The sequence below is a fragment of the Hippopotamus amphibius genome, chromosome 5 (assembly GCF_030028045.1).
Source record: "Hippopotamus amphibius kiboko isolate mHipAmp2 chromosome 5, mHipAmp2.hap2, whole genome shotgun sequence".
NCBI classification, from domain to species: Eukaryota; Metazoa; Chordata; class Mammalia; order Artiodactyla; family Hippopotamidae; genus Hippopotamus; species Hippopotamus amphibius.
Window position 1 is genome coordinate 57,204,114 of NC_080190.1, and position 71,609 is coordinate 57,275,722.

Sequence of the window (71,609 nt, forward strand, 5' to 3'; positions counted from 1 at the left end):
CGTCGTGGTCAGAAAAGATGCTTGATACGATTTCAATTTTCTTGAATTTACCAAGGCTTGATTTATGACCCAAAATGTGATCTATCCTGGAGAATGTCCCATGTGCACTTGAGAAGAATGTGTAATCTGCTGTTTTTGGATGTAATGTCCTATAGATATCTATTAAATCAAGCTGATTTATTGTGTCATTTAAAGCTTGTGTTTCCTTATTAATTTTCCGTGTGGATGGTCTGCCTATTTCGCCCCCCATTTTTTATAAAAGAAAAGGCTACTGTAACCTGCGTTGGAAAGTTTCACTTTCCTCTAGTACAGTGCTTCTCAAACGGAGGCAATTTTGTCTCCCAGGTGGGGTGACCAATAGCCCAAGTTTGCCCAAGTCTTTCCTGATTTTAGCAGTGAAGGTCTGTGTCCTATGAAACCTTCCAGTCCCAGGCAAACTGGGATCATGAGTGACCCTACCCCCAGGAGACATTTGGCAGTGTCTGGAGACATTTTTTTTTTTTTTGAAAGGATTGTTTTATTTTTTTTTTCTTTGAGAACTTTTATTGAGATACAATTGACATACAATAAACTGCATATATTTAAAGTGTACAATTTGATTTTTTTTCTTATTAGTAATGTATATATAGCAATCCCAATCTCTGGAGGCATTTTTGATTTTCAAACTGGGGCGTAGGTGTGTGTACTACTGGCATCTTTTTTTTTTCTATTGAAGTATAGTTGATTTACAATGTTGTGTTAGTTTCTGTACAGCAAAGTGATTCAGATATATATCTGATTCTTTTGCATTATAGGTTATTACAAGACATTGAATATAGTTCCCTGTGCTATACAGTAGGACCTTGTTTATCTGTTTTATATATAGTAGTGTGTATCTATTAATCCCAAGCTCCTAATTTATCCCTCCCACCACTTTCCCCTTTGGTAACCATAAGTTTGACTTCTATGTCTGTGAGTCTATTTGTTTTGAAAATAAGTTCATTTGGGTCATATTTTAGATTCCACATATAAGTGATATCATATGATATTTGTCTTTCTCTGTCTGAGTTCACTTAATCTCTAGGTCCATCCATGTTTCTGCAAATGGCATTATTTCATTCTTTTTTAATGGCTGAGTAATATTCCATTGTGTGTGTGTATATATATATACACACACACACACACCACATCTTCTTTATCCATTCATCTGTCGTTGGACATTTAGGTTGCTTCCATGTCTTGGCTATTGTTAAGTAGTGCTGCTATGAACATTGGGGTGCATGTATCTTCTCAAATTAGAGTTTTCATCTTTTCTGGATATTTGTCCAGGAGTGGGATTGCTGGATCATATGGCAACTCTAGATTTTTAAGGAACCTTCGTGCTGTTCTCTATAGTGGCTGCACCAATTTACATTCCTACCAACAATGCAGGAGGGTTCCTTTTTCTCCACACCCTCTCCAGCATTTACTATATGTAGACTTTTTGATGATGGCCATTCTGACCAGTGTGAAGGTAATACTTCATGGTAGTTTTGATTTGCATTTCTCTACATTTACTGAGTAGAGGCCATGAATGCTACTGACATTATACAACATACGAAACAGCTCATTACAACAAAGAATGCCCAAAATGTCGGTAGTGCTAAGGTTGAGAGAGTCTGCTCTAGCATTTGTCTGCTGAAAGTGTGGTCTTTGGACAGGCAGCTTAGGCATGATGGAGAAAAGTGTTGGAAACGCAGAGTCTCAGATTACTCCCTGGATCTAGTAAATCAGAATCAGCGACATTTGACAAGCCCCCCAGGTGATTTATAGGCACATTAAAGCTTGAGAAGTGCTGCTTTTACCCTTATTGTTTATTCTTTCTGATTGTCAGCATGAATGTTTGATTTTCCTCAGGCTCCAAGAGTTCTGATTAATTACAAGCACCAGTTTCTGAGGAGAGTGCATTTCCATCTCAGGAGTGACCTGGGCTAGCCATCCACACCCCAGAGACAAAGAGGGGATACTGCAGTGGCAGTACATTCTAAGGTTCTGAGCATTTCCCTTAAGCTTGGCACATGTGGGGTCCTGCACGTGGCAGCCTTGGGTTGATTTCTGTGTGTGAGCGTCGCCGAAGGCCAGAGGGATATTTCACCCTTAAGAGGGTAGTAGTAGTGTGATCTTTGCTATACTTGATCTGCCCATCCTAAGGCCTAAACATATGGTTGGGGAAGACAAGGCCTTATCATAGATATTCCATGTGGGCAGCAGCTATGGCTGCAGAAGGGCTGATTTCATGAGTGTGCAACATGTACAGTCACACAGGACCTGAATTTGGAAAGGGTGCACACTTGGTTTAATGCTCTGCTGTCATCATCTTGAAGCACATACTTTTGATCAAGGCAGCCCACATTTTCATTTTGCATTGGGCCCTGCATATTATGTAGCCAATCCTGAGCTAGAGGAAGGGGTCAGGGGTCTGAAATTGCAGCCTAACCTTTGTGCCAATCAAAACTGGCTGGCTTGCCATTTTCACGTCTGCTATGAGTTGCCAGCCCTGATATATGTTCATTCATTTACTTATTCAGCAAATATTTACTGGCCACCTCTTGTGCACTCGGCACTCCTTTAGGTGCTGGAGATAACAAAGCAAACAGACAAAATCCCTGCCTTCATGGAACTCACATTCTCCTGAGGGAGACTGACAGGGAAGAGGGTGTGAAATGTTGTGTGTGGCAGTACAGATAGGATGTGTATATACAGGATGCATAGATAGGGTGGCTGAAAAGGCCTCACTGAAAAGGCAACTTCTGAGTGAAGATCTAAACTAAGAGAGTGTCAACTTTAATAACAGAATAGCCAGTTATTTTACCAGCAACAGTGTTTATCAGGGAATAGCAGAGGAATTGCAATTCAGACCATAAGCAAATCCAGAGAAGAAGGAAAGAGAACTTGCTTTTATGGGGGGCGGAGGGGGGGGTTGGGAGGGGCTGTGATAATCAAAGAGCCCACTGGAGGAAGCTGGGAGTCCAACGTATGGAGGCTTCTCATCGGTTGTGCTACTACAGTCTCCTACTGGCTGGGCAACCACTGGGTGGAGAGGACTTTTATTCTCCCTGCTGGATAGTAAAGTAGAGGCACTTCCAGTTGAAGATGTAGGCAAATGTCTCTTCCTATTTGGAACAATTGATGTTGCATGGAGGGGCATGAGAGCTCCCCCTACAGGCCTGTCCCAACTCCAACTTTGGCTGAGGTTTCTTTAATTCCACAAGAGAATCTGCAAAAATACAGGGATGTGGGGAGATGGGAGATTTCCAAGTGGAGACAAGAGAAAGCAAAAGTTCTGAGACTGAACCATGCCTGGCATGTTTAAAGAACAGGAGATTGGAATGGCTGGTGTGGAGAGAACAATATGGAGAGTAAAAAGGTGATGAGGAATCACTCTTATAGAGTCTGGTAGGTCATATCAGGGACCTTAAATGTTTCTGTGACTGAGATGGGAAGCCACTTACTAGACATGATCTGACTTAATGTTTTACCAAGATCATCCTGACTTTAATGTTAAGGATAGACTCAGGAGGGTCAAGAATGGAAGAAGGGAGTTCAATTAATAGGCTATTGTAACACAATAATTTAGGCAAAAAATGACTGTGGCTTATGCATTCAAGTGGTTGAATTCTGTCTTTGTTTCAAACGCAAAGCCAACAGACCAGATTTAGGGCTAACAAAAAAAGAGTACAGCCAAAAATGGCACCAAGAGTTTTGACCTGAGCAAATTAAAAAAACTGGTAGCAACTGATTCAGGGAGGATATCAGGGATTCCATTTGGATTACAGTTGACCCTTGAACAACATGGGTTTGAACTGCACAGGTCCACTTATATGCAGATATTTTTCAATAGTAAATACTACAGTACTACAGAGTCAGTGTTTGGTTGAATCCGAGGGTATGAAGGAACCTCGGGTATGGATGGCCGACTATAAGTTATATGTGGATTAAGCCCTGCGTTGTTAAAGGGTCAACTGCAGATAGGTTTGATGTGTCCATTGGTTATCCAAGTAGAGATGTCAAACAGGCAGTCAAGTTCAAGGAAATCTTGATTGAAGATATAAATCTCAAGTCATCAGCATATATATGATATTTGAATGAATACAGATGGAAAATAATTTTAAAAATTTCAAACTTTTAAGTCTTACTGTCATTGGAGCTGTTTCAAAAGTAAGGACATGTGTAAACACTCCAAGAGGCCTGATTGCAAAATTCAGCTAAAATTAAGATATGAATGCATGAGATGGATGTGTTTTCACTGTCTAGTCTCCAAAAAAATGATAAAGCAAAAGGAAAAAGTCTCATAAGTTTGGTTATTTATTTTAAATCCTTATCTTGAGTTAATTTTATCCTATAAGTAGTTCAAATCTTCACATGATTAAGGGGTTTTCATGGCTATCAGGACAGGACTTGGGCTGGAGAGTCCCTGCAGGCACCTCCTTCTACAGCCTTTCATATCTTCATTTAATCTACATAGTTAATCATCTTCAAGTAAGAGCTTTTCTAACTGGCCATTTTCTCAGCTTGCAGCTTTGAGAGAAGCATCATTAGAAACATCCATCTCCTCCTATAACCTAGGGAGGAGATTTGGAGCCAGGATGCATTTCAGGGGCAATTTCATGCTGAAAAGCCTGGTAATTTATTTCTTGTGGAGTTTCAATGTTCCAGTCAACCTGGATGGATGGCTCTGAAGAAGGAATCTGTTGAGGCATTCCTGGAATCATACTGGAAGTTCCTGGCAGGGATTCCTGCTTCAAGGCTTCCTTCTCAAGGAGTTTTGTGTTCTCTTGCATGAATACAGTCTTCTTTGTGGAATTCGCTACAGATATCAGTGGCTAAATAGAAAACAGAGGAGCAAAAAAGTCTGTAGCAGAGACTAAATATCCTCAGCATGGCAAGAATACAGTATTGCCATTTTCATGCCCAAAGCTGAACAAAACTGAAAAAGACCTAATCCAGCAAAGCATAAAACAAATCTGACAGGATCAAGATAATTCAGCAATAATTTAACTGCCTGACAGAACAAAATTCAACACCTTTTAAAGGGAAACTACACAGTCTGGATGCCCTATGAAGTATCATCTACAATGTTCAGCATACAAGTAATAATTGCTAGACATGTGAAGAAGTAGGAAAATGTGAACCATAATCTAGAGAAAAAGTACTTAATAGAGACCTCAAAATGACAAAGACGATGAGATTGGCAGACAAGAACTTAAAACAGTGATTATGAATTTTTTTTTTCTTTTAAGTTAAAGGAGCGGGACTTCCCTGGTTGCGCAGTGGTTAGAATCCACCTGCCAATGCAGGGAACATGGGCTCGATCCCTGGTCTGGGAAGATGCCACATGCCATAGAGCAACAAAGCCTGTGCACCACAACTACTGAGCCTGTGCTCTAGAGCCCGCGAGCCACAACTATTGAGTCCTCGTGGCACAACTACTGAAGCCCATGTGCCTGGAGCCCATGCTCTGCAACATTAGAAGCCACTGCAATGAGAAGCCCGTGCACCACAACAAAGATCAGCCCCTGCTCACAACAACTAGAGAAAGCCCACGCTGAGCAACAATAATAAGCAGCCAATAAATAAATAAAAAAATTTATTTTTTAAAAAAAGAAATTTAAAGGAGAAAAATGGCCATAATGAGTGAAAAGATAAGATATATCAGCAGAGAAAATGGAAATTATAGAGAGGAACCAGATAGAAATTCTAGAATTGAGAATTAAAATACACAAAATGAAAAAAATTCATTGAATTCCTAAATAGGATATTTGACTTTGTGGAGAAAGGGTCAGTAAACTTGAAGACAGATCAATGGAAATTATCCAAACTGAAGCACAGAGGAAAAAAGATGGAAAAAAATGAATGCAGTCTCAGTGACCTATGAGATGCTATCAAGCATGCATGTAATTGCAGTCCCTGGTGAGGGAAGAGGCCTTGGAGCTTGAGCTCTACTGGCCATCTCTACCCCCATCGTTGCCACTTGTCCACTCAACAGTGACCCTATGGGGTACTGCAGAGAGGTCTGTCAAGTCCTTGCCCACATGATCTCTAAGACCTTCCTAACTCTGAAGTGCTATGAATCTGTGCAGCAAATCTATGTATTGTTTCCATAAAAATATATTTCTAAAACATTTGTATGTCTCAGATCTTTATAAACAAAGGGATTGGCTTCAGACTTAGAAATGGAATGATGATTTACTTACTCAAAGCTGCCTCTGCTTAATGAAGAGAAACCAATACAAGGGTACCTTTTGCCATCTTTCTTCTAGGTCTGACTCAAATGCTATCTCCTCTGTGAGTCTCTTCTTGATTCCCATAATTGGATATGATCTCTACCACACACAGTGCTCTATTTCTACTCTTCTTTTGACACATCCACTGGACCAGAAGTATTCGATCTGGGGTACTAAAAGCAATGATGGTTTTAAGATATTAAGGAAAATCTTGCAAAGCTTTGAGTATAGGTGTAAAAGCCCATTAGGTAAATCAACAGGCCTGCTGAAATCCTATGCAACTCATCCTGGGCCTATTTCGATAAGTTTTATAGCTCTAGTGACAAAATCTAAAGGTGACAGTAGCAAGGAATAGTTTGCAATTCACTTGATCCAACAAGAAACCAGAGCTTAGAATCTCGTCTAATTTGATGTACCTCCACCTTTGTGCCCTTTATGTAGCTCTTTCAATTTACCAGGAGAGCAATTATACTTGCACTTGAATGACATGGCTCTCCCTTGCCACATAAGCAATAAGCTTTGTTTTGATCACGGTCGGGTTCTCTTTATTTCCTTCTAACAAAGAGAATCAATTTCTATAACCATAATTTGCACATGAACTCTTCCCTAAAACTGAGAACTTGCACATGGTCCAGGCATCAAGCTGGTTTTCATTTCCCATCTTCCCTTACAGTGGCCAATTGTCTCACACTTGGCAAAAGAACAAACCTTTTTACTCATCCAAATCTTGCTAAGGAATATTGCTACAGGGTGTCAAACCTCCTGAGTGTAACACAAAGGGGCAATTCAAAATATTGATGTGAGCAAAGTGTTCTTTGATAAGGCATCATAAAACCAGGATAGAGTTTTGGGAGTCTTTCCCTGCCTCACATATTTATATTTCTATTAACAGTGAAGCATGGTGTTGGATTAGCGTGGGCAGCAAGGTGACAACTTTTGCTTAATGATCTCACCTCTACCAACTCCCAACAACTGGTCAAAGAATGAACTGTTCCTGAGGGAGAGTGCCTTCAACTGCTATTTTCAGACCATAGCAGGAAACGATAATATCTTTATTTTGATTTATTTATGAAACATCCAGACTTAAAAAAATAAATCTACTAATTATGAGGAAAGCTGAGCACATTGATAGAAATGTACATAAGCTTAATATTTTCATGTTTTCATCAAAGTTGGCTTTGGAGACTAGCAAAAGCTAGTAAATTATATAAGACTACCTTGAAGATTTTCATGCACAGGATACAGTGATAGTTAAAAAGATGTCAGATATCAAGTTCAATAAGTCAATTCACTCCCCCGGTGTCATGTACTTTGTACAAAGCACAGAATGACACAAGGTGTTTTTCAGAAGACTGTGGCAAAAATTGTGAGGGATAAAAGCTATGCTTGTCAGACTAATGAATACAGAGTTGTTTCCAACTATTCTAAGTTAATAATTCATGACCACTACTAGAGCATCACAGAGGAGACATCTGTGGCTTGATAGTAAATAAATAGCATATATTAAACTAAATAATTAAGTAAATAGTATATAATAAATAAAATAATATACCTGAAGTATATGCTGGAAACCATATTTGGTTTCTGAAAAATATTGAGTAATTTTTGAAAAGGATTAAAAGAATCGTGCATAAAATATATTTGTTCTAAGTGAGGCATTAGATTTTTTTTTAAATCTGATTTTTTCAACCAGTAACATGTAAGGTACTCCCTGAAATCTAAAATGGTATTGCCTTTAAGCATTTTTTTGTTCATTACAAGGATTTTATTGACAAATATTGTCAATAAGATTGATTTACATACAAATGTATAAATATGGAGGGAAATGTAGGCTTATGGGAGCCTCAGTGTACTTTGTACTGTAGCTGAGATGACTTGTGTATTTCCTGGTACCCATCACGGGATGTGTGTGTGCCCAATGCTGAGTTTCTCCTCCCTACCTGTTGACATTTTTCAAACTTCTGCTGAATCTCACACTCTTCTTGCTTCAGCATTTCTGTCATTCTGGCTTCTTTGAGGCTATTTTCATATTCTTCCTGCAGCTGGATCTTCTCTTGCTTATCCTGGGGCGATATGACAGAGTGGAAATCAGGTCAACCCTGGGAAGTATGGACCCTCCCTTGGGACAGACCACAGGCCCTGGGCCATTCAGGCCTCCTGAATTGGCTCCTGTAACTAACTAGCTTCAACCTGCTAGTATCTCCAAACCCACCAACCCCACCACTGCTCTGAGTTGGATTCTCTCTTTAGCCCCCAGACTCCTTATACTTAAGGGATATCTGGGCCTAAGCCATCCTCACAAGTGGAGTAAACCGTGACACTCTCCAGGCCAGCTCCAGAGTGGTGCCTTGGATTTCAAATTACTCTGGGAAAGCTGAAAGCCCTCCGCAAGCTGACCCAGTGCACACACACACCTTTCCTTTTGCTAGTGCCGTCTTCCTGTAATGATAAAGCCAGTGTGCCAGGTACTCTATGGGGTCACTGGGCTGAACCTTCGCCACCTCTGCCAGTGCCTGGGCCAGGCAATTTCCAAAGCACCTCTTCAGGTATTCGGTTTCCATCCTGGTGGGCTTGGAGAAGGTCAAACAGGGTCACACTATTTTACAAATCTAATTGGACATAAAAAATAGACACATTCTAACCAATGCAGATGCATTTCAGGACAAATATGAGCTGTTTCTGGAGCCCATCTTTCCCAAAAGAACCAATAAATACATAGGTACTTGCCAATAGCTCTTCCATTCAGGTGGACTTTTTTCTAAAGCTCTCCAGCTGTCTTAGGTCAGTAAATAGGTCTTGGGGGTCATCAGGCCTGAGAGGAGCTTGGCAGATTGGTGTTTAAAAATGGCTAAGGCCTCTGCTTACTCACACATCTCTACCCTTGAGTAGGGAAGAAATAACTGAGCAGGCAGGAGGGCTTGGGAGGGGCTCTGGGCACCCAGCAAGCTGCACTATTGTGAGGTTGGGAGCTACAGTCGTCTATGACATACATAAGACAGGCTTGTATATTTCACAATGGACCACTGAGAAGCCCTGAGGAGGAGAGGGAGGGAAGATGCCCAGCACTGTAGCTACTGTTGGTCAGGGGCTCTGCTAGCACTTGACACAATATTCCATTTTCTGTTGCTTAAGCAAGAAACTACTTTAGGTTGAGTTGAGCCCCTGGATTTACTCTTAATCATATGTCAAGAATTGGAGGCAATGAAGCCCGAGTTAAACCATAGTTAGGAGCGGAGGTGTAATGTAGCAGCAGACACAGAATTCGGGATCAGACGGACCAAGTTCCAGTCCTGGGTCTGCTGTTTATTAGCTGTGTGATCTTCAGCAAGTTACCAAGTCTCTTTGACCCTCAGTTTTCTGATCTGTGGAAGAGAATAACAAAAATATGTACCTCATAATTGTGAGGATTAAAAGAGATAATAAATACACGTGAAGCACATAGCCTGGTGCATATAAATGTTTAATAAATATTAGCTGTTACAGTGGAAGATTGTGATATGAAATGATTTTGCACCCAGCCTATTCCTGACCACCTCCATATGCCTGAAGCTGACATATTTTAACTCCAAAAGAACTAATAATAAAGTGAATAATAGAGGCTTAGATCAAGTCATAAGATTTTCTGGAGGCATTTTTCAGTTTGAGGAGGGAAAGATAAGTAGATATGAATATAGAAAAAAAATTCCTAGCTCTTTCTACTGCAAAGGCCTACAAACAAAAACACCCCGGTGGCAATGAACACACAGAATTTGATTTTTTTTTAAAATTGAAGTATAGTTGATTTACAATGTCATGTTAATTTCTGATGTACAGCAAAATGATTCAGTTATACATATATAAAGCATCATTTTTTATATTCTTTTCCATTATGGTTTATCACAGGATATTGACTATAGTTCCCTGTGACATGCAGTAGGCTCTGGTTGTTTGTTAATCTATTCTATATATAATAGTTTGCATCTGCTAACCCCAAACTCCCAATCCATCCCTTCCCCCACAGAATTTGCTTTTAAATAGCCTTCACCACTTAAAAGGAATCAGGGTTCCTTGGAGAAATGACTAATTCCAAGATCAGGGGAGGAAAAGTCTAATGACACTGGAATATTTTGTTGTCCCAGAAAGTAAGGAAATGCTAAAAAATACAATGGTTGGGAACACAGAAGCCAGCTTGAAGGGGCTGTTAGTAGCCAAATCTGGGGCAATTTGGCCACCAAAATTAATAATGACTATAATGGATTATAACCAATTGAATAAAATAAGAATCCATGAGTCCATTTAAGAATAAATAAGTGAATGGGAGAGCAGGCAAGTTCTTTCTTATAGCAGAATGCCAACTAATAAATGTGGAAAGAATCATGGAGTTAAAAACATTTTGTAACCATCATAGTATAACGGAAGCAGCTATCAATGAGCACTAAAACTCGGTGAATATTTGACAAGGAATAGGATATTTATATAGTCTCAAAGTTTCTCCCCCAAAATTATGGATTAATTCCAAAGTAAATATAGAGACTTTACAGTGGTGAAACCTGGCCAACACAGTGTTAACCAAGTGATCAAAGCAAACATCACCAATAAAGGGACAAAATACCATCATGTGTCTCCTGATGTGATGTGCTTCTTAGTGAGACATAATACATTTCTGTAGATTCCTGCTCCAGATGCAAAATTGGAATCTGATCGAGGAAATATCAAACAAAGCCAAATTGAGAGACAGTCTACAACTGGCCTGTACTCTTTTTTTTTTTTTTAGCTTTTTATTGGAATATAATTGCTTTACACTCTTGTACCAGTTTTTGAGGTACACCAAAGTGAATCAGCTGTATTTATACATATATCCCCATATCCCCTCCCTCCCGCAACTCCCTCCCACCCTCCCTGTCCTGGCCCTCTAAGGCATCACCCATCATCGAGTTGATCTCCCTTTGTTATACAATAACTTCCCACTAGCTATCTATTTTACAGTTGGTAGTGTATATATGTCTATGCTACTCTCTCACTTCATCCCAGCTTCCCCTTGGCTGCCACCCCCCCCAGCCCTGTGTCCTCCAGTCCATTCTCTGCATCTGCATCTTTATTCTTGCCCTGTCACTGGGACCATCAGTACCATTTTTTAAGATTCTGTATATATGAGTTAGCATATGGTATTTGTTTTTCTCTTTCTGGCTTACTTCACTCTGTATGACAGACTCTAGGTCTATCCACCTCATTACATATAGCTCCATCTCATTCCTTTTTGTGGCTGAGTAATATTCCATTCTATATATGTGCCACATCTTCCTTATCCACTCATCTGTTGATGGACATTTAGGTTGCTTCCATGTCCTGGCTATTGTAAATAGTGCTGCAGTGAACATTATGGTACATGTTTCTTTTTGGATTACGGTTTTCTCTGGGTATATGCCCAGTACTGGGATTACTGGAGCATATTGTAGTTCTACTTTTAGTTTTTTAAGGAACCTCCTAACTGTTTCCCATAGTGACTGTACCAACTTACATTCCCACCAACAGTGCAGGAGAGTTCCCTTTTCTCCACACCCTCTCCAACATTTATTGTTTCTAGATTTTTTGATGATCTGGCCTGTACTCCTAGAAATGTTTAGATCATGAAAGACAAAAAAAGATGAGGCCAGGAGTTCCCTGGTGGCCTAGTGGTTAGGATTCAGCACTGTCCCTGCTGTGACCTGGGTTTGATCCCTGGTCGGAGAACTGAGATCTGCAAGCTGCACAGTGTGGCCAAAATATTAAAAAAAAAAAAAAGAAAGAAAAAGACGAGGCCCCAGTCCAGATCAAAGGAACCTAAATAGCCATCACAATTACATGCAACACATGATTGTGGGTTGGATCTGGACCAGAAAATAGAATTCTGTAAAGGATGTTGTTGGAAAAACTGAATGTGAATTGTAGATTACATAACAGAATTGTATCAGGGTTAAAATTCCTGGTTTTGGTGATCGAAATATGGGTAAGAAAATGCCCCTGTCATTAGAAAATACACAGTGTGGCAGGGTGTCCACATCCTAATACCTGGAACCTATGAAATATGTTATCTTATATGGCAAAGGGGGCTTTGCAGATGTGATTAAATTAAGCATTTTGATTGGGGGAAATTATACCGGATTATTCAGTTAGACACAATGTAATCCCAAGGGTCTTTATAAGAGGGACACAGTAAGGTCAGACAAGGTAGAAGGAGATGTGATGATGGAAGCAGCGGGGAAAAAAGGTGATGTGATTCAGGGCCATGAGCCAAGGAGTATGCATAGTCTCTAGAAGCTAGAAAAGGCAAGGATATAGATTCTCCCCTAAAGCCTCCAGGAGCCAGCCCTGCTGACACTTTGGCCTTGTAAGATTCATCTTGGATTTCAAACTTTGAAAACTGTAAGATAATAAATGTGTGTTTAAAGTCACCATGTTTGGGGTAATGGTGGAGGGTGGGGATGGGGAATGTGTGGCGGCTCCTTCTTCCATACCCCTTCTACTCAAAGTGTGGTCCACGATGAGCAGCACTGTATCCCCTGGAGGTTGTTGAAATGCAGATTCTCAGGTCCCACCTCAGACCTACAGATTGAAAGTCTGCATTTTAACCAAATCCGCAGATGACACACAGTTACAGATCTCCTTTGCCTTTATCACAGTAGAAGTGCCCTTCCAGAGGGCGGAATCACCAAGTCTGCATTCCCAGGAAGCCTCTTCACTGCCTGGTCCTCGGCGGCTGCCACACTGCAGTAGGTGTGGCAAGCCCTTTCTGGAGAAAGCACCTGCTCTAAACTGTACATTTTCAACAATGGTCTTAACAAAATATGTTGACCTGACCATTACTAAGACGATGTGAAAACAGTAGAGCTGGAAAAACAGAGCCACCATGTGAAGCCTGGAGAGGGAGGGGCCAAAGGGATGTGTTTTACAGCCCACTCCCCACCAAATCAGTCCATGCTCACCAGTGAGGAGAGGGCTCTTTTTCAAAGTTTCTCAGAGCTCCTCTGAGGGTCTGCTTATGTGTTTCCTAAGGCCTGTCTGTACCAGGCCTGGATGGCAGGGCCCGGTCAGCATAAAGTTCAAACAAAGGAGGAACGGAAAAAGCTGTCTCCGCCTCTAGTCTCTTTAAATCATGGGTTCTTTAAAACAATCTTAATTGTAAGCCCCAGGTAATGATTGCCTGGAGCGACACAGATCACTGAGTTTTTTCAAATTCTTAAATTGTCTCACTCCTTTTGAGATTAATCAATGCCTGCTCCTTTGAGTTAATCCATTATTCCAAACCCCTATTGATTGTTTCAATGACCCGCCCCCTTCTATAGGATTCATACCTCTCTAAAGGAGTATATAAGATGTATGTATGATTCTCTTGTGGGTCTCTCCACCCCCTTCTGGTGTGCTTGCCAGAAGCTATTGTACTTTGGCTTTCCTCTAATAAACTGCTACTCTGTTACTCCAACTCGAGCAGCTGCCTTGTTATTGATCCCAGAAGAAATTCCTTTCTTCCGGAGATCATGAATCCGCACCCCTAGAAGGATTTCACGGCATCACTTATAGTGGTCCTCCTTGCTTCATGGCCTTGCAGTCAGTAGGCGGGGCGCTAAGTATAAGGATTGTCTTTGTTCATGCTGTATTCCCAGTGCTGGGCACACAGTACTTGCTCAGCAAATATTTCTTGACTTAAGCAGCGTGGGCTCTGATGCTCATGGGCCCAGGCAAGAGCTCAAGCTCCTTTCCACCTGTCAGTGCCCATGCTGGCACTCATTACCTCAGCTCACATTTAGTGGGGCATCTCCCGCCCAGCACTGCCCCACGTAAATTGAAACAGAACATGGGAATTGCTAGCCGAGGACCATGCACAAACAACTAGCCCAGGGAAGACTGCAAATGGCGGGGGGTTGGCGAAGGTTGGAAGGCTTCCTGTGGGTGGGAGCACGTGTGCTCATTCTGAAAGGAATGCCAACTAAAAAGTATCCCCAGCCAGCTGGCTCTACAAGGATTGAGTCATTAGCCGCTGCAGTTGTTGAGTCACTAACACACCCTGAAAGGAGTTCAGGGTGGAGATCAGGACATGAGGCACTCTGCTCTCTGGGAAAACTGACAGAGGAGATCTTCAGATAGAAACTTTCAGGAGAAAATTTTATAAACCCAATTTCTTGCATCTTCCCATACTTAGAAAAACACTAAAATGACAAAGCTCTCTGTGCCTGGTGACTAGCAGTAAACTTTTACCTAGGTATGTGATTAACTGCAGGAACCTCTTCTCCAAAATCACATATATGTTGACCTCCCGGCTTACCTCTTTCAAGCAGAAGCAGCTCCTCAGAGCTGAGCTGTCTGAGCGGCTGTCTCCAGGGCTATGGTCCTCAGTTAAGTCCCCAAAGAAAACTGAACTCACACAGCTCTCACACGTGCGATTTTTTTCAGTGGACAGGAACCAAGTAGAAGTCACCAGCAAGCGCAAAGGTGCTAAGTCGGGAAAATACCAGGCCGGTCAGATAGCTACAGTCTCCTCTGGCCTAAGGCTGTGGGGCTTCACCTTCAGGTAGCCTTTGCCACCCCCCACCCCCTGCCGCAGCCTTCTGTCCTTTCTCCCAGGGTGCGCGCACCTGCTAGGCCCGCTCGCTCGATTCCCCTTTTCGGCTGCCCCCTCCTCACAGCCTGTAGGTTGCACGTCTCTGCTCACCCACCCTGGTGCTCCCTGCTCTCCATCCGGCACCCTGCATACCTCGCGCGCCCCCTTCTCTCAGCTGTGCCTCCTATCCCGCCAGGCTCCGCCCGCCTCTGCTCTCTGCCGCACATCCTCCTGCGGGGCCCTCTTCCGATCACCCCCCGCCCGCGAGACCCTCCTCCATCCCCCCCCTCCATCTGCCCCCCCCCTCGGCGCCCAGGCGCCCTCAGCTCAGCTCTCCGGGAGCGTCCCTTCCTCTCTGCACCAGGCGGTTTCCCGCACCAGGCAGTCTCCGGCACCAGGCCGTCTCCCGCACCTGGAGCGTGCGCGCTCGTTGCCTAGCGACGGGACGCGACTCGCAGGTAGGTAGGCGCATGCGTCCGCCTCCCGCTTCTAGAAAGCAGGCGCAGTCTTGGAAGAACGGCTCCTGGTGCTGGGCTGGATTCCTGCGGATAGAGACGGTTTTGGCCGTTGGACCTTGCGAGGGCTCAGGCGACGTCCAGGCTCCGGAGGCTGCGGCTGGGTGGTGAGTGGCGCCGCGACATTTGGAGGGGCAGGGGAGGCGGGCACCCTTCCGCGGACCCGGGGTTGAAAAGCAACCCAAGCGCTCAGCATCCAGGGTTTTGCCAGATAAAATTCGGCCTACCCAGCCAAATTTGAATTTCAGAGAAATAAGGAATCACTTTTTAGCACAAATAGAGTATAATACAAAATTATTCCTTGTTTATCTGAAATTTAAGTTTAACTGGGCATCCTGTATTTTTATTTGCGAAATCTGGCAACCCTACCCAGTTCCTTTCCCACTCGGCCGGCTTTCTCCCAAGCATGATCGCGGAACCTCTTCCTATTTTTTCTGACTGCTTCTCCAGGCTTGAGGCAGTTGTTTCTATGGGAAGGGGCTTTCTTATGTTGAGCCAAGATGCCTGTTGGTGTGTACGAAAAATAATATTCCTTAGGACAGGCTTTGAGATGGGTATTGTCGCTATTTCATGGACAGGAAACAAGCCAAGCGAGGTAACGAGTTTCACCTGGGTTCCGCTGATAAATCGACGCAGGCTGCATCTCGTTGAGACCAGTCATCCTTGGGAGGTTTCTCCTTACGGACCACGGTCCCCTTCCCATGTGTTTATCTTTCTGGAGTAGCAGCAGGAATCTGTTCCCTTTTTAACTGTTACTCCTTTTCGAATGACATTGAGATGTCAATGTATTTTTTTTTGTCTTTAGAGTATTATCCCAATGAAGAAGTACGGTGAGGATACTGTATTCTATACTCAGTTGTAATAATTCTTTTCTCTGTGTGGTTAAGACACCATTGGCAGCTTGATAGAGAATTAGGTTCGTTTGTGCCGGTTTTAATTTGTTTTTATGTCTACATTTATGTAGACACATATACACATTCCTTTCCCCACTGCTGTTGCTAATACAAAAGATGGCTTACTATATGCAATTTCTGCATCTTGTTTTTTTTCACTTCACACTGTGTCCTAGAGATCACTACCAATTTTGGAGATCTTCCTCATTCTCTTTTTATCTGCAGGGTAATCCATTGTGTAGCTGTATCTCATCCTTTAATGATGAACATTTGGTTGGGGTCCCAATTTGGTTATTCTTAATAATAGTGCAAAACAACCTTGTGCATATATCACTTCATCTTTTCACATGATAGGATCCCAGAAGTGAGATTGATCACTCAGAGGGTAAATACATATGTGATTTTCTAGATATTTGCAAATTCTTCTTCATGGAGTTATGCCATTTTGTACTCTTACCACCATCATGAGAGCGAATAGTATTGGGGCCTATGGATAAAACACAGGAGGTCATTGTTTCTGAAATTTTGTGCAGAATGTTAGGTGCATTTGTCCAGGGACAGGTCTAGACACTGGCATCCTGTCCCCTATAATTGCTCATGCCTGACATATAATAGGTACTCAGTATATATTTGTTGAGTAATGAATACATTTCATCAGATTCTCAGAGGAGTTTGGATTCCATAAGGGTAATTAGAAGGTAATCAGTTTTTTTCAAAGCACTTGAAATAGAGTGGTTACTGCATTTTCCCCTTCCTTCCTTCCTTGTTTAAAAGTCTCTGATCTAAGATTATTCCTGTCCATATTCATAAATAAACTGGGATATTACTGAGAGAGTGGAGAAACTCATTCACCTGTCTCCATGGAGAGCCAGCTGTGTTCACGCTGTGATTGAATGCACTTTTTGAGGAGCTAGAGAAGCTTGTCCTGTAGTGGGCAGACAGACGTGTGCACACACAGATAATGCTCAGATAGTGTGACAAGTGTTGTGTGAGCTGCTTGGGGAAGGAGGAACATCTTTGTGTTGCCTGGGAGATAGTTGTATTAGCCACAGCAGTGAGGAATGAAAGATGATTGATGCCTTGTAGGTGAGGAGATATTTTCCAAGCTGAAAGAGAGTGAAGGGGGCATCATGTGCAAAAGTCATGGAGATGGAAACGTGCAAAGTGTGAGCAGCAGAATGGCAGGATGCTCTGTGTAGTTAAAGCCCAGAATATGTTGGAGGCAGAAGCAATATCTAGAGGTGAACCTGGAAACAAAAGTGGGGCCAAAGCATGAGGAATTTCATATGCTATTCTTTGAAAGTTGAATTTTTTTTTATCCTTTGGCCTTAAGATACTTGGATTTTTAAAAAAGTTTAAGGTGGACTATTGTGATATTTTCTAGAAATGACTCTTATGGCTCGCAAGGAGCATCTTGTAAGTCATTTAGGGTGATGACTCTGGAATCAACACTTGGGTATGGATCCCTCTTCATCATATGCCACCTGTGTGATCCTGGGCTGTTCACTTATGCTCTTTGTGCCTGGACAACGTCGTTTGCACAGTGGGGCTAGTGATACCATGTTCAGGCATGTTGTAAGGATTTAGTAAGACATGCATTGCTTGCCATGTGGTCATCTCACAATCAGTAATGACAGTAACCCTTTTCTGATTCTTGGACTCCAGGGTCCTTCAGGATTTTGAAACTATTTTAGCTATAGTGACTTCTCTGGAGCCTTTTTGGAAACTGCTAGAAGTGTCCTGGAGGCAGCTTGCTTGTGCCATCCCTGATGGAAGGTGCCTATGACTGGTGACAAGATGTAATGTTTTGTTGGCCTCACTGGACTCTACTTTGATTGTGCCTTCATTGAAAATTTCCTGCACTAACGCAAAATGTTTATCTTTTAGAAATTTTTTATTTAGCAGTTAGAAATGGAGTCGGCATATCTTCAAAAGACTCTTGGGACATGTCTAACTCAGGGTCTTGCAGAAGTGGCAAGGATGCGCCCAGTGGATCCAATAGAATATTTAGCGTTGTGGATTTACAAGTATAAGAAAAATGTGACCATGGAGCAACAGGTAAGTATGGATCTTCTTTTTAAAAAAAATTTTTTTATTGAAGTATAGTTGATTTACGTTATGTTAGTTTCAGGTATACAGCAAAGTGAATCAGTTATATAGATATATATATTAGATATATCTATATGTATACACATATATATTTTTTTCAGATTCTTTTTCCATATAGGTTATTACAGAATATTCAGTCTAGTTCCCTGTGCTGTACAGTAGGTCCTTGTTTATTTTATATATAGTAGTGTGTATATGTTGCTCCCCTGACCTTTTCCTTTTGGGAACCATAAGTTTGTTTTCCATGTCTGTGAGTCTGTTTGTGTTTTGTAAATAAGTTCACTTGTATCATTTTTTAGGCTCCACATATAACTGATATAATATTTGTCTTTGATTTACTTCACTTAGTATGATAATCTCTAGGCCCATCTGTGTTGCTGCAAATGGCATTATTTCATTCTTTTGTTTGGCTGAGTAGTATTCCATTGTATATATGTACCACATCTTCTTTATCCATTCCTCTGTCGATGGACATTTATGTTGCTTCCATGTCCTGGCTATTGTAAATAGTGCTGCAGTGAACATTGGGGTGTATGTGTCTTTTCAAATTATGGTTTTCTCTGGATATATGCCCAGAAGTGGGATTGCTGGATCATATGGTAGCTCTATTTTTAGTTTTTTAAGAAAGCTCCACACTCTTCTCCATAATGCTTGTATCAAGATACATTTCCACCAGCAGTGTAGGAGGGTTCCATTTTCTCCACACCCTCTTCAGCATTTATTGTTTGTAGACTTTGATGATGGCCATTCTGACTGGTGTGAGGCGATAACTCATTATAGTTTTGATTTGCATTTCTCTAATAATTAGTGATGTTGAGCATCTTTTCATGTGCTTTATGGCTATCTGTATGTCTTCTTTGGAGAAGTGTCTATTTAGATCTTCTGCCCATTTTTTGACTGGGTTGTTTGTTTTTTTGATATTGAGCTATATGAGCTGTTTATATATTTTGGAGAGTAATCCCTTGTTGGTTGCATTGTTTACAAATATTTTCTCCCACTCCGTAGGTTGTCTTTTTGTTTTGTTTATGGTTTCCTTTGCTGTGCAGAAGCTTTTAAGTTTAATTAGGCCCCATTTGTTTACTTTTGTTTTTTATTTCCATTACTCTAGGAGATGGATCCAAAAAGATATTGCTGCGATTTAGGTCAAAGATATTGTCCTGCCTATGTTTTGCTCTAGAAGTTTTACAGTATCTGATCTTACATTTAGGGCTTTAATCCATTTTGAGTTTATTTTTGTGTATAATGCTAGAGAATGTTCTAATTTCATTCTTTTACGTGTAGCTAGCTGTCCAGTTTTCCTAGCACCACTTATTGAAGAGACTGTCTTTTCTCCATTGTATATGCTTGCCTCCTTTGTTGTAGATTAATTGATCATAGGCGCTTCAGTTTATTTCTGGGCTTTCTATCCTGTTCCATTATGGATCTTCTTTTATAAAATTAGAAGAGTGAAATAATTGGTCCAGCTTTTTTAAAAAAGTTCAATATTATCATTTCTTTCTATTATAAAAATAGTATGTTTATTATACAAAACTTGGACAACATGAAAAAATAGAAGAGAACAAAGAAGACCTCTATTTAAATTTTTAGGTATTTTTAGGTATTCTAGTCTTTTTTCTACACATTTGGAGATTTTTTTTTACAAAATTGTGACCATATCTGATGTGTAATTTTAATTTTGTGCTCTTTGTTGAAATAAAACACACATTTCCCCCAATTATTATATAGTTTCCAAATGGATAGACTATAATTTGCTTAATCCTTCCCTTACTGTTGGAGATTAAGATGCTTTTAAGATTGTTTTTACAAATTGTTTTGTCCGTAATTAGTCACATGATTTTTGTTTTTTAAAACCATGCTAGAGACAAGAGGAAATGGTCCAGTTGGAGCATGAAAGAGAATTAGCTCTGATGGAGCAGGAAGTGATGGAGAGACTTAAAGCAGAGGAGCTCCTGTTTCAGCAGGTAAGACAAGAGAGTCCAGTGGTGACTGGAACTAGTGGTGTCACCCTTGGTGTGGTGCAGCCCCAGTGTTGAAAACTCATCTCGGTTGCTTAGATGTGGCTTTCTTATATCTTCATCTTTATGTCTGTATGTGGCTTCTTTACTGGAGAAGAGGCAGAAGTGAGGTAGGAGGAAAACCCAGAGAGTTTGCTGTCACAGGAGCCAAGCGGACAGCATCTCAGTGAGGCCTGAGTGGTCAACCATGTCTGTGGCTGATTGAGTGGGAACAGAACTGCCAGGTCTCATTTAAGGCCACTGGTGACCTTGGAGGGAGCAGCGAATGTAGTGTGGGGTAAAGCAGGGGAAATGGAGATGGTGAGTATAGGTAATGCTTTCAAGGAGATTTTCAGGGAAGGAGTTTTTTTTTGTTTGTTTTTCTTGTTTTTTTAAGGAACAGAGTGGAGGGGGAGTGATTGATGTAAAGAAACAAAGGGGATGATTACTAGAGCCAGCTTTTCATGGAGACCAGAGGAAATTGGCTCTGGAACATAAGTTAAGCAGGTGGAAGGGCCCTTCTTTGAGCCTTTGGTTCAGGGAAAGAGGAGAGGATGGCGTTAGGTACATGTGGTGTGTAGGTTTTGTGGCGCAGAGTTGAAAGCAGTTTCTGTGTGACGGTTTCTTTCCTTTTTATGAAGGTAGGGACCATGATCATCTGCCCAGGATGAGGTGGTAAGGGAAGAGGTGTGGAGAGAGTGGTGAAGGTTCAGAATGGTGGCTTTGGAGAAGTAGAGTTGACCAAGGAAACTTAGCATCCCTTGGTAGCACTGAATTCCCTGAGACCAAGCAGTCATAATGGGGCCTTTTGGTTTGGTTTTGTGATTATGTGATTTTCTCCACTTAGGATTAGATACTTGAATGAAGATGTGGAGGACACAGACCTTTGACTGAATCGAGTCTGGGTTAGCAGGATTGGGGAGCTAAAGATGTTGGTGTGAGAATGGTTGAAGAGGTGGCTTATGGAGTATAAACTAGATAGGGGAAAGTTCTAGAGTGGCTTCTGGACTAATTTAATTTATAGAGAACTTCTAAACCAAATTGGAGTCACCCCTATACTTCTGCCATATGGTACCTAACTCTAGAGTCTCAACTCCAGTTTATGTATTATAAAAAGGGAAAGAAACCTATTATTTGGGTGTGTGGATAAAAAGGAAAATGTAAACATGGAAAGTAGTTTCTCTGTATTATCTCCCACCCTTGATATTGGGGTAGATCATTCTCAGCACCTTAGATGGATATGGCTGTCAAAGCCTTTACTGCTTCTGAGTCTGTAAAGTGTTGAGTTGGATGCCAAATGACCATCCAGATGGGCAAGTGTCTGCTGCAGTCATCCTGACTTTAAGTGAGGACCTGCCCTGCTCCTCTTCCAGCTCCTGGAGCTAGCCTCTGTGCCCTATCAGAATAAGGAGAACTTCTCAATAGTTCTCCTTCCCCAACATAATTAGATCACACATATGGAGACGTTTAACTTTTTTTGACTCATCTTCTACCTCTTACTTAAATAAAATCTGGCAGTACTGGAACCCAAACATTTCTCTAGCTATATCAGTATGAAGCCATCCCCTGTGCATCAAAACTTAAGCACGGTATTGGGAAGATATAGTGTTATACTGCAGAAGGTGTGATGGCCCATTAAAGAAGTGGATTGGTGGGCAGAGATAGATGAGCGGAGGAGAAGGGACCAACAGAAAAGAGCTTAAAAAAGACTGAGATGAAGAGAAAGAGAGAGGCCTCTCCATGCCCCCTGAGTCAAGTAAGCTAGAAGGTCAGGACTCTGGTCACCTGCTTGTTGGTTGCAAGAGCAGGTGTCCTCATAGTCAGTACTGCTGACCTGAAATTCCTTGAAATTTTAGGCACTCTCCAGCAAGCCCAGGTCCTTGTGAACAGAGAAACATTTTTTATTTCTGTTTTCTACTTAAGAGCTCATTTTAGAAGTAATAGCTTTTGTATTTGTTTAAATGTTATTCTAATGGTTTTACTCATGTGTGAAGAAAGCAACTGGGTTTCGAACATTTCCTGAAAATGTTAAGAAACTGGTTATGTTGACCAATGTGGTTGGTATTTAACAACTACAGTTTGTGTTATTGTTAAGAGATTAGAGTTATTTTGCTTCCTTTACCAATTGAAAAGTTGATTGAATGATAACATTCCTGTATTTTGGCTACCTAGCCCGTCCCTTTTATCTTAGTGGGGATGATATAGGGATATGAAGATTTATCTCCTCACACTGTAAAATAAACAATGCTAGAATAACCATTAAAATATTAAAACTTTAGAAAAAAAACCTTCCATTCCTACACAAATTTGCAACAGATACATTTTCCAAGCTCAAACTATAGTTCCAGAGTGTTTTTAGGCTTTGATGTAAGTGCAAACGAATTTCCACATTTCAAAATCCATTTAACTGTGTAACTGAGAAGTTTTTACGAAACTTCAACTGAAAGGGATTAATCTACCACGTAGTGACATGCTAAAAAACAAATATCAAGAGAAAAATCTAGTAGAATTCTACAAGTGTCAGGACTTCCCACTTCACTCTGTATGACAGACTCTAGGTCCATCCACCTCACTACAAATAACTCAGTTTCATTCCTTTTTATGGCTGTGTAATATTCCATTGTATATATGTGCCACATCTTCTTTATCTGTTCATCTGTTGATGGGCATTTAGGTTGCTTCCATGTCCTGGCTTTTGTAAATAGTGCTGCAGTGAGCATTATGGTACATGTTTCTTTTTGGATTATGGTTTTCTCCAGGTATATGCCCAGTAGTGGGATTGCTGGGTCATATGGTAGTTCTCTTTTTAGCTTTTTAATGAATGTCCATAGTGTTTTCCATAGTGGCTGTACCAATTTACATTCCCACCAGCAGTGCAGGAGGGTTCCCTTTTCTCCACACCCACTTCAGCATTTATTGTTTTTCAATTTTTTGATAATGGCCGGAATGGAAATCTTGTTGGTGACAACACTGGAAGTGTGTAAAGCAGCTTGACAGTGTGATTCAGAGAATATTAGTTGTTGCTGAAATGACTTTTCTGCAGTGTAAGTTTTACATATAAGTGCTGTTTTGCCTTATACTTTTAGGTTGAACTGATTAAAAATCATTATTAAGTCTGCAGTAGAAGCTAATTTACAAAGCTATTTAATGTTTGATAATTGTGGTTGAAAATGGTCTTCTCATTCAGAAAAACATCAGTGTTGTCCCTAAGCTCAAAAATTCGCAATAAAACATTACTGCTGTTAAGCCATGGAACTATTGAGTGGTAGGACAAGTCAAGATATATTCAGCTTCTATTTCTAACAATAATTCACAGAACTGATGATGGTTAAGTTCATAAGGGTAGACGAAAGTCACTGTTGACACTGTTACTGAACCGAACTCAGGTCTGCTTGCCCAATGCACAGCAAAGCCAAATCTATTGACATGGGTTGTGGTGAAGGAGAGTATAGAGTTTATCGTAGGGTGCCAAGCAAGGGAGTGGGAGACAAGGCTCAGATCCACTCCAACATAGTCTTTGAGTTAGGGGTTTTCTTAAAGGGGAAGAGCAAAGAGGCTAGGATTAATCATCTTGTAACATTTCTTTCTTTTTTTTTTAAATTGAAGCACAGTCGATTTACAATATTGTGTTAGTTTCAGGTGTACAGTAAAGCGATTTGGTTATATATATATGTATATAAGTATATATGTTTTTATTCTATTTCATTTTAGTTCATTATAAGATATTGAATATAGTTTCCTGTGCTATACAGTGAATCTTTGTTGTTTATTTTATATATATAGTAGCATGCATCTGTTAATTCCCTACTCCCAGTTTAACCCCCCTCCCCTGCTTTGGTAATCATGTTTGTTTTCTATGTCTGTGAGTCTGTTTCTGTTTTTTAAATAAGTTCATTGGTACTATTTTTCAGTTTCCACATGTAAGTGATATCATATATTTGTCTTTCTCTAACTTACTTCACTTAGTGTGATAATCTCTCGGTCCATCCATGTTGCTTCAATACTTCTGTGATGTTTCTTAATCATTGATTTTTTTCTGTCATTTTGAACTCAGCATGAACTCCTTTGGAAGTCAGGATGTCTCTGGTTTATAGTTCTCTGGCTAGGTGCTCCATAGCTTGGCGGTGGGGGTGTGGGCGGGGGGGGGTGTCTGTTGGCTCATCTTGTCCTAGAGAAACAACCTAAGTTTGTACATTAACAATGATATCTATAATAGCAATTTAGTACATTTAATAATGCTATTGACAACAGCAATTTTAGTCATCTGACTCTGGTTGATTAGTGTTCAGTTAGCACAGGATTGAGGTCAGAGGGGACGAGAAAGGGAACAAAGTTTTGGATAGAGAGATTAATCATAAACTCAAATGAAAAGAATTGAGGACAGTCTCAGAGACCTCTGGGACAACACTAAACACACTAACATTCTAATTACAAGGGGTCCCAGAAGAGGAAGGGAAAAAGAAAGGGTCTGAGAAAATATACGAAGAGATTATAGTGGAACACTTCCCTAACATAGGAAAAGAAATAGTCTTCCAAGTCCAGGAAGCACAGAGAGTCCCATACAGGATTAACCCTAGGAGAAACACACCAAGACACATATTAATCAAATTAACAAAAATTAAATTCAAAGGAAAAATATTAAAAGCAGCAAGGGAAAAGCAAAAAATAACATACAAAGGAAACCCCATAAGGTTATCAGCTGATTTTCCTGTAGAAACTCTACAGGCCAGAAGGGAGTGGCAGGATATACTTAAAGTGATGAAAGAGAAAAACCTACAACCAAGATTACTCTACCCAGCAAAGATCTCATTCAGATTTGATGGAGAAATTAAAAGCTTTACAGAGAAACAAAAGCTAAGAGAATTCAGCACCCCCAAACCAGCTTTACAACAAATGCTAAAGGAAATTCTCTAGGAGGGAAACACAAGAGAAGAAAAAGACCCACAAAAACAAATCCAAAACAATTAAGAAAATGGTAATAGGAACATATCGATAATTACCGTGAATGTAAATGGATTAAATGCCTCAACCAAAAGACACAGACTTGCTGAATGGATACAAAAACAAGACCCACATATATCTTTTCTACAAGAGACTCACTTCAGACCTAGGGACACATACAGACTGAAAGTGAAAGGATGGAAAAAGATATTACATGCGAATGGAAATTAAAAGAAATTTGGAGTAGCAATACTCATATCAGATAAAATAGACTTTAAAGTAAAGACTGTTACAAGAAATAAGGAAGGACACTACATAATGATCAAGGGATCAATCCAAGAAGAAGATATAACAATTGCAAATATTTATGCACCTAATATAGGAACACCTCAATACGTAAGGCAAATGCTAACAGCCATAAAAAGGGAAATCGATAGTAACACAATAATAGTAGAACACTTTAACACCCCACTTACACCAATGGACAGATCATCCAAACAGAAAATAAACAAGGAAACACAAGCTTTAAATGACACAATAGACCAGATAGATTTAATTGATATTTATAGGACATTCCACCTGAAAGTGGCAGAATACACTTTCTTCTCAAGTGCATATGGAACATTCTCCAGGATAGATCACATCTTGGGTCACAAATCAAGCCTCGGAAGTTTTAAGAAATTGTATCAAGCATCTTCTCTGACCACAACACTATGAGACTAGAAATCAATTACAGGAAAAAAAATTGTAAAAAACACAAATACATGGAGGCTAAACATTGCACTGGTAAATAACCAAGCAAACACTGAAGAAGTCAAAGAAGAAATTTAAAAATACATAGAAATAAATGGCAGTGAATACACAATGACCCAAAACCTATGGGACAGAGCAAAAGCAGTTCTAAGAGGGAAGTTTATAGCAATTAAGTCTCACCTCAAGAAACAAGAAAAATCTCAAACAATCTAGCCGTACACCTAAGCCAAGTAGAGAAAGGGGAACAAAGAAAACCCAAAGTCAGTAGACAGAAAGGAATCACAAAGATCAGAGCAGAAATAAATGAAATAGAAATGAAGAAAACAATAGCAAAGATCAGTGAAACTAAAAGCTGGTTCTTTGAGAAGATAAACAAAATTGATAAACCTTTAGCTAGACTCATTAAGAAAAAAAGGGAGAGAACACAAATCAATAAAATTAGAAATGAAAAAGGAGAAATCACAGCTGACACCACAGAAATACAAAGGATTATAAGAGACTATTATAAACAACTATATGGCAATAAAATGGATAACCTCAAAGAAATGGACAAATTCTTGGAAAGGTACACTTTTCCAAGACTGAATCAGGAAGAATTAGAAAATATAAACAGACCTATCACAAGTAATGAAATTGAAAGTGTAATAAATCTTCCAACAAAGTCCAAGATCAGATGGCTTCACTGGCGAATTTTGCTAAACTTTTAGAGAGAACTAACACCTGTCCTTCTCAAACTCTTCCAAAAAATTGCAGAGGGAGGAACACTCCCAAATTCGTTCTACAAGGCCGCCATCACCCTGATACCAAAATCAGACAAAGATATCACAAAAAAAGAAAATTACAAACCAGTATCACTGATGAACATAGATGCAAAAATCCTCAACAAAACACTAACAGAGTCCAACAACACATTAAAAGGATCATACACCATGGTCAAGTGGGATTTATCCCGGGAATGCAAGGATTTTTCAATATATGCAAATCAATCCATGTGATACACCATATTAACAAATTGAAGAATAAAAACCATATGATCATCTCAATAAATGCAGAAAAAGTTTTTGACAAAATTCAGCACCCATTTACGATAAAAACTCTCCAGAAAATGGGCATAGAGGGAACCTACCTCAACATAATAAAGGCCATATATGATAAACCCACAGCAAACATTATTCTCAATGGTGAAAAACATTTCCAGTAAGATCAGGAACGAGACAAGGACGTCCACTCTTGCCACTCTTATTCAACATAGTTTTGGAAGTCCTAGCCATGGCAATGAGAGAAGAAAAAAAATAAAAGGAATCCAAATTGGAAAAGAAGAAGTAAAACTGTCACTGTTTGCAGATGATATGATACTATACATAGAAAATCCTAAAGATGCCACCAGAAAACTGCTAGAGCTCATCAGTGAATTTGGAAAAGTTGCAGGATGCAAAATTAACACACAGAAATCTCTTGCATTCTTATACACTAACAATGAAAAATCAAAAAGAAATTAAGGAAACACTCCCATTTACCACCACAACAAAAAGAGTAAAATACTTAGGCATAAACCTACCTAGGGATACAAAAGACTTGTACTCAGAAAACTATAAAAGAAATCAAAGATTAAATGTAATGAAGCATGAGAAAAAGAAGCATGAGAAAAAAAAAAGAAATCAAAGATGACACGAACAGATGGAGAAATATACCATGTTCTTGAATTGGAAGAATCAATATTGTGAAAATGACTGTACTACCCAAAGTAATCTACAGATTCAATGCAATCCCTATCAAATTACCAATGGCATTTTTCATAGAATTAAAACAAAAAATTTTACAATTTGTACGGAAATACAAAAGACCGCAAATAGCCAAAGCAATCTTGAGAAAGAAAAATGGAGCTGGAGGAATCATGCTCCCTGACTTCAGACTATACTACAAAGCTATAGTAATCAAGACAGTATGGTACTGGCACAAAAACAAGTATAGATCAATGGTACAGGATAGAAAGCCCAGAGATAAACTCACACACATATGGTCATCTAATTTATGACAAAGGAGGCAAGAACATACAATGGAGAAAAGACAGCCCCTTCAATCAGTGGTGCTGAGAAAATTGGACAGCTACATGTAAAAGAATGAAATTAGAACACTCCCTAACACCATACAAAAAATAAACTCAAAATGGATTAAAGAGCTTAATGTAAGACCAGGCACTATAAAACTCTTAGAGGAAAACATAGGCAGAACACTCTGTGACATAAACCATAGCAAGATCCTTTTTGACCCACTTCCCAGATAATGGAAATAAAAACAAAAATAAACAAATGGGATCTAGTGAAACTTAAAAGCTTTTGCACAATGAAGGAAACCATAAACAAGACAAAAAGACAGGGCTTCCCTGCTTGCACAGTGGTTAAGAATCTGCCTGCCAATTCAGGGGACACGGGTTCGATCCGTGGTCTGGGAAGATCCCGCATGCAGCAGAGCAAGTAAGCTCGTGTGCCACAACTACTGAGCCTGTGCTCTAAAGCCTGTGAGCCACAGCTACTGAGCCCAGGTGCCTAGAGCCCGTGCTCTGCAACAAGAGAAGCCACCGCAATGAGAAACCCGTGCACCACAACGAAGAGTAGCCCCTGCTCACCACAACTAGAGACAGCCTGTGTGCAGCAGTGAAGACGCAATGTAGCCAAAGTAAATAAATAAAATAAATCTTAAAAAAAAAAAGGCAACCCTCAGAATGGGAGAAAATATTTGTAAATGAAGCAATGGACAAAGGATTAATCTCCAAAATACGCAAGCAGTTCATGCAGCTTAATATCAAAAACACAAACAACCCGATCCAAAAATGGGTGGAAGACCTAAACAGACATTTCTCCAAGGAAGACGTACAGATTGCCAACAAACATATGAAAAGATGTTCAATGTCACTAATCATTAGAGAAATGCAAATCAAAACCACAATGAGGTATCACTTCACACTGCTCAGAATGGCCATCATCAAAAAATCTAGGAACAATAAATGCTGGAGAAGGTGTGGAGAAAAGGGAACCCTCCTGCACTGTTGGTGGGAATGTAAGTTGGTACAGCCACTATGGAAAACAGTATGGACATTCATTGTCAAACTAAAAATAGAGCTACCGTATGACCCAGCAATCCCACTACTGGGCATATACCCAGAGAAAACCATAATTCAAAAAATACATGTACTCCAATGTTCATTGCAACATTATTTACAATAGCCAGGACATGGAAGCAACATAAATGTCCATCGACAGATGAATGGATAAAGATGATGTGGGGCATATATACAATGGGATATTACTCAGCCATAAAAAGGAATGAAACTGAGTTATTTGTAGTGAGGTGGATGGACCTAGAGTCTGTCATACAGAGTGAAGTAAAAAAGAAAGAGAAAAATACTGTATGCTAACACATATATATGGAATCTAGAAAAATGGTATTGATGAACCTAGTGACAGGGCAATAATAGAGATGCAGATGTAGAGAATGGACTTGAGGACATATGAGTTTGGGGGAAGGGGAAGCTGGGACATAGTGAGAGAGTAGCATTGACATATACACACTACCAAATGTAAAATAGATAGCTAGTGGGAAGCTGCTACAGAGTGCTGGGAGATCAGCTCGATGCTTTGTGGACATTTAAAGGGGTGGGATAGGGAGGGTGGGAGGGAGGCTCAAGAGGGAGGGGACATGAGGATATATGTATACATATAGCTGAATCAGTTTGTTGTACAGCAGAAACTAACACAGTACCATAAAGTAATTATACTCCAATAAAGATGAAAAATAAATTTTAAAAATTGATAAACTAGTAAGGGAACTCGGCTTTAGGGGAAACTCGGTTTCAACACTGCTGGCTCAGTAACATATGATAGACTCAAATATTTTCTGCAGACTACCTGCTGTTGAATCATGCAGTGAAAACTTGTAGGCTTTAAACACCATGTTTTCACAAACTTTATAAATTTGTCCGATTAAGCCTTTTTCTGTTCCACACATACTTTTGTCACTGTTGGTTGTAACACATCTTAGCAGATTTCACATCTGGTTGTACTGAGTGAATGTTCCTCAGCATCTCTGAAAACGTTCTTGCCTGTAGTACTGTCCCAGGAAGACTGTTCATAGCACTTGATTTTTCAGTCACTGCAAACTGAGCATCGACTCCTTTGATAAACAGCAACTGAGCAGTGTTGGGAGCATTTGTCTACTCACCAAGAGCCAAGGAAAAACACTCAGACCCATTTGCTTTGTCTTTAGTTGACCATTGATGGTGCTCCCTGTGTCATCGACTCTTTGAGCAACTGTCCTCACCCCAAGGCTAATAATCCTGTTTATTTTTTTCTGGACATTGAAATCAAACTTGTTTTAATTAAATCACCATTGATAAATGTATTTCTTTGCTTGGCTAACAAATGAGCCGCTTGGGATCTTACTTTCATTGCAGCCTCCTTTTCATTTTTAACATTTGTGAAGAAATTCTGCTCTGATGAAATAATTCTGTTTTAAATTTTCTGATATTTGTGACCTTTGCCTTCATGTGAGTTGAGACCATTGTGATGAGTGCTTGCTCTGGTAATGTTGATTATTTACTGTATTCCCTTACTACAGTGTCACTGCATGAGAAACACCATCCTTTGCCATCTAATTCGATAATGAAATAATCCATGATCCAACGTGTCTTAAAAGGGCAACATTCAAAATCCACTTCTTTTCTTGTTTTGTTATGATGGGTGATGCACTCATAAAAATGTACTGATGTAGTGATCCCATGGCACTCCAGATGCTGGGAGTTATAACGGTGTCGCTGAACTTGTGTACTGAGCTGCTGCACCACCTGTGGTCTCTGTTGCCTTTACTCAGCTCTGCTGTTGTGGGGCAGAAGCAGTCACAGTAAATAAGTGAGTGAACGTGAGCATGGCAGTGTTTTAATAGAGCTTTGTTTATAGACACTGATACTTGAATTTTATATAATTTTCATGTGCAATGAAATATTATTCTTTTGATATTATTGAACCATGAAAAAATGTATAAAAACCATTCTTCACTTGTGGGCTGTACAAAAACAGGAGTTGGATCCGGCTTGGCCCAAGGAATATAGTCTGCCGACCCCTGTTCTCATGTAGCTAGGATTTATGTTGAGTTGGGACCAAACATGTTGTTGATTATCTCTGGTTTCCGATACTATACTTAAAATGTTCTCATCTACTGTTTTACAACCAGGGTCTGGCTATTTGAAGATCCATCTGTGCTTAGACAGATTTTTATCTGAAAAAAAATTACTGCAGTATCATTTGTAGCTTCAAGAAGAACAGAGAAAATGACTTGATTTTTGTACAAATAGTGCTTTTCTAAAGTTAGCAATTAAGGAAGCTTCATTTCCCCTTTTTTTTTCTTTCCTTCCTTCCTTCCTTCCTTTCTTTATAAATTATTTATTTATTTATTTATTGGCTGTGTTGGGTCTTTGTTGCTGCGCACAGGCTTTCTCTAGCTGTGGAGAGCTAGGGCTACTCTTCGTTGCGGTGCACAGGCTTCTCATTGTGGGGGCTTCTCTTGTTGTGGAGCACAGGCTCTAGGCACATGGGCTTCAGTAGTTGTGGCATGTGGGCTCAATAGTTGTGGCTCACAGGCTCTAGAGCGCAGGCTCAGTAGTTGTGGTGCATGGGCTTAGTTGCTTACATGGCATGTGGAATCTTCCCAGACCAGGGCTCGAACGCATGTCCCCTGCATTGGCAGGTGGATTCTTAACCACTGCACCACCAGGGAAGCCCCAAGGAAACTTCCTTTTTAATTTTATACTTCAGGAAATATTTGTAAAAGCTCAAGTATTGGGTGGGTGTGGCCATTTATTTTTGTAAGTTTCTGAAATTTAGGTGGGCATAAATTTAATGATCCTGGGACACTTCAGAGTAATAGGGTGAATTCCTTGCAATTGATCTGATTCTAATATGACTTATTTCTGAATATTCAGCAACAGCTGGCGTTCCAGCTGGAGATGGAAATGCAAGAAAAAGAGAGACAGAGAATAGAGGAACTGCAGAGAGCTCAAGAACAATTTGAGAAGGTAATTTGAAGTTTTATAAATGTCCATTTTATTTAAAACCTCCTAGAATCCTCAAGCTGTTTCTTTCAGCTGTTATAACAAGGGATTCATAGTCCAAAGACCTGACACATATTATTTGTGTGACTTAAACAAATCCTGTAACTTTTTCAGTCTCAGTTTACCTTTTAGAAAAACAGGGGTGGCAGTATGTTATTGTCAGTATCTCACTGGGCTGTTGTAAAGGATCAAATAAGGCCATGTATGTGAAACTGTTTTGTGAGCAGTAGAGTTCTCTAATATTGATATGGTCAACATTTTAGTCAAGAGATAGTTGTTCCTAGTTATGGTAGCTGATACTGAGGGTGCAGTTCTGTGTAGTGTTGGGGGTATTCTGATCTCTGGGACAATAGTTTTCTTCTTTTCTTCATGTTAGATGTATTATCAACAACAATTTACATTTTAAAATATGTTTTTATAGATAGCTAGTAGGAAGCAGCTGCATAACATAGGGAGATCAACTCGATGCTTGGTGATGACCTAGAGGGATGGGATAGGGAGGAGGGGATGTGGGGGTATATGTGTAAATACAGCTGATTCATGTGCACACACATGTACGTGCACACCCCCTCCTCTTCAGTTGAGATTCAGTGATCACAAAAAAAAGAAGAAAAACCAGAATACGTCAAGAAGACAGTGATCAAAATGATAGGAGAATTGAAAGTGTTTTTTATTGAGATGCCCTGATAGCTATATCTGAGTGCTGGGAAGTCTGTGATTTATGGAAAGGATTGGCTGCAGAGGGTCCCCTTCATGTTGCTCACTCCCTGTGGGCATTATCAGACTGTGTGACCAGAGCCACAGTAACTTTAATAAGTCATATTCCTACTGGCTGATACCCCTCTCTTCCCTGCAACATACCACTGTGTGACCCCTTGCTCAGAGACAAATTCATCCATGTCTCTCCGTCCTGGCCTTCTTGTGGCTTCAGAGACATAAACTATCATTTGCAAAAAGAAATTTATTGGAAGGAAACTGGGCCGAAGAAAGGGTTATACAACTAAACTGTGAAGGGCTCTGGTTGAGCTGGGTCTTCCAGACCTTTGGGAATGAGAGAATCAATGCTGTCAGGGCTCTCAGCTCTGCTGTTGTCTCTCACTATAGCCAGGTTTGCCACACATGGGTGAGGATCACGGCCCTTAATGGTTCCTGGATCTCATAATGTTGTGGCTCCTACCATCTGAAAGGAATGGTTTCCTTTCTTTCAGGTTTCAGTTAAGAAAAGAATCTTGGTGGGGGGAGGATTCTGACTGGCTTAGTTTGTGTCAAGTATCTATCCCTTGGCTGGGGAACAGAGTCCTGTGAGAGCACGGGCTTTCCCCCCAGAGCCATGTGGTTGTGGGATGAGACCTGCCCAGCAGAAGGGAGCGATCTTGAGAAAACCATATATGTATCATATATGTCCCCAGTAATCAGGATGACTGTATATAGGTCACGAGATCACTGATCTTTGGATAGCTGAAATGAATCAGCTCAGGAGCACTTAGGTCAGCCTGCTGCCTTAGGATGAAAAGATAGAGGCCACAGCAAGGTTTGGCTTGGTTAGAAGATCCTACGTTTTCACGTTCAGAAAGCGGTCTCCCCTGTGCTCAGCGCATTGTAGAGGGCATTGCCCAGGTGCTGTGGAGAGGTCTCACACACTGGTTAGTGCCTTGGGCCAGATTAATTCCTTCAGAAATATTTTCTTCTTTTTTCACTGTGTATAAAATTCTACTTAACTGAAAGTTCTTTCAAAATCTCTTATTCTGAGAGTTTATTAAAGTTTTTATTTTGTCACTTTTCATATTTGCTAGTAATTTGGCTTCAGGGTTAGTGTTTCAGCCTATTTCATTTTTTGAAAAGTTCTATTTAATTGTAAACAAAACATGGTGGTCACCTATTAATAGAGTATTAAATGAGACTGTATCTGCCGTTTGGTCTTCAGATTGCTCCTTTAAGAGGGACAGCCTTTTTGCTGTTAAATTGATCATAATGTAAAAATAAAAATGCTTAAAAATTAAACATGGCATCAAAATGAGATGTATATTCAAGGTATTTTCCTTCATTTTTGTGTATTATAGGAGTTGAGAATGAGCATGGAAAATATGGCTAAGGGTGAAGATGCTTCCCATGGAGAGGTGAGAATAAAAAGTTACTCTCTGTATGGGAAATGAATAAGTATTCTGGAATGTAAAGCTTAATTTTGATGCACTGGAACTCAATCTTTAACAAGGAGATTATCAAAACTGATAGTGCAAGCATGCAGTCTAGTAATAACAGGTCACACGTATGATGTGCTTTAACCCAGAACCTCAGAGAGGGTAAAACTGGGACATTCAGTTTGTGTTTGTATTTTTTTTAAGAACTTTTATTGAGATGTAATTGACATACAATAAACTGCATATATTTAAAGTGTACAATTTGATATTTTTTTCTTGTTAGTAATGTATATATGGCAATCCCAGTCTCCCAATTTGTAGTTTTAAAAACCAGAGTTTTGTGAGATTATTGACCACATGATTACATGCAGTGATAAATTTTAAATTTCTGAGATTTTTAACACTTTTTAGTGTTTATTCCTAGAATTCTTTTGTCGTTAACTGGTATTGGTTTGTTTTATTAATTGACATTGTTGAATTTTGATGTTATAATTCAGAAATGTCTTAGCAAAACTGAAAGCAAATTAATGTATAACCTCAAAGTCATTTGAAAGTGAAAATGAACTCTGTGATTGTAGGATGGAGCCAACTCAGCCAAAACACTGGCTGAAATCAGTGATCGATATGGGGCGCCGAACTTGAGTAGAGTGGAAGAACTCGATGAACCAATGCTATCTGACGTAAGTATGCTTAGGAAAGTGTTTTGTGAAAAGCAGATTATTTTTTTGTTTTACTTTGGGAAAGCCTAGTGTCTCAGGCCAGGATTGGATGGCAAATGGGCCTTTTGTTTCATAGGAAGAAAACCAGTTTTCTGGGTGCTGATTTATCCCTAACTGGCTTTCTGCCCTTCTGTGCAGTGTGCGGCTGGCCCCGAGGGTGAGGGCGGGCACTTGTCTGGCTCCACACAAATGTGGGGGCACTGATGGGGAGGAAGCTGGGCGTTAGTGTTGAGGGAGCAGGGTGCCCTCCTGTGCAGAGGGTGATATATATATTTTGGAGTGAGGCTTTGAAAAATTTCAAAATCTCTTCAAAATGTGTATTTTTACAATCATGTGATGAGATACATGATCTTTAAATTAAATTTTGGGGGCCAACATTATGGTTCTCAGTAGCAAACCATGGAGCCAAGTAAATATGCTAATGAGAGTGCATGCCTTTACCGCATAGAAGTCCATTTGCTTATTTAATAAACGTATTGTGTTTTCTATGCGCCGCATCCTGTGCCCGATGCTTTTATGACCAATGCAGGTCGTCCCTGACCTTGTCTAGGGGAGAAACAGACCATTGGACAAGCAATTCGTAGTCATTGTTAGAGTGACCAGGTCATTTGTCTAAAGCAGTATGCTTTGAGAGCAGGAGGAGGAGCTGTTGATAACTGAGTCAGTCAGCAGCTGCAACCCGGGAGTGCCCTGCGGAGGGCTGCACTGACTCCCCTGCATCAGTGAGCACTCCACCTACCTGGCTGAGGACCCTTGGTCAGGGAAGGCTTCCTGGAGGAAGTCAGCTTTGTCACTCAGTGGTGGGTTGGTAGGCTGGGAGCACAGAAAGTGTGAAGACCCAGCTTGGGGAGAAGAGAGAGAGTGGGAGGCAGGGAGAGATCAGAGCTGAGGCAGTGGAGAAAGCAGGGGCCAGACCATGAAAGGGCTTGTCATTTGTGCTCAGGTGTTTATATTTTATCCTAAAGGCAATGGAGGCCAACATGATCAGAACTGCGTTTTACGAAGGCCATCTGGCTATAGCGTGTAAAAGAGAATGGAGTGATAGATTTAGGAGACCTGCTAGGAGGCTTTTGTAATCTACAGAGAGATGGCATTGATGGCCTGAGTAGTAAGAGGTGTTTTTAGGAGCTGTTCAGAAAGTGGAATTGGGAGGATTTGGTGCTAATCAGTCAGTGGATACATTTTTATTAAATGGCTGCTATGTTTTGGTACCTTGCAGGGGGCCAGAAAATACCAGTGAATAAAACAGATTGGGTTTCTGCCCTTTGGGGGCCATGGGCTGGCAGGGAAGGTGCTCCGAGAGGACAGAGCAGAGAAACCTGACCTAGCCTGGATGAGTCGTCTCCAGGAAATGACGTTTAAGGTATTAGCCTGAGATAAGCCCAGCAGATGGAGAGAGCAAGATGCTTTCAGGGAAGAGAAATAGTCCAAAATTTGGCTGAGTTGCATGGAGCTAAAGAATGGTGTGATTTGAAGTTGGAGAGGTGGGTAAAGGCCAGATCACACTGGGCTCTGTGTGTCGTGTTAGGGATTTTGGACTTAAGTGCAGTGGGAGTCATCGAAAGGCTTTATGTGAGGATTAGATATGTGTTTTTAGAAGGTGGAGAGAGGATTTGAATGGGCAGGAGTGGTAACAGGAGACCACTTAGAAGGTTATTACAGTCATCCAGATGCACGATGACCAGGGCTAGGACCAGGGTGCACACAGCAGAGATGGGGGCAGCTGAGTGGATTTAATATTGGCTAGGAGGATACGGGAGAGAACGAAATCAAGGATGAAGCCCAGATTTCTACCTTGGGAAATTGGACTCTTCACCATTTTTTGAGCTTTACCACTGGTTGAATTGAGGAATATATGAAAAGAAAGTAGGTTTTGTGAAAATGATGGCTTCAGTTGTGGACATGTTGAGTTTCAGGTCACTGTGAGGTATGCAGCGAAAATGGCCAAAGACCAGTTGAAGTCTGTTATGCGTCTGGAGGATGGGAGAGAGGTCCAGGCAGGAGAGATGGATTCAACAGTCATCGACATATGTGCTAAGTGAAGCTAGGACAGTAGTGTACCTGGGAGAGCATGCAGAATGTGAAGGAGGGGACTCGGTAAAACCATGAGAAATCTCAACATTTGAAGTATGGGTGCAGGACCCCTGCAAGAAGGATACGGGTAACAAAAGAATAGCAAGAGAAGTAGAAGAAAGGATGGGCTAACAAATACATTGAGAACATAAATTATTGTTATGTTGAGTTTGGATTTTATTTAAAATAATCTGAAACTATCAGAAAGCTTCGTTTACATGGTGGTCACATAGAAGTTACCTAAACTCTAATTTTCTGTGGCTTGTACATTTTCTCAGTTCTAATTGTATTAAAGCATATTTACTTTTTATTTTGTTTTTAGGTTGCATTAAACATTGATCAAGATTTGTAGGATCAGTCAACCTAAGAACAATAAATTTTTCTTCTTGTTTCAAGTTTCAAAATAGGAGCTCCCCAATTGTATTTTTTTCCTCCAAACCTGAACTCTACTTTTCCTCCTCTAAAGACAGCTATATAAATGGGCTTCAACAATGGCCTTAAAATATTGTTTTGGATTCCTCAGTGTAACCAGTTACTTGTATGATTCCATTGAGAGACCAGGAGAGAGCGTTTCCCAAAGCAACCAATAGGGGCAAATGGGAGCCGAGGTGAAAAGAACGTGTGCATCTGTGTGAGGACAAGATTGCCTGAGATGAAAGTTACTGGTCTGTGAGAAGTGAAAGAGGCTGCCACTGTGCAGGGCTCAGGAATATTCAACATGCTTTAGGTACGGTGTTTTCTCCTGGGAACGCACTGCAAAGATTTCCCCAGTTTGTTGGGAAGTGATGCTGTGTAGTACCACTTAATCCATGCTTATTGGTAGGGTTCGGATGGGGAGGGATGCTAAGTTCCTGGGGACAGGGAAGCAGCGTTTCTTCTGAAACAATCCCTGGGCAAAGGGGCTGTGCTGCTGTCGAAGGGAAGATCTCACTGAGTCCTTTCTGTTCCTTAAGGAATGGTGGACACATAAATGCCAGGAAGAGTCTTCTTTAAAAAAAATTGTTTTTGGTTATAATATTACCTTTCCTGAGGCAATGAGAACAGAACAGCCTAGTTGCTTTAATGGGAAAAGAAAAAGGGAAAAAATAATGGGAAAAAAAATCTATTTAATTAAAAGAAATGTTATCTTGTCATGTCAGTTCTGTACATTTTTGAGAAAAAATTCCCCAGTGCCTTGGAGAGATGACTTCTGTGCTAGTCAGGCTACCAGGCACTGTGCCCGTCCACGTGGATGCCCCGCGTTTACTCCGCCCAGGCAGGAGTGTGGAAAGCAGCAAGAGCGTGTCCTTCAAGGCCGTGGCCTCAGCCTATGTGGCACCATCGTGGAGGCCTAGGTGTGGAAGAGCAGGCTCAGAGGGCATCTTGGGCTTAGCACAGCCCATGCCAGTCTCCAAAGGGTGCAGTCTGGTGCTGGGATTTGACAGCAAGAGTCTCTGAGTGTTAGCCAACACGCAAGAGTGTTAGTCACTCTTGAAGTATTGTGGTTCTGGGGCAGGGGGTAGTCTTGTGTGAAGAGCTCCCAGCCGGAGCTGGACATAAGAGGGAGGAGGCAGAATGGGGTAAGAAAGGAGATGAAACACGTTCAACCTCTGTCTGGGGAGAGAGCCCTGGGGAGGCTTCAGCTGGTGATCAGGGTACCAGAAGAGGCTCCTGTCCCCACAAGGAGATGACTTACAGATAGAGCAGATGCCCACTGCCCGTTGAGACTGGGGCAAGGCTGTCATCTTCGGGCAGATACCTATGCTGAGTCTGGATCTAGCCTTAGCATTTCTTGCCAGTGGCAGCGAGACTTATTTTAGACCCCCCACAAAGGATGGGGTGGGGATGGCTCCTGTTATGGCAGACTTTTCTGTTGCTGGATGACATCCTGGTCTTGGTTGAAGTATTCTGAATTTTCCTGTGGATGTCCAGGAAGGCAAGGATAATGGAAGGGGGAGGTAAACTACATTTTCTCACTGCAAAAGGTGAGACAAAACAAACGATCAAAATACAGGTGCACCGAATAGACATTTTTTTTTTTGCATTAAACTGCATATATTTAGAGTGTACAATTTGGTATCCCAGTTTTCCAATTCATTCCCCCCCAACCCTCCCTGCTTTCCCCGTTTGGTGTCCATATGTTTGTTCTCTACATCCGCGTCTCTATTTCTGCCTTGCAAACCGATTGATCTGTACCATTTTTCTATAGTCCACATATATGTGTTAATATACGATATTTGTTTTTCTCTTTCTGGCTTACTTTACTCTAGGTCCATCTACCTCACTACAGATAACTCAGTTTCATTCCTTTTTATGGCTGAGTAATATTCCATCGTATATATGTGCCACATCTTCTTTATCCACTCATCTGTCGATGGACATTTAGGTTGCTTCTATGTCCTGGCTATTGTAAATAGTGCTGCAGTGAACATTGTGGTACATGTTTCTTTTTGGATTATGGTTTTCTCCAGGTATATGCCCCGTAGTGGGATTGTCGGGTCATATGGTAGTTCTATTTTTAGTTTTTTAAGGAACCTCCATATAGTTTTCCATGAGGTTGAGTCAAAAATTATCCACACTCTGGCTGTAGAATTTATAGAAGTTTTAATATAACTGGAGTGCAGATAATTTTTGACATACCCTCATATGTTTTAAAATATCCATCTTTCAAAAAGTTATGTTATAAGGAATGCCTTTCCTTTTTTTTATTTTTATTTTTATTTTTTTATTATTTTTTTTGGGGTACACCAAGTTCAATCATCTGTTTTTATACACATATCCCCGTATTCCCTCCCTTCCTTGACTCCCCCCCCCCCTCGAGTCCCCCCCACCCTCCCTGCCCCAGTCCTCTAAGGCATCTTCCATCCTCGAGTTGGACTCCCTTTCTTATACAACAACTTCCCACTGACTATCTATTTTACAGTTGGCAGTATATATATGTCTGTGCTACTCTCTCGCTTCATCTCAGTTTCCCCTTCACTCCCCGCCCCCTCCCATACCTCGAGTTCTCCAGCCCATTCTCTGTATCTGCATCCTTGTTCTTGTCACTGAGTTCATCAGTACCATTTTTAGATTCCATATATGTGAGTTAGCATACAATATTTGTCCTTCTCTTTCTGACTTACTTCACTCTGTATGACAGATTGTAGTTCTATCCACCTCATGACATATAGCTCCATCTCATCCCTTTTTATAGCTGAGTAATATTCCATTGTGTATATATGCCACATTTTCTTTATCCATTCATTTGTTGATGGGCATTTCGGTTGCTTCCATGTCCTGGCTATTGTAAATAGTGCTGCAATAAACATTATGGTACAAGTTTCTTTTGGGATTATGTTATAAGGAATGCCTTTCCTTTTGAATGCCTAACTTTTTGAAAGCTGGGTCTTCTTGGGTCTTCCTCAACACTGCACATAGCCTTAGGCATGTGTACAACTCTACAGATAGGTATGGCCTTCTCAATTTCTAGAAATATGCCAGAGCTTTAAAAATACTCCTATGGAATCTCATTCTCAAGCTTTTCCACTTAAGTTTTTGGTCATCTTGTCCTTTGTTCCGGCTGTTACCACTGTATCAGCCAGCCATGATGTTACAGAGTTGATGCTGATTCTTGGGAAGAAGGCTGCCTGCGATGGCTGAACTCTGAGTCATGTCAAATATAGCTCTTCAAGTGGAATTTTCCATGGAACTTCCCAAAAAGTCAGATAATGACTGTTTTCTGGGAACTGGCCTTTAGAAGCGTTCCATCCTAATTCTGCCTCTTTTATTGGCTAATAGGTCACTGATTTTCATCATGGTTTTTACATGAAAGCCCTGTTGATTTTGAAGGCTACCATAGACCTGGGAGTAGGGGAATGGGAATAGAGGAAGGTAAATATCCACAAAGCTCATGCTGTTCTTGAGATTCAGCTGCTTTTTCCTGAATAAATACTCCCTGGATTGTTGCCTTTGGTTAATTTTAAGAGTTCTGGGAAAGTTGATTTTGGCAATTAACACCACTACTATCATTGCTTTTATGGAGGAGAGGATTTTTGGAGATCCTTATTCTACCATTTCTGCTGACATTATTTTACCTTCATTTTTAAATTATTTATTTTTATACTTAGGCATCCTAGTGAGATAAGGCCAAATGGTACATTCCTTGCTAACATTAAAAGAAATCTGTAATCATCTATCATGTAATGATATGGGACACAAGTCTTTGAATTTTGTGTAGTTTTGCATTTTCTATATATTTTCTAGATTTTTACGTTTGTTTTTGAAGGAGTTTTCCACCGCTTAGAGAATTGCAGGTTGACAGTTTTTTTAAAAAATGTATTTATTTATTCATTTTATTTTTGGCTGTGTTGGGTCTTTGTTGCTGTGTGCGGGCTTTCTCTGGTTGTGGTGAGTGGGGGCTACTCTTCATTGTGGTGCGTGGGCTTCTCATTTTTGTGGCTTTTCTTGTTGTGGAGTTTGGGCTCTAGGTGCATGGGCTTCAGTAGTTGTGGCACATGGGCTCAATAGTTGTGGCTCGTAGGCTCTAGAGCACAGGCTTAGTAGTTGTGGCACATGGGCTTAGTTGCTCCGCGACATGTGGAATCTTCCAGGACTCGGATTGAACCCATGTCCCCTGCACTGGGGATTCTTAACCACTGCACCACCAGGGAAACCCAACATTTTTTTTCCCCTTTCTTTCAGTATTTTAAGGATGATTTCTTGCTGTCTTCTCATTTGCATTGCTTTTGATAAGAAATCTAAAATCATCCTTAACTGTTACTGTGTAATATGTCTATTTTCTCTGATTTTAATATTTTGTCTTTATCACTGATTTTGAACAGTTTGATTATGATATGTCTTGTAGTTTCCTTCATGTTTTGTATACCTTAGGTTTGTTGAGTTTCTTGGCTTATAGGTTTTTATTAAATTTGAAAAAAATTTTAGTCATTATTTCTTCAAGTATTTTTTCACTATCTTTATTGGGTGAACTGAGCTCACTGATGCTTTAATTCCTTTCTTTTTGTCTTTTCTCTCTGTGTTTCTTTTTTTTTCTCCCCCTCCCCCCCTTTTTTTGGGGGGGGGGCTGTGCCTTGCAGCATGCGTGATCTTAGTTCCCCCACTGGGGACTGAACCCGTGCCCCCTTCTTTGGGAGTGCAGAGCCTTAACCACTGGACCACCAGGGAAGTCCCTTTCTGTGTTTCATTTTTGAAAGTTTTTGTTGCTATATCTTCAAGTAGACATCTTTTTTCCCCTCCTGCAATGTCTAATCTGCTGTTAATCCTGTCTGGTATATTTAGTATTTATATATATATTTTTAAATGTCATCTATCCTCTACTTAATATGTTCATTCTTTTGTCTAGCTTCTAAGACATATGGAAGACAATTAGAATGACTGCTTTAATGTTTTTGGTTAAAAATTCTGTCATTGCATTATTTCTGGGGCAGTTTGAGTTTTTTCCTTATTATAGGTCATTTGTTTTTCTCTGCTTCTATGTCTGGTAATTTTTGATTAGTTATGAATTTTATATTCTTGGATGTTGGGTATTTTTATTCTTATAGTAAATATTTTCGAGCTTTGTTCTGGGTGCAATTAAGTTACTTGGTCTTAGTTTTAAGAAGCTTTATTAGATGGGACCAAGGGAGCATTTGGTCTAGGGCTAATTTTGGCCTACGATTAAGTCAGCAGTCTCTGGGTGACTTATGAGAATTTCCACTTTGGCTCTGGGAAGATAAATTATTTTATTGTAATTTTTAAAACCACTTTACTTTTTTCAATGAAAATCTATTATTTTAAAAAATTATTTGTTTTATTTTATTTTTAAGTTTTATTGGAGTATAGTTGATTTACAGTGTTGTGTTAGTTTCAGGTATACAGCAAAATGATTCAGTTTTACATAGACAGTACATATATTCATTCTTTTTCAGAGTCTTTTCTCATATAGTAAAACCACTTTACTGATGTGTGATTGACAGGAAGAGAAATTTTTCCTGGCTCTCTTTGAGCCATGGTTATGCCCTCTAATCATTTCAGGGGGTTCTTTCCTTAGCTTCATGTCATTTCCTCATACACATGCATTTATTACTTAGTTGAGGACTTGAGAAGTGCCCTCTGTAGCTGTCTCTGTGCTGTCAGCTTCTTCTCCCCCTAAGTCGAGGAGCCCACCAGGCCTTGCATACGTTCCGCCTCCCTGCACTGTAGCTTGGTAGCACTCTCAAGGCAGCACATTGGGGCCATTGTAGGGAACACTTTAATTGTTCCTCATTTCTCAGGCATTACCGTCCCTTGTTGCCTTATATTCACTGCCTTGACAAGTGTTGTTTCATGTATTTTGTCCTGGTTTTAATTGTTTCATGTGCAAGTGCTGTCCCTTTTAGACCATCCTGGCTTGAAGCCAAAGATCAAACCCTATAGGCTTGTTCTCATGAAAAAACTATTCCTTTGCTCTACTTATCTTTCCTAGTTTCATGAAGTTTCATGTGATTGTTTTCTGAGGAGAGCTTTGGGGTCCTGGAGGTACCTAATGAATTATATCTCTTATTCTGTTTGGAACCAGGCATAAGGGGCCAAATGTGAGTCAAATAGTCAACTTTACAAATGTCAAAACTTCATCAAAGAGTGCACTTTGGACACTGGGCCAAAACTGAGTATTTTATTTCTACTGGCTAGTCTCAGGAAAAGAGGTTAAGGAGCTGCAGTTCTCTCTGTGTCAAGTGGAGAGCCTGGTCTGCCCTGCTTCTCAGAGGAGAGATAGAAGCGGGGAGGGTCCTTGGTTGGTTCTGATTGTGCGACATTCAGGAGCAAGAGCTCAAAGGCCTGGGGCCTTTACCCCAGACCCACTCATCCTCTTGGGAGAAGCAAGAGGGGAGGGTGCAGAAATAGCCTGGCTTTCTCTTCTGCCACACCATTCTCTCCTGGGAAATTGTATCGTATTAGTCTTACTTTGGCTGAAATAACTAAAAACCTTGACTCAACTGACTTCATGGGTCAAATGACTTATTGTCTCCCACAAGAAGTGCAGAGGATGGGCAGGTCATAAACATGACAGATCAGGGTTCTAGCTTCTCCTCTTGGCTCTGTCTTTCTCTTCTATTGGTTTCATCCTCCTCCAGTTGCTCCTAGCATGGCTGCAGTAAATAAATTCAGGTGTTACATTTAGACACAACAGCATCTTATGTAAGAAGTGGGGAGAGTTTTCCTGAGTGGTATTATTTATATTCTCAGGAACTCTTCAGCAGACTTATTTTCCTGTCTCACTGATTGTGATTGCACTATATGCCTGTCATCTCCAATCTCTTTTCCAACAAAGATGAGTAGTCATCACCCACAGTATGTACTTACACTATCATCCTATTGATTCATTGTTTTAGATTCATTCATTCTCAGTCTGTATCAAAGAGACATCACTAGTTACAGGGCTGGGCCAGGGTGAGGCAAATGTGGTAAAAGTTTAGGTGCTGACTCTGTAATTATAGGAACCTGAGAATGACCACCTCCTAAGTTTTGCCCCCAGGCACTCCGTTTGCCTTGTCCTCGTCCAGCCTCTGCTAGTTACTGTGGGAAATAAGAATAAGGCGTGACTTTTGCCCTGACGGAGCTTTTGTGTAGTTGAAAAGCTTAACTCGTGTGCACGTATAATTTGAGGCAGTGTGTACGAAGAACTATTAATTGGCACAAATAGGAGCTGAGAATTTAGAGGAAGGTGTGATTTGAGCAAGCTTTATGAAAGGGAGAACCTTGAAAAGAACCTTAAAGGAGAGGTAAGTTTTGAACACGTGAAACCCATGGGAATATGTGGGAAACTAGCCAAAGAGAGGGGTAGAGGGAGTTAGGAGCCAAATCATGGAGGACCTGGACGACAGCCTCAGAGGTCTGGACTTGAGACACGGGAGTGATGTATGGGAAGGCCCATGATGGCTTTTGAGGACTTTCTACATTTTTCATTAAGGATGTGGATGTGAAATTCAGATCATGTGGCTAAGGCGTGAATCTTGGTAAAGAAGGGAAAGAGACTGTAAAGCTATTCTTTGGAGAAATTTGGTGACAAAGAAGAAGTGGCTTGAGAATTTTGCAAGGTTGAGAGGGGATTCTCTTTGTGGGGAGAAATGAGATTTTGTTTGTGTTTTTGGTGATAGGAATGTTGGTGAGTTGAGAGGTAGAGGCTGAAAGTGTGATTCAGGAGGGTTAGAGCAGGGTTACAGAAGAATTGGGTGTGGGACAAAGTCACAGAGGGAGGAAAGCACTTTGGGAATTACACTTTTCTCTCATTCAGGGGTGGAAGATAGAGGGAGAGCTTTTGAGTGAAGGGGACAAGCATTTGGGATAGTGGTGCATTGCAGAACTTGCAGCATATACCTCTGACCCTCTTGGTAAAGAAGGAGGAAGGGCTGAGGTTGGTCAGCTGCTTGAGTGAGGGTGAATTTTAAAGTATCTGCTGGGGGAATGGATGAATAAAATGATTGTTGGACAGCTCTGTGGGCCCACTTTAAATTTATTTATCCTAAAACCACTTTATGAATGCCTGCTCGGACTTGCGTTCTTCATCTGTATAGTAAGCAATGGTGCCTGCCTGTTATGGTTGTTGAAGATTAAGTGACTTAATTATGCTTTTAGAGCAGTGCCTAGCATTTAGTAGGGCACTCAGGTAGTGAAGTTGATACTGCTACTATGTTATTACAGGCTGGGTACTATGCTGGGTAAGTAGAGACCTCATCAGAGTTCTTAAATCACATTCCGCAGTAGCCCATGACAAACTCAGGTAGAGCAGTGAGTGGGTGATGGAGGTGCCCTAGAGCTGAAGGTTGGTAGACTGTCACAAGACCATGGGGTCTAGAGTCCAGTGAGAGGAGCAGTGGCGTGTGTGGCTTCCAGGCCCACTGTCAGCTGGGTGACTGCACTGTGGCTCTAGGGAAGGAGGTGGGTGGCCTTGCTCAAAGCAGATTCCCAGCCAGGAACAGAGCAGTAGTGGGAGGGAGTTGGGGGGAGGGGACGAGGTAGGAAAGGAGAGAGCGCGCGAACGAATGGCACAGCTCACGGTAGAGGATTTTGCAAAGGTTTGGCCCAGCCGAGGGGCCAGTGTGTAGGAAGGACTCTGGCCCTACCCAGGAGCTTGACTGTAAATCAGGAGCAGGACCAATGCTCATTGTCCAGCCTAAACACACGCTATAAGGACTGGGGCAAGACAGAGTAGGCTTGTGAGTGGGTGGGAAGAGGTCAGGCGTGAAGTTGGTGAAGGAGAGAGAAGGCTCACACTGAGCACTTCCTAACAACGAAGGCTCTACTGGGAATTGATGGGATTGTTGATAGGAGCCTGTGTTTGAATGTATGGAGAGAGGAAGTTGCAGAAAGTAGCTGTTCAGAGCCGTTCAGCCTTGTTGCCCGGTTCTGTGGGACATATTTAAACTACTGAATGTATCTGTGTGTGCTGAGAGCGTTACGAAACAGCTATGTCTGAAAGAGCTGATTTTATTTTCTGAGAGGCTGTCTCCCCTCCTCACCTCAGCAGTATCACTGGTGGCTTCCTTACTGCCCAGGTGCCTGATTTATAATGTGCAAGTCCTCCCTGACTCTCTGTGGTTATCATACAATAACCAAGGACTGTATTCTCCAATACAAGGAGCCTGGTACTCATTCTTCTTTCTCTCATGTCCGGAAGCCACTGCTAATAGGTTTCCTAGCTCGTTACCTTCCTAGTGTCACTGTCGTCAGTCCCTCGTCAAATTGTAGAAGACCAGCTGTATAACACATTATTTAGAATCATGTGCCAGGTACCTCCAGATTAAAGATGCTAAGGGCTTATCCCAATTGCAATCAATGGCCTCCCACCCTTTACCTAATTTTCCTCATTTCCACAAGCCTGTCTTGGTTGGCTCCGCCCTGAGGGCTTAGCTGGTCTCTGAGTGCACAGACTGGTGTTGAGAGGTGCTCAGTGCTGCCGTTGCCAAGCTCTCCCCCGCGCAGTGAGCAGGGGTATGGGCGAGAAGGTAAGTAACGATGGAAGCTGCACACGACCCGTTGGTAGGTAGTGCTGTGAACTTTTCACGTGGACAGAAGTCACTTAGAGCTTCATGGAAGTGAGAAATCAAAACGAAACAAAACACATAATAAACAAAGAAGAAAGGTGATTGTGGATGGGCAGGAGGAGAAATGTGAGCAGAGGAATGAAGGTGGGAATGCCTGCAGGGTGCCTGAGGAACAGGAGGTCTGTGCAGGAATGAAGTAGGTGGGAAGTTCAGGAAAGTTGATTTGGACCAGACTGTGAAGCATATTAAAGTTCAAGCTAAGAAGTTTAGGTTGACAGTGGGAACGGAAATGAGACGTGTACATTTATTGGGAATGGAGGATGAGAAAGTGGTGTTATTTTGCAAACAGATGTTTTAAGATGTTTAATTGGTGGATGATTTTGGCTTAGGATGCTGTTGTCTTAGTCTAGGTTTCAGGTAATGAAGGTTGCCCGACCTGGGTTGTCACAGTGGAAATTCATCAGTGAACATTTATTGTGTACCTACTATGTGCTAAGGAACTGTTGTAGGTTCTCATGGGGAACATGTGCCTGGTGTGGTTCCTACTCACGAGTCATTCACAGTTTAGTAGGGGATGTAAAGAAAACAAGTGTTAGGTGTGGCACATTCCATAAGCAAACCTGGAAGCTGATTGTAGGAAGATCCTGGGACCTGGAGTAATGGTGAGGCCATTCAGGGCTTAGAGGGATCATGCAGGAGGCGCAGGTCAGGAGCAGGAAGGGATGCCTGTCAGCTGGGTGTGTAGCGGGTGTAAGGGAGAAGCTCAGAGCCTCTTTGCTGCTCTCACTGACCCAGAGAATGGGATGGCAGGGATGCCCTTGCTTGGGGGACACTAGAACTGACATAATCGATACATTTCTCAGGAGACCAGTGGCTGAACCATATAATTAATGTATTGGAGAAAATAACCTTGTTCCAAAGTGTCATCCCCATTAAAAATATTCAACTATAGACCACTGAAAACAAAAAGACAGAAGCACAAGTTTCAAAAAATTTTTGTGAAATTTACTTAATCAGGTATTAATAATACATTGAATCATTTGTTTCTAATTGTGTATTAAATTGTAACTATTTCTACAACCACTAGATGTCACAAAGATTCAGTTTTTAAAGGCCTACACCTCTTGAGGTTGTGGCTTTGAAACATTTCTTTTTGTACAGAAATAAAGTTTTCTAATATTAACAAGTATAATGAAATACTACTTTAAAATTTTTAATTATTATGAAATACCCCAAATATGCACAAGAGTACACAGAATAATACATGCAGTATCTTTTACCCCAACCCAGATCTAACAAATGTTAACTTTTATCATATATATGACAGTTAAAAGACTAAAATCTTATGTTCTTTTTGTCCTCCTTCATCCCATTCCTCTCATTTCTTGCCCACAGATAGATATACTTCCCAGGTATACATCCCTGTTGTTTTCACACAAATGCTTATTTATTTGTTCAAAAATAGCATCGATATTTTAGGGTGAGATTTTAACTTAATGTTAAATGGTCTCATACTATAGGTGTCATTCTGCAACTTGCTTTTTTTCACTCAAGATTTATCCCTGCTGATTCATGAATATCTGCTTCGTCTATTTTAACTGCTGTATAATGTACCATTGTACCCATTCTTCCATTGGCAACTATTTAGGCTCTTTTAAATGCTTTGTTTGTATACATACATCTTTGTATATATTGCTTTGTGCAAGTGTGTGGATTTGAGGAAATCTGATTGTCTGCACACTGTCCCTTGACTCTCAGTGACACTCTATCCTAGTAAACCAAGGTCTGTTTGTCAGACCACCTTCCCAGAGAATGTATCAAGGACCATGTCCCTGGTGTTCTGACACAGTGTCCCTTTGAGATAGGTGAGAACTAATGTGTGAGAGCTTCTCCAGCACAGTGGCTGTGGAACTGGAGCATGCATCAGAATCTTCCAGAGGGCTTTTCGGAATGCATCCCCAGTAAGGCAGTAGTAAGTCTGGGCTGGGGCTGGAGAAATTGCATTTCTAACCAGCTCCCAGGTGGTGCTGCTCCAGCTCAGCCATCCATCACACATTGGAAAATGCTGCTCTGGGGGAGATGAGGCCCCCTCTGTGGTTCCCGGTGCCCATTCTGAAGCTTCTTGATGATGCTAAACTGCTTCCCAGAGCTGTCATATGCATTTACTAGACAATCCTACTGGCAGAATATAGGGTTCCTTTTGTGCTCTTTCCTTTGTGATACTTGGTAATGTCACACATCAACATTTTTGCCCATAACAGGAGTGTGGTGTGGAAGCTTCTTTATTAATTTACATTTTCCCTGATGATTAATGAGGTTACAAATCTTTTCATGTTTTTTGGACAATGGGTTTGCTCTTCTGGGAACTGCTTATTCATACTATTTGCGTATATTTGTTATCGATTTGTTTGTCTTTTTCTTATTGATTTTCTTTGTTGGTCGTATGTGTTGCAGAATCTCTCAGTTGATGGGTTGCCTTTTAACTTGGTTTATTGTTTGGCAGAATTGTTGTTTTATTTAACTGTACCTTTTTTTCCACTCATGTTTTGTGTTTTTTTTGTCTTTAACAAATTAACAATGCTTTATTAATTCTGAAAACCTTATGATATCCAGTCTGATTTAAGGATTATCTTTAAAAATTATTCTATGTATTTTAATTTAGATTTTTCAAATTAATTTCCTTCAAGTATAGTCAGTAATCAAACTGACAATTTAAAAATCAAGTTAGGGACTTCCCTGGCTCTCCAGTGGTTAAGACTCTGCACTTTCAATGCAGGGAATGAAGGTCTGATATGGGTTTGATCCCTGGTCTGGGAACCAAGATCCCACATGACGTTTTGGCATGACCAAAAAAAAAAAATCAGGTTAAACTATGATTTTACCAGTTATATTGAATAATAAAAACAATTCTAGTTCATAACTTGTCTATTGATGATATTGCTAAAATGATATTACTTTAAGTGCGAAAAATGAACCTATTGCCGTTTAAACATCTCAGCCTGCTTCCACCACTACTAATATTTTTGGCTTTTTAACTGGTTGATTAAACACTTTTTCCAAGGGGAGAGGAAAAAGAGCTTTTGAATCAGAAGACTCCACATTATAAGTTAGCGTAGGAGAAGTTACCAGGTTGGGGGTGTGTCACTTCCAGGCTGGTGGTGGTTGGCTGATGCCATTTTCCGAATCACAAGAAATGCTTGCCTACTTCAGAATGTCTTCTGTGTGCCTACTGGCTGGAGCAGCACCAACTAGATATTTATTTGCATCAACACTATTTTGAAATTCAGTTATCTCTGACGTTATTGGCTCATTCATTCAAAAGGAAGAGAGTGCTTACTATTTGCTAGGCATGGTATGCAAGATGCTTTGCAGTATGTCTACTCCCTTTGTAAGGTAGGGATTATCCTTGTTTTACAGAGGCAGAAATGAAAGTTCAGAGAGTTTTTTAAGCTTCTGAGACTCTCACAGCTAATCATTGAGAGAGCTGAGGTACAAACCCAGATTTCTCTGACTTTAGAATTTTCTTGCTACCAGTGTCCTTTCAGTTAACATTCCATCAGAGCCCACTGTTTGTAGGCATTACTAGCTATTTATACTTTAGTGTGACTATTTTGCTAAATATTAAGCAAGTTATTTTGCTAAACCGTAAAACCTAGCTGAATTGGATATACTGGGGGAATAGAGGAGCAGGTGGGCTAATGCTGGAGGGTTTGAACTTGGCCATAACACCTTTTGAGAGCCTGAAATACTGGTACCCAAGGGCAGCTTGGGGTGACAACCAGCTGGGAGGAGGTTCACTTGCTTTGTCCTTTTTGCTAGGGTGGTGCTTCTCAAATTTTAATTTCTTATAAATTAACATGGGGAATTTTGTTAAAGGGTAGATTCTAATTCTAATGTGGAGCCCCACATTCTGCATTTCTAATAAGTGGGCAGGAGATGCTGAGGCTGTTTGTTAGGGGCCCACACTGAATAACAAAGGCCCAAGGTATACTTAAAAGGTGTGTGTGGAGGAGAATGGACTGCAGAGGAAAGAAAATGTGTTTGGTAGACACGTGGGTCACTGGAGGAATTTGAGGGCCAAGCAGCAGTGCAGCAGTTTTAAGCAAGGTGGTAGAGGCTGCTGCCTGAGTGATGGTGATGGGAGAGGTGGGTGGTGGGCACTGTGCTGACAGTGCCTTTAGCTTGTGCTGTGGGTTCAGAGCCCAGGCTGAGCACAGTGTCACTTGCTCCATTATGGTGTTTGGTGATTCATTGGACTTGGTGCTGCAGTACAAGTGATCCTTATGGCTCACAAGCCAGCAAAAGCAGATCACACTGAGCGGTGGAATTAGAGATGTGTTTGCTTCTTTGTCCAAGGACCCTCTGGGTATAATTCTGAAGCACTCAATGGCAAGCTTTCTGCAATTGAGGCTCTGAAAAGCTTTTTTGCTAAGCTCTGGTAGCAGAAAGTATCAGAGTACTGGCAGCAGGTAAATAAGTAACCACAGTTTGTGGGTACTTTTTTATTATCTTGAATTAGAAAAAAATTGAAGTACTTTTAATAGGCAGCACAGTGTAGGAAAAGGAGAGAGTACTTGGAGTTGGAAGGACTGAGTTTGAATGTAGTGTCGCTTACAAGTTGTGTAACCCAGAGTAAATCACCAAATCTCTCTAGGCCTGGGCTTCCTCCTCTGTTAAATGGGGACAGTATCCCGCTGAATCATTGTGAGAGCTGACTGAGCTGACACTTGCAGGGAGTGCTTTGTAAACAGCAAGATTTTCTCTATATATTTATTAATATGGAAAATTGGCATCAGAGACAGAGTAGGAATGGGAGGCCGCTTCCACATAGGTTTGTGTTCTTTTTGACAATAGCTTTTTAAAATCTGTTCTCAACCCCTGAAATGAGACAATTTTATAGACATTTCCAAACATGAAAAACTTCTGCCCAAATTTTATTTATTTTTGGATGGGAGGGTCAGTTTGACCTAAATTACCTAAATAATTATTTTAGTTTCTCACTTCATTTAAAATATTCAGACCTCAACAACCCGTGTTCATTTATATAAAAATATTTTCTAGAGTAAATAAGGGAAAGACAGAATATCAAGAGAAAACTAAAGCCAGATGACTTCATGACTGTAATTTTCCTTCTCTATAATTTTTGCCTCTAAAATGTTCAACCTCCCTGTTTAGGTGTTTTGGATGGGGATTTGTTTAGTGAAGAAACTGTATTCTGGGAAAAAAGGTGATGACTTCTGTCTCTGCCATACCCTTTGGCTGTATTGTGAAACAGTAGGTCAACAGTTTAACCCCATTAAGTAAATTGTGGACTGAGGTCACTGTCCACACGTTTACTGTCAATCCATACGCGTCCCAGATTTCCCACTGGTGTTGATGAGTTTACGGTGAGTTGACTTAGAGAGAAGGGCATGATATTTTAAATTTCTATAAATCTGGTAAGGTCAGTTGGGATAACCTTCAGTTTTTAAAATAAAACTGATTTATAGTGACTGGCTATGGCCATGATGACTTTATTTCAAAATGGAAATTACATGCATATGTATAGTCTTTAGGGGTAGGCTGACAGGTATCTAGATACATCCTAGCTGTCTTCTTAGTTCAGAGTTGAGAGGTGATGGCTAATTCCTTGAAACCATGTATAGTGTATTTAACATTCATATTGATTGCTACGAATTGATTCATAGATTCGACTTAATAGTTTTCTGCTTTAAAAATACTAAGTCAGGGACTTCCTAGGTGGCGCAGTGGTTAAGAATCCGCCTGCCAATAATGCAGGGGATACGGGTTCGAGCCCTGGGCCGGGAAGATCCCACATGCCTTGGAGCAACTAAGCCCATGCGCCACAACTATCGAGCCTGTGCTCTGGAGCCCACGAGCCACAACTATTGATCCCGTGTGCTGCAACTACTGAAGCCCTCACGCCTAGAGCCTGTGCTCCGCAACAAGAGAAGCCACTGCAATGAAGAGTAGCCCCCGCTCGCCGCAACTACAGAAAGCCTGCATGCAGCAATGAAGACCCCACAGCCAATAAATAAAATAAATAAATAAAAAATTAAAAAAAATACTAAGTCGTTCTACAGCAAAGTTGTGTTTAGCCAAGTAGAGGACTCCATTGAAGCACTTGAAATTCGTGATTCCCTAACAACATTTGGGCTTGTGTAATCCACCCCTTGCTTCCCTCCACCAAGGTTATGCTGTGTTGGGAGATGAGCTGGCCAATCATATGCTTCTCTTCCATCCCACCCAACTTCCTGCTTTTTCCTCTGAAATTACTGACTACTTTTAAACACACTCATGTTGGCTTCATTTTTACTTCAGCTGGATATTTACCTTGATGAGTGTGTTTGCTTATGTAAAATGAGTAGTGTTTATTTTGTGATAACAGTAACCTTCATAATATTGCTTTTTAAATATAGAATCACGTATTTATAGAAATCCTTCTAGAAATGGCTTTATTTCCCAGGGTGTGGGATTATTTTCATATTTTGTATCTGTAAAGACTGTTTAAACTTTCTGGAGGCTCGTTTAACACATCCTGACCTGTTGAGTAAGACCTGGGGAATGCACACAAAAGGCAACACTAATATTTGCAGGGTAAGAGACTGGCACAGCTTCCTGAGAGCACCCAGTCCTCCCCAGAGCACCAGCACTCACTCACCTCCTGGTAGGGTCTAACTCATCCGAGGAACACACAGCGTTTGTGTTTTATTGTCATTATTACTCTGCTCTGGCATCCTGTGAATTCACGCAGGTCAGACACTTGGAAGTCACCCCTGAATCCTCCCACCTTTTTGCTTCCTACATCCAGTGAGGTATCAAATCCCACTTCTGCTTTCTGCCTACACCATGTAACCTCTCTGCCTCTGGCTCTGGTCCGTTCGCTGTATGCAGTTAGCAGCAGCTGGCAAAATGGTTTCTGTAAAAGTCTACATCTGATCACGTGCCCCATCCATGCACATCTTTTGTTTGAAACCCTTCGTCGGCCTCCCTTTGTTATCAGGAAAAGTCTTAGCTCCGTCTAAGACCCACAGAGCCCTTCATGATCTGGCCTCTGCCACCACCTCTAGTCTTCTCTTTGGCAGTTCCCCACCCACACCCCACACCTCAGCCTGACTGAACCACTTGAAATATCATGAAGGCTTCACGATCTCTCTAGCTTGTGAGTCTCAGTAAATGTTCTTCCCGTTGTCTGGAACATCTTCTCCCAGCGTCACCTGGAATATCTATGTTTGTCCTCACTGTGGAGGGCCTACCCTATTCCGGGTATGCAGTAGGTGTTTAGTTCATGTTCAGAGAACGATGTGTGACATGGGAGGATGGTGGACGCCTGTTTCCCTGTGCAGCTGGGGTGGAGCCTGTCCTGGTCATGCTGCCCAGCTACCTTCCTGCCACTGTTGAGATGGCATCCCAGTAGGGCATGTTGCTTCCCATCCACGTCTTGTCCCCCACTGCAGTCTGGCTTGCAGAGAGCCAACAGCTAGCCCGGCCTTTTGCTGTAAGCCTAGACTCAGAGTAATTGTTCCTGCTAAGGCCAGGGGCTGGGCCCCCTGCTAGGGATTAGCCTTATTTGGCTCCAGAGCTGCCTCTTACTCGTCTTTGGAAATCCTGCTCCTTGGTTGTCAATTGCCAGATTGTATAGTCTTCAACCTGGGCCTTTAAAACTTGTCAAAGATTTTTCTTCTTTAATGACGGCTCAAGAAGATAATTTCTTTTTTTTTTTTTAATTTTATTTATTTATTGGCTGTGTTGGGTCTTCATTGCTGCACACGGGCTTTCTCTAGTTGCGGCGAGCAGGGGCTACGCTTCACTGTGGTGCGAGGGCTCCTTATTGTGGTGGCTTCCCTCGTTGTGGAGCATGGGCTCTAGGCGCAAGGGCTTCAGTAGTTGTGGCACATGGGCTCAATAGTTGTGACGCACAGGCTTAGTTGCTCTGTGGCATGTGGGATCTTCCTGGACCAGGGATCGAACCCGTGTCCCCTACATTGGCAGGCGGATTCTTAAGCCTTATGCCACCTAGGACGTCCTCAAGAACATAATTTCTAATTTTGAAAGTGGTGACTTTTTTTCTATGGCTTGACAACCCCTTAGTGTTATTTTTTTCATTTTCTGATGCTCTGTAAGCTTCTCGATGGCAGAAATCTTGCTGGTTTTGCTTTGCTCTTTGTATCTCCAGAGACTAGAGCAGTTCCTGGGACATGACATAGTAGGTGCTCAGTAAATAATTCCTTGCGTGATGTGAATGAATATAGGAGTGGAGGAGCCAAGGTGAATATTTAGTTTTAAAAATTTTAGAATACTTTTAGATTTACAGAATTATTACGAAGTTGGTACAGAGTTACTGTATACTCTGAACCGAGTTTCCCCTATTATTAGCACCTTACAGTGTTGTTGGGTCTCTTTTTTGAGCTCTTCCTTCTGTGATCTTCTCAGTATTTTCCCCGACTCTGAGGCTCCCCTTTGTGGTCTTTTGTCCAGAAAACTGGGTTTCAGTTCCCTGGCTCTGCCATACCCTTTGTATGGCTAAGCCTGAATCTGAGGCCAAGTGGCAGAAGATACACAGAGGAAAAAACAACACGGATTGGTTCCACTTTCTTGGGATCACAGCTTTTCCATTCAAAGAGAAAGTTTCCCCTTCCTCAGAATTTTATGTGCCCACAGGCCTCCACTGCCAATTTTGTCACCACGGAATTGTCTGGGGGCTGGGGCTCAAGAGAAAGGAAAAAAGAAACCCAAAGGATTTTCCTCCACTCTCTTAAACGTAGGCATCCCCTTTCCTGCTCTTGAGTCAATAAAAGGGCGTCTCCCAGAGCTTCCTGTGTGTGCGCCCCGGCACCCATTTCAGGTTTGCCCTGCCTTGGGTCCAGGATACAGGAGGGGGGAAAGAGGGAACCTCACTGCCTTTTCAATGGTTCTTTGAATTTTGCTCTCTTCCCCTATTTGCTTACTACTGTTTGCTTTTTGGAATCCTCAAATAGCTACTCCAAGCATTCTGTCCAGGTGTCATAGCTGCACTCGGTGGGAGAGACAGGGTGGAGTGTCCTTGTTGTGCTTATTCCATCTTGTCTGGAACTAGAACTCAACAGGCTTAATTAACTCTCAAATTTTTATCTAAGTAACACATACAGGGGACTATACCTATATAGATATATGGGTATATTCCTTCAAGAGAAAATTTACCAGCATATTAATTACACTCATCAACCTGTGAGTGGAAGGAAGTAGTATATTATTTTTCTTTTCTGTATTTTCTAAAATTTTCCACAATTACCATAAATTACACTAGAATAAAACTCAGCTAATTTTTTTCAAAGGAGCCTAATACAATTGAATGTTGTAATTAGAACCTCACAGCACCATTTAATATGAAATGTTTTGCTTTTATTTCTATATGAGTAACCAGCCTGAGAAAGCCAAGAGGTTTGGGGATGTTGTATAGCTTTCTAGTTTTGGAAACATTTTGCTCATGCCAGTATCAGATACTGTTTTGATTACTGTAGATTTGTAGTAAGTTTTGAAATTGGGAAATGAGTCCTCCAACCTCATTTTTGTTTTTATTTATTTTTATTTTTTAAGAACTTTTATTGAGATATAATTGACATGCAATTAACTGTACATATTTAACATATACAGTTTGATATTTTCTTATTAATAATGTGTACATGGCAGTCGCAATCTCCCAGTTCACCCCCACCCCCTCCCTTTCCCAGCTTGGTGTCCATATGCTTGTTCTCTACAACTGTGTCTCTATTTCTGCCTTTCAAACTGGTTGATCTGTAGCATTTTTCTATATTCTGCATGTATACATTAATATATGATATTTGTTTTTCTCTTTCTGACTTAACTCTGTATGAAAGTCTCTAGGTCCATCCATGTCTCTACAAATGACACAATTGCATTCCTTTTTATGAATGAGTAATATTCCATTGTATATATGTACCACATTGTCTTTATCCTTTCATCTGTTGATGGATATTTAGGTTGCTTCCATGTCCTAGCTACTGTAAATAGTGCTGCAGTGAACATTGGGGTGCATGTGTCGTTTTGAATTATGGTGTTCTCTGGGTGTATGCCCAGTAGTGGGATTGCTGGGTCATATGGTAATTCTATTTTTCGTTTTTTAAGGAACCTCCATACTGTTCTCCATAGTGGCTGTATCCATTTACATTCCCACCAACAGTGCAAGAGCGTTCCCTTTTCTCCACACCCTCTCCAGCATTTACTGTTTGTAGAGTTTCTGATGATGCCCATTCTAACCAGTGTGAGGGGGTACCTCATTGTAGTTTTGATTTGCATTTCTCTAATAATTAGTGATGTTGAGCATCTTTTCATGTGCCTCTTGGCCATCTGTATGTCTTCTTTGGAGAAATGCCTATTTAGGCTTTCTGCCCATTTTTTAATTGGGTTTTTTGTTTGGTATTGTGCTGCATGAACTGTTTATATATTTTGGAGATTAATGCTTTGTCTGTTGATTCATTTGCAAACATTTTCTCCCATTCTGAGGGTTGTCTTTTCATCTTGTTTATGGTTTCCTGTGCTGTGCAAAAGCTTTTAAGTTTCATTAGGTCTCATTTGTTTATTTTTGTTTTTGTTTCCATTACTCTTGGAGGTGGGTCAAGAAAAATCTTGCTGTTATTTATGTCAAAGAGTGTTCTTCCTGTGTTTTCCTCTAGGAGTTTTATAGTGTCTGGCCTTACATTTAGGTCTTTCATCCATTTTGAGTTTATTTTTGTATATGGTGTTAGGGAGTGTTCTAATTTCATTCTTTCACGTGTAGCTGTCCAGTTTTCCCAGCACCACTTATTGAAGAGGCTGCCTTTTCTCCACTGTATATCCTTGCCTCCTTTATCATAGATTAGTTAACCATAGTTGATCTCTGGGCTTTCTATCCTGTTCCATTGATCTGTATTTCTGTTTTTGTGCCAATACCATATTGTCTTGATTACTGTAGTTTTGTAGTATAGTCTAAGGTCAGGGAGTCTGATTCTTCCAGTTCCATTTTGTTTTCCCCTCAAGATTGCTTTGGCTATTCAAGGCCTTTTGTATCCCCATACAAATTTTAGTATTTTTTGTTCTAGTTCTGTAAAAAAAAATGCCATTGGTAATTTGATAGGGATTGCATAACCTGTAGATTGCTTTGGGTAGTATAGTCATTTGCACAATGTTGATTCTTCCAATCCAAGAACATGCTGTATCTCTCCATCTGTTGTGTTGTCTTTGATTTCTTCCTTCAGTGTCTTATAGTTTTCTGAGTACAGGTCTTTTACCTCCTTGGTTAGGTTTATTCCTAGGTATTTTATTCTTTTTTTTTTTTGCAATGGTGAATGCGATTGTTTCCTTAATTTCTTTTTCTGATCTTTTGTTATAGGAGTACAAGCCATCTCTGTGTCTTAATTCTGTTTCCTGCAGCTTTACCAAATACATTGAGTAGCTGAAGTAGTTTTCTGGTGGCATCTTTAGAATTTTCTATGTATAGTATCATGTCATATGCAAACAGTTTTAATTCTTCTTTTCCAATTTGGATTCCTTTTACTTCTTTTTCTTCTCTGATTGCTGTGGCAAGGACTTCCAAAATTATGTTGACTAGTAATGGCAAGAGTGGACATCCTTGTCTTGTTCCTGATCTAAGGGGGAATGCTTTCAGTTTTTCATCATTGAGAATGATGTTTGCTGTGGATTTGTCATATATGGCCTTTATTATGTTGAGGTATGTGCCCACTGGGCCCACCTTCTGCAGAGTTTTTATCATAAATGGGTGTTGAATTTTGTCAAAAGCTTTTTCTGCATCTATTGACACGGTCATATGTTTTTTATTCTTCAGTTTGTTATTATGGTGTATCACATTGACTTGTGTATATTGAAGAATCCTTGCATTCCTGGGATAAACCCCACTTGATCATGGTGTATGATCCTTTTAATATATTGTTGGATTCTGTTTGCTAGTATTTTGTTGAGGATTTTTGCATCTAAATTCATCAGTGATACTGGTCTGTAATTTTCTTTTATTCTTTTTTAAGCTCTTTATTGGAATATAATTGCTTTACACTCTTGTACTAGCTTTTGAGGTACACTAAAATGAATCAGCTGTATTTATACATGTATCCCAATATTGCCTCCCTCTAACAACTCCCTCCCACCCTCCCTGTCCTGGCCCTCTAAGGCATCTCCCATCATCGAGTTGATCACCCTTTGTTATACAGCAACTTCCCACTACCTATCTATTTTACAGTTGATAGTGTATATATGTCTGTGCTACTCTCTCACTTCGTCCCAGCTTCCCCTTCGCCCCCTGCCCCCGCCAACCCTGTGTCCTCCAGTCCATTCTCTGCATCTGCAGCCTTATTCTTGCCCTGTCACTGGGTTCACCAATACCATTTTTTTTTCCTTTAGATTCCATATATATGACTGAGCATACCATATTTGTTTTTCTCTTTCTGGCTTACTTCACTATGTATGACAGACTCTAGGTCTATCCACCTCATTACATGTAGCTCCATTTCATTCATTTTTATGGCTAATATTCCATTGTATATATATGCCACATCTTCTTTATCCATTCATCTGTTGATGGGCATTTAGGTTGCTTCCATGTCCTGGCTATTGTAAATAGTGCTGCAATGAACGTTATGGTACATGTTTCTTTTTGGATTATGGTTTTCTCTGGGTATATGCCCAGTAGTGGGATTACTGGGTCATATGGTAGTTCCATCTTTAGTTTTTTAAGAAACCTGCAAACTGTTTTCCATAGTGGCTGTACCAACTTACAGTCCCACCAACAGTGCAGGAGAGTTCCCTTTTCTCCACACCCTCTCCAGCATTTATTTCTTCTTGATTGTTTGATGATGGCCATTCTGACTGGTGTGAGGTGATACCTCATTGTGGCTTTGACTTGCATTTCTCTGATGATTAGTGATGTTGAACATCTTTTCATGTGTTTGTTGGCCATCTGTATGTCTTCTTTGGAGAAATGTCTATTTAGGTCTTCCGCCCGTTTTTGGATTGGGTTATTTGCTTTTTTGGTATGAAGCTTCATGAGCTGTTTGTATATTTTGGAGATTAATCCTTTGTCCGTTGCTTTGTTGGCAAGTATTTTCTCCCATTCTGAGGGTTGCCTTCTTGTCTTTTTTATGGTTTCTTTCGCTGTGCAAAAGCTTTTAAGTTTCCTGAGGTCCCATTTGTTTATTCTTGATTTTATTTCCATGATTCTAGGAGGTGGGTCAAAAAGGATCTTGCTTTGATGGATGTCATAGAGTGTTCTTCCTATGTTTTCCTCTAGGAGTTTTATAGTGTCTGGCCTTACATGTAGGTCATTCATCCATTATGAGTTTATTTTTGTGTATGGTGTTAGGGAGTGTTCTAATTTCATTCTTTTACATGTAGCTGTCCAATTTTCCCAGCACCACTTATTGAAGAGGCTGTCTTTTTTCAATTGTATATTCTGGCCTCCTTTGTCAAAGATAAAGTGCCCATATGTGCTTGGGTTTACCTCTGAGTTCTCTATTCTGTTCCATTGATCTTCCTTTCTATTTTTGTGCCAGTACCATACTGTCTTGCTCACTGTGGCCTTGTAGTATAGTTTGAAGTCAGGAAGCCTAAGTCCACCAACTCCATCTTCCCTTCTCAAGATTGCTTTGGCTGTTCGGGGTCTTTTGCGTTTCCATACAAATCATAAGATTTCTTGTTCTAGTTCTGTGAAAAATGCCATTGGTAATTTGATAGGGATTGCGTTGAATCTGTAGATTGCTTTGGGTAGTACAGTCATTTTCACAATGTTGATTCTTCCAATCCAAGAACATGGTATGTCTCTTCATCTGTTTGTATCATCTTTGATTTCTTTCATCAGTATCTTATAGTTTTCTGCATACACGTCTTTTGCCTCCTTAGGCAGGTTTATTCCTAGGGATTTTATTCTTTTTGTTGCAGTGGTAAATGGGAGAGTTTCCTTAATTTCTCTTTCTGCTCTTTCGTTGTTAGCTTATAGGAATGCAAGAGATTTCTGCACATTAATTTTGTATCCTGCTACTTTACAAAATTCATCGATTAGTGCTAGGAGTTTTCTGGTAGAGTCTTTCGGGTTTTCTATGTATAATATCATGTCATCTGCAAAGAGTGACAACTTTACTTCTTTTCCAATTTAGATTCGTTTTATTTCATTTTCTTCTCTGCTGTGGCTAAAACTTCCAAAACTATATTGAATAATAATGGTGACAGTGGGCACCCTTGTCTTATTCTTGTACTTAGAGGGAATTCTCTCAGTTTTTCACCATTTAGAACAATGTTGGCTGTTGGTTTGTCAGATATGGCTTTTATTATGTTGAGGTGGTTTCCTTCTATGCCCATTTTTTGGAGAGTTTTTATCATAAATGGATGTTGAATTTTGTCAAAAGCTTTTTCCACATCTATTGAGATGATCATATGGTTTTTATCCTTTAATTTGTTGATATGATGTATCACATTGATTGATTTGCGTATATTGAAGAATCCTTGCATCCCAGGGATAAACCCCACTTGATCATGGTGTATGATCTTTTTAATATGCTGTTGGAGTCTGTTAGCTAGTATTTTGTTGAGGATTTTTGCATCTATATTCATCAGTGATATTGGTCTGTAATGTTCTTTTTTTGTGACATCTTTGCCTGGTTTTGGTATCAGGGTGTTGGTGGCCTCATAGAATGAGTTTGGGAGTGTTCCTCCTTCTGCTCTATTTTGGAAGAGTTTGAGAAGGATAGGTGTTAGCTCTTCTTGAAATGTTTGATAGAATTCACCTGTGAATCCATCTGGTCCTGGGCTTTTGTGTGTTGGGAGATTTTTAATCACAGCCTTAATTTCCATACTTGTGATTGGTCTCTTCATATTTTCTATTTCTTCCTGGTTCAGTCTTATAAGATTGTATTTTTCTAAGAATGTATCCATTTCTTCCAGGTTATCCAATTCATTGGCATATAGTTGCTTGTAGAAGTCTCTCATGATCTTTTGTGTATCTGTGGTGTCCGTTGTTACTTCTCCTTTTTCATTTCTAATTCTGTTGATTTGCATCTTCTCCCTTTTTTCCTGATGAATCTGGCTAATGGTTTTATCAATTTTGTTCATCTTCTTAAAGAACCAGCTTTTAGTTTCATTGATCTTTGCTATTGTTTCCTTCATTTCTTTTTCATTTATTTCTGATCTGATTTTTATGATTTCTTTCCTTCTGCTCACTTTGGGGTTTCTTTGTTCTTCTTTCTCTAATTGTTTTAGGTGTAAGGTTAGGTTGTTTATTTGATATTTTTTTTGTTTCTTGAGGTAGGACTGTAATGCTATAAACTTCTCTCTTAGAACTGCTTTTGCTGTATCTCATAGGTTTTGGATCATTGTGTTTTCATTGCCATTTTCCTCTAGGTATTTTTTGATTTCCTCTTTGATTTCCTCAGTGATTTCTTGGTTATTTAGTAGTGTATTGTTTAGCCTCCATGTGTTTGTGTTTTTTACAGTTTTTTCCCTGTAATTGATTTGTAATCTCATAGTGTTGTGGTCAGAAAAGATGCTTGATACGATTTCAATTTTCTTAAATTCACCAAGGCTTGATTTGTGACCTAAGATGTGATCTATCCTGCAGAATGTCCCATATGCACTTGAGAAGAAAGTGTAATCTGCTGTTTTTGGATGGAATGTCCTATAAATATCCGTTAAATCTAGCTGGTCTATTGTGTCATTTAAAGCTTGTGTTTCCTTATTAATTTTCTGTGTGGATGATCTGTCCATTGGTGTAAGTGGGGTGTTAAAGTCCCCTACTATTATTGTGTTACTGTCGATTTCCTCTTTTATAGTTGTTAACATTTGCCTTATGTATTGAGATGCTCCTATATTGAGTGCATATATATTTATATTTGTTATCTCCTCTTCTTGGATGGATCCCTTGATCTTTATGTAGTGTACTTTCTTGTCTCTTGCAACATTTTTTATTTTAAAGTCTATTTTATTTGATATGAATATTGCTACTCCAGCTTTCTTTTGATTTCCATTGGCTTGGAATATCTTTTTCCATCCGCTCACTTTCAGTCTGTATGTGTCCCTAGGTCTGTAGTGGGTCTCTTGTAGACAGCATATAGAAGGGTCTTGTTTTTGTATCCATTCAGCCAGTCTGTTTCTTTTGGTTGGAGCATTTAATCCATGTACATTTAAGGTGGTTATCGATATGTATATTCCTATTACCATTTTCTTAATTGTATTGTGTTTGTTTTTATATGTCCTGTTCTTCTGTTTCTCATTTAGAGAAGTTCCTTTAGCATTTGTTGTAGGGCTGGTTTGGTGGTGATGAATTCTCTTAGCTTTTGCTTGTCTGTAAACTTTTGATTTCTCTGTCAATTCTGAATGAGATCCTTGCTGGGTAGAGTATTCTTGGTTGTAGGTTCTTCCCTTTCATCATTTTAAATATATTGTGCCCCTCCCTTCTGGCTTGCAGAGTTTCTGCTGAGAAATCAGCTGTTAACCTTATGGGAGTTCCCTTGTGTGTTATTTGTCATTCTTCCCTTGCTGCTTTTAATAATTTTTTTTGTCTTTAATTTTTGTCAGTTTGACTACTGTGTGTCTTGGCATGTTTCTCCTTGGGTGCATCTTGCCAGGGACTCTCTGTGTTTCCTGGACTTGTGTGGCTATTTCCTTTCCCATGTTAGGGAAGTTTTCGACTATACTCTCTTCAAATATTTTCTCAGGTCCTTTCTCTCTTGTCTCCTTCTGGGACCCCTATAATGTGAATGTTGGTGTGTTTACTGTTGTCCCAGAGGCCTCTTAGGCTGTCTTCATTTCTCTTCATTCTTTTTTCTTTGATTTCTACCATTTTGTCTTCCAGTCACTTATCCATTCTTATGCCTCTGTTATTCTGCTATTGTTTCCTTCTAGTGTATTTTTCATTTCAGTTATTGTATTGCTTATGTCTCTTTGTTCTTTAATTCTTATAGGTCTTTGTTAAACTTTTCTTGCTTCCAGTCTTTTTTCGAAGTCCTGGATCATCTTCACTATCATTATTCTGAATTCTTTTTCTGGAAGGTTGCCTATCTCCACTTCATTTAGTTGTTTTTCTGGGGTTTTATCTTATTCCTTCATCTGGTGCAAAGTCCTCTGCCTTTTCATTTTTTCTATCTTTCTGTCATTGCAGTTTTCATTCTGCAGGCTGCAGGATTACAGTTTCTTCTTGATACTGCTGTCTGCCCTCTCCAACCTTGTTTTTCTTTTTCAAAATTGTTTTGGCTATTTAAGATCCTTTTCAATTCCATATTAATTTTAAGATAAGCTTTTGCATTTGTGCAAAAGAGGCCTCTGGGATCTTGATAGAGATTACATTGAATCTGTAAATTGCTTTGGTAATATTGCCATTGTAACAATTTGTTTTCCAATCCAAGAATATGGGCTGTCTTTCCATTTACTTAGGATTTTGAAAATTTATTTCAGCAATTTTTAGTAATTTTCCAGTTTAAAAATCTTGAATGTCCTTAATTTTTTCTATTTTATTCTTTGTGATACTTTTATAAATGAAATTGTTTTCCTAATTTCCTTTTCACGTTGTTCATTGATAGTATATAGAAATACAACTTATTTTTTTGTGTTGATCATGTATCCTTAAACTTTGCTGAATTAGTTTTTAAGCTGTAATAGTTTGCTTTGGTGTGCATTCCTTATAATTTTCTATATACAAGATTATGTTATCTGCAAATAGAGATAGTTTTACTTCTTCCTCTCCAATTTTGGTGCCTTTTATTTCTTTTCTTGCGCATTTGCTCTGACTGGAACTTCCAGTACAGTGTTGAATAGAAGTGGTGAAAATGGGCATCCTTCTCTTGTTCCTGATCTTGGGAGAGCTTTCAGTTATTCACCATTGAGTATAATGTGAGCTATTGGTTTTCCATAAATGCTATTTAGCATGTTGAGGAAATTCCTTTTAGTCCACGTTTGTTGAGTGTTTTTTATTTATTTATTTATTTATTTACTCATTCATTTATTGGCTGTGATGGGTCTTCATTGCTGCATGCCAGCATTCTCTAGTTGCTGAGAGTGGGGGCTACTCTTCAGTTGCATTGTGCGGGCCTCTCAGTGCAGTGGCTTCTCTTGTTGCAGAGCACAGGCTCTAGGCACGCAGGCTTCAATAGTTGTGGCATGTGGGCTCAATAGTTGTGGCTCATGGACTCTAGAGCACAGGCTCAGTAGTTGTGGCGCATGGGCTTAGTTGCTCTGTGGCATGTGGAATCTTCCTGGACCAGGGCTCAAACCCATGTCCCCTGCACTGGCAGGCAGATTCTTAACCACTGCACCACCAGGGAAGTCCTGAGTGTTTTTATCATGCAAGACAGTTGGATTTTCCAAATTCTTTTTCTATATCAAATGATTGTGTGTTTTTTTCCTCTTCATTCTATCCGATAGTGTATTACACTGATTTTCATATTTTAGTCACTCTTGCATTCCTGGGATAAATCATCTTTGGTTATGATGTGTAATTCTCTTAATGTGTTGCTGGAACTTGTTTGCTAATATTTTGCTGAGGACTCTTTCATCTCTTTTCATAAGGGAATACAGTATTAGTCTATAGTTCTCTTCTGATGTCTTTGTCTGGTTTTGATATCAGTGTAATGCTGGCCAAATAGAATGAGTTAGGAAGTGTTTCCTTCTCTTTTACTTTTCGGAATAATTTGAGAAGGATTGGTATTAATTATTCTTTAATTTTAAGTATTTGGGGGGCTTTACCAGTGAAATCAAATACTGGAAAAGCCCAGTATTTGCTGGGCTTTTCTTTATTGGAAGGTTTTTGATCAGTGGTTCCAATCTCTTGGCTTGTTATAGTTCTTTTCAGATTTTCTGTTTCTTTTTGAGTCACTTTTTGTGGTTTGTATGTTTCTAGAAATTCATTAATTTCTTCTAGGTTATCTAATTGGCTTATAGTTCTTCATGTATACTCTTATAGTCCCTTTTATTTTCGTAAGATCTATACTAATGTCACCAACTTTATTTCTTCTTTTAATAATTTCAGTTTTCTCTCTTTGATGTCTTGTGGTTCATTGAGCTAAATGTTTATCAATTTTGTTGATTTTTCAAAGAACTTAATTTTCATTTTGTTGGTTCTGTTTTGTTTTCCTCTTCTCTATCTCATTTATCTCTGTTCTAATTTCTATTATGTTATCCCTTGGCTAGCTTTGGGTTTAACATGCTCTCTTTTTCCTAGGTTTTCAAGGTGTAAAATTAAGTTATTGGCTTGGGATCTTTTAAAAACTATATAAGCATTTACAGCTGTAAATTTCAGTCTGAGCACTGCTTTTGCTGCATAATGTAAATTTTATAATCTTAATTTTCCTTATCAATGTATTTTCTAATTTCACTTATAATTTCTTTTTGATTCATTTTTGTCTGAGATTATGCAGGTTAATTTTCATGATTTTGTGAATTTTCTAGTTTTCCTTCTGTTACTGATGTCTGTCTTCATTCCATTTTGGTTAGAGAAGATACTTTGTATGATTTCAGCCTTTTCAAATTTATTGAGAGTGTTGTCACCTAATATATGGTCTATTCTGGAGAACATGCCACATGCACTTGAGAAGAATCTATATTCTGTTTTGGGGAGAACTTTTCTACATGCATCAGTTAGGTCTAGTTGGTATATAGTGTTGTTCAAGTCCTCTGTTTCCTTACTGATCATCTGCATAATTATTCTGTCCATTATTGAAAATGGAATATTGAAATCTCCAATTATTTCTATCTTCAATTTTGTCAGTTTTTGCTCTGTATATTTTGGTGCTTTGTTGTTAGATGTGTATGTGTTTATATTGGTTATATCTTCTTAATGGATTTATCCTTTTATCAATATATAAAGTCATTCTTTGTATTTTGTAACAGTTTTTGACTTAAATTCTGTTTTGTCTGATATTAGGTTAGTCATCCTAGCTCTCTTCTGTTATTATTTTTATAGAATATCTTTTCCCATCCTTTAACTTTTACTCTATTTGTGTATTTGGATCTAAAGTGAGTCTCTTATATACAGTATGTGTTGGATCATGTTTTATTTTTAATACATTCTGCCTTTTAATTGGGAGAGTTTAATTCATTTATATTTCAAATAATTGTGGATGAGAAAGGACTTCAGCCATTTTGCTATTTGTTTTCTATACGTCATATCTTTTTTTGTTTCTCTACTTTTACATTTTTGCCTTTTTTGTGATTGACTATTTTCCTGATATACCATTTTGTTTCATGTTTCTTTTTCTGTATATACTTTAGGGTTTTTTTCCTTAGTGCTTACCTTACTGGACTTTTTCCTTAGTGGATTACAGTTAACATCTTAAATTCATAGCAATCAAGTTTGAATTAATACAAACATAGTTTCAGTAGTTCAACACTGCTTTGCAGTGTTGATTTTCAATACTTTCAATAGCAGTTGACTTTCAACACTTTCAACAGCAGTTCAACACTGCTCTTTTATAGCTCAGTCTGTCCTGTCGTGTTTATTGTCCCTGATTCCAGTGTTATACATACCATGTTCATTAACAAAGATTTGTAATTGTTTTATACATTTGTCTTTTAAATAAAAAGTTATGAAAGAAAAATCCAAAAATACTACCTTTTATATTTACCTATGTACCTGTGTATGTACCATTGTTCTTTCTTTCTTCATGTGGCTTTGAGTCACTGTCTAATGTCCTTTAATTTCAGCCTGAAAGCCTCCCTTTAGCATTCCATATAGGGCATGTCTACTGTGACAAACTCCCTCAAGCTTTATTTATCTGAATGTCTTAATTTTCCCTTCATTTTTGAAAGATAATTTTGTTGGATGTATTATTCTTGGTTGACAGTTTTTTTTCTTTCAATACTTTAAATGTTATCTCATTGCCTTCTGTCTTCTACAGTTTCTGAAGAGAAATTGGCTGTTAATATTGTAGAATATTCCTTGTATGTCATGAGATGCTTCTCTCTTGCTGCTTTCAAGAATCTCTCTCTGTTTGTCTTTCTTAAGTTTGACTATAATGTGTGTCAGCGTGGATCTCTTTGATTTTATACTGCCTAGAGTTTGTTTAGAATTTTGAATCTGTAAAGTTGTCTTTCACCAAATTTGTAAAGTTTTTAGGCACCATTTCTTCAAGTATTCTTTCTTCCCCTTTCTCTCTCTCCTCTCCCTGTGAGATTCCCATATGCATGTTGTTAAACTTGATGGTATCCCACATGCTTCTTTGACTCTGTTCATTTTTCTTTATTCTTTCCTATTTCTGCTTCTCAAACTGAATAATCTCAATTGGCCTGTCTTCATATTCACTGACTCTTTTGTTTGCCTGAATCTGCTTTTGAACCCCTCTAATGAATTTATTTCTATTATACTTTTCAGCTCCAAAATTCCTAAGTGGTTCATTTTTATACTTTTTTTTGCCACTTTATTGATATTCTCTATTTGGTGAGACACCATGCTAGCATCCTTTAATTTTTTTGTCTATGGTTCCTTTATATCTTTGAGACTATATAAGACAGTTGATTTTAAGTCTTTGTCTAGTAAGTGCAATGCATGGGCTTCCTCAGGGACAGTTTCTATTAGTTTCTTTTTTTCCTCCTTGCATATGGCTATATTTTTTTTGTTTCTTTGCATGCCTGGTAATTTTTTGTTGAAAAATGGACATTTTGAATATTATAATGTGGCAACTCGGAAGTAAGATATACTCTTTTCCCTGGCATTTGCTGTTGCCATTTGTTGTGGGTCATTGTTGTTTGTTTAATACTTTTCTGAACTATATTATGTACTTTTGTTGTGTGTGGCCAGTGAAGTCTGTGTTCCATTAGCTTAGTGGGTAGCTCGTGTTTTGACAAAGTTTCCTTATACACCTGGATCCTAGAAAAGAAAAAAAATACTCTCCCAGTCTTTGCAGATTGCCTCCATGTTAGTGCATTCTTCAGTGCTTAGCTAGGCCATCTACAATGCTGTCTTACCCTTAACCTCCTGTTTCCAGGAGCCTGAAATTCAGCCACAGGTGAGAACTTAGGGTCTTCTCAGGTCCCTTCTGAGGGTCTGTCTGGTTCTGGTCATGTGTTCAGCCTTCTTGATTCCCTGGTGTATGTGGTAGCTTTAAAATTCCCTTATTCCCCCATATATCTCTTTCTCCAGCCTCTTCCTTTCTAGGCTTTTGGTCTATTCTTGCTTGTCCCATGTGTCACCCTTTGTCTCAGCCTGCTGTGGCCAACACTTTTGCATTGAAATGCTTTCTGCAAATGCCATCTGGGAAGCTGCCTTTTCTTGTCAGATGGAACCTCCCATTTTATTGCCTCTCTGCAGGGCTCCTGACTGCTCTGAATCCCAGCTCCTGACCTCCCTGGCTTCCCAGCCCTCTACCTCCATTCCCAGTTATCCCCACCCCTCAGATGGAGTCAGAGAAGTATACAAACTGTAATTAATGCTGTGACTTCTTGGCTGTGAAGTCTCCCCACCTGCCCCACCAAGCCTCCCTGTCTCTGTGCTCTATTTAAACATCCTGTAATTCCTTTGGGGTCTACCTCAGGTTCTGCTTTTTCCATGAAGTTTTTCCACATTTCTTTCTTCCTTTTCAGAATAGCTGTTATATATGGGGTGCTTATTTGGACTTTTATTGGATGAAACTCACATAGTGCTGAAGTTACCTAAAAATTTTAAATGTACAGTCTGCATCAGTTTTTTAAATTGAAGTATAACTAATTTACAATGTTATATTAGTTTCAGCCGTACAACATAGTGATTCAATATTTTTATAGAATAAAGTTATTATAAAATATTTGCTATATTCCCTGTGTTATACATTATATTCTTATATCTTATTTTATACCTAGTAGTTTGTACCTCTTAATCTCCTCCTCTTATCTTATCTACCCCCCTTCTCCCCACTGGTAGCAACTAGTTTGTACTCTGTGAGTCTGTTTCTGTTTTGCTATATTCATTCGTTTGTTTTATGTTTTACATTCCACATACATGTGAAAACATACAGTGTTTGTCTTTCTCTGTCTGACTTCACTAAATCTTTTCATCTGTTAATGGACACTTAGGTTGCTTCCATATATTGGCTATTGTAAATAATGCTGCTATAAACATTAAAGTGCATATATCTTTTCGAATTAGCATTTTTGTTTTCTTCAGCTGTATACCCAGGAGTGGAATTGCTGAATCATATGGTAGTTCTATTTCCTTTCTTCCTTTTTTCTTTCTTTCGTTCGTTCGTTCGTTCGTTTGTTCTCTCTCTCTCTCTCTCTCCCTCCCTCCCTTCCTTTCTTTTTCTTTCTGTATTTTTTTTTCTTTTTGAGGAACCTCCATACTATTTTCTGTAGTGGCTGAAGCAATTTACATTCCCACCAACCATGTAGGAGGGCTCCCTTTTCTCCACGTGCTCCCCAGCATTTATTATTTGCAGCCTTTTTAATGATGACCATTCTTTTTTTTTTTAATAGTTATTTTTATTTTAAGTGAACTCTTTTCTTAAACCTTTCACAGTTGGATTGAATTCTAAGGCCCTTTTCAGAAAGATTTCTCAAATATATAATAAAGTCAATTGTTAATGACTTTCAGTAATAAAATTTAAATGTCAAGCAATCCCATGGTTATTTAGAATAATAACAACTTAGAGATTAGTATTTTTGGTAGACTGGGCAGTAACTTCACACTGTTTTGATTTCCCCTCTTCCTTTTCTTCCTTCCTCTCTCTCTCTCTTTCTTTTACTGTGTCAGATTTTAGTTACAGCACGTGGGATCTTTGTTGCGGCATGCAGGATCTTTCATTGTGACATGTGGGCTCTTCGTTGCAGTGCACGGGCTTCTTTCTAGTTGTGGCATGCAGGCTCTAGGGCATGCGGGCTCAGTAATTGAGGCATGCGGACTCTCTAGTTGTGGTGTGTGGGCTCTAGAGTGCTTGGGCTTATCAGTTGTCCCGTGGTGTGTGGGATCCCTAAAGGGATCGAACCAGCATCCCCTGCATTGGAAGACAGATTCTTAACCACAATGATGGCCATTCTGACTGGTGTGAGATGATACCTCATTGCAGTTTTGATTTGCATTTTTCTAATAATTAGTGCTGTTGAGCATCTTTTCAGATGCCTGTTGGACATCTGTATATCTTTGGAAAAATGTCTATTCAGGTCTGCCCGTTTTTAAATCGGATTGTTTGGTTTTTAGGTATTGGGTTGTAAGAGCGCTTTATATATTTTGGATATTAACTCCTTATCAGATATATCATTTGCAAATATCTTCTCCTATTCAGTAGCTTGTCCTTTTGATGATGGTTTCCTTTGATGGGCAAAAACTTTTGAATTTAATTAGGCTTCATTTGTTTATCTTTGCTTTTGCTTCCCTTGCCTGAGGAGATTCAAAAAAATATTGCTAAGACTTATGTCAAACAGTGTACTGCCTATGTTTTCTTCTAGGAGTTTTATGGTTTTCAGTCTTACATTTAGGTCTTTAGTTCATTTTGAGTTTATTTTTGTATATGATGTGAGAAAATGTTCTAATTTATTCTTTTACATGTAGCTATGTTAATGCAGTCCCTATCAAAATACCTATGATGTTTTTCACAGAACTAGAAAAATAATCCTTAAATTTGTATGGAACCACCAAAAAACCATATAGCCAAGCCAA

The 71,609-nt window shown here is 39.9% G+C and overlaps 2 protein-coding genes across 6 annotated transcripts; one reads left to right on the top strand and one right to left on the bottom strand.

The window, feature by feature from the left end:
- Positions 1-4,394: 4,394 nt before the first annotated feature.
- DYDC2 (DPY30 domain containing 2) lies at positions 4,395-15,185 on the bottom strand. 4 transcript variants are annotated; one of them, XM_057735752.1, is made up of 6 exons: positions 15,175-15,185; positions 14,521-14,690; positions 8,970-9,604; positions 8,657-8,851; positions 8,183-8,305; positions 4,395-4,841 (listed from the first exon to the last, which is right to left on the bottom strand). In XM_057735752.1, exons 4-6 carry the CDS (start codon positions 8,801-8,803, stop codon positions 4,581-4,583), a joined length of 531 nt encoding a protein of 176 aa, XP_057591735.1. In that variant the 5' UTR covers positions 8,804-8,851; positions 8,970-9,604; positions 14,521-14,690; positions 15,175-15,185; the 3' UTR covers positions 4,395-4,580. The 4 variants fall into 4 exon arrangements, with proteins under 4 accessions (XP_057591735.1, XP_057591733.1, XP_057591736.1 ...); XM_057735750.1 differs by lacking the exon at positions 15,175-15,185 and adding an exon at positions 14,950-15,009; XM_057735753.1 differs by lacking the exon at positions 8,970-9,604 and having other exon boundaries at positions 8,657-8,812; positions 15,175-15,179.
- Positions 15,186-15,306: 121 nt separating this feature from the next.
- On the top strand, positions 15,307-37,402 carry DYDC1 (DPY30 domain containing 1). 2 transcript variants are annotated; one of them, XM_057736450.1, is made up of 7 exons: positions 15,307-15,418; positions 18,092-18,262; positions 20,173-20,274; positions 31,976-32,068; positions 34,165-34,221; positions 34,821-34,922; positions 37,357-37,402. In XM_057736450.1, the coding sequence occupies exons 2-7, from the start codon at positions 18,116-18,118 to the stop codon at positions 37,384-37,386; spliced, it is 531 nt and encodes a 176-aa protein (XP_057592433.1). In that variant the 5' UTR covers positions 15,307-15,418; positions 18,092-18,115; the 3' UTR covers positions 37,387-37,402. The 2 variants fall into 2 exon arrangements, with proteins under 2 accessions (XP_057592433.1, XP_057592432.1); XM_057736449.1 differs by lacking the exon at positions 37,357-37,402 and having other exon boundaries at positions 34,821-34,991.
- Positions 37,403-71,609: the final 34,207 nt, after the last annotated feature.

Excerpts from the sequence above, each read along its gene's own strand:
- DYDC2 (XM_057735752.1), bottom strand. The coding sequence starts at position 8,803 with ATGGAAACCGAATACCTGAAGAGGTGCTTTGGAAATTGCCTGGCCCAG. Across the intron at positions 8,306-8,656 it reads CGGCACTAGCAAAAGGAAAG|GATAAGCAAGAGAAGATCCA; the intron begins GTGTGTGTGTGC and ends ATATCGCCCCAG. Across the intron at positions 4,842-8,182 it reads AGTTTGAAAAATGTCAACAG|CCACTGATATCTGTAGCGAA; the intron begins GTAGGGAGGAGA and ends TTTTCTATTTAG.
- DYDC1 (XM_057736449.1), top strand. The coding sequence starts at position 18,116 with ATGGAGTCGGCATATCTTCAAAAGACTCTTGGGACATGTCTAACTCAG. Across the intron at positions 18,263-20,172 it reads ATGTGACCATGGAGCAACAG|AGACAAGAGGAAATGGTCCA; the intron begins GTAAGTATGGAT and ends AAACCATGCTAG. Across the intron at positions 34,222-34,820 it reads AAGATGCTTCCCATGGAGAG|GATGGAGCCAACTCAGCCAA; the intron begins GTGAGAATAAAA and ends CTGTGATTGTAG.